Genomic DNA, 72089 nt, shown 5'->3' with positions numbered 1-72089 from the left:
AGTAAAATTAAGTTTATCTTTTAAACAATTCAAAGCTTATTCAACTGGATGACCAATTCTACTATGCCAAGTTAGTTTAGACACAAAACATTTAGCAAAGTTAGCTTTACAAGAACTAATACCTGAGGGAAAAGAAATCCCCTAATTTCTCTACCATTCTCCACCACCTTCATTGACTGTAAATCCTGAATTTTACACTCATGTTCATTAAAAACAACTTCATAATTTGTATCTTTACACAACTTATGCACAAAGAGTAAATTCACATTAAAATTAGGAATAGCAAAGACATCAAACAATGTTAACTTTTCAGAAAACTGTAAATTTCCAATTTTATCAATTTTGGCACAAGATCCATTAGGATGACTCACAAGAAGATTCAATTTTGAAACATGAACAATATCATGGAGAAGTGACTCAGCTGAAGTATATGTTGATTTGCACCTGAGTCAACAACCCATTTTTGAAGATTAAAGGTAGAATTATATGTCTTAAACAAAGGAATACTTGCCATATTAGCACTCACAGAAGTATCCTCAGAGACAAAAGACTTCTCACTAATGAGACTCAACAACTTATTGTATTGTTCACTTGTGAGATAGTGAGCATTACTACTTCCAGCGACATCTAAAGCAACACTAGAAGAAAAAGAACTACTAGAAGGAACATATGAGGAGTTACTAGAAAAAGATTTACTTTGATTCTTCATGTTATCATTATTAGTTTCATTTATGAATTTAAAATCTTTTGGTTATCCAATTAGTTTATAGCATCTTTCAATAACATGTCCCTTAAGTCCACAGTTTTTACACTGTAAATTTTGATTTCGTCCTCTGTTTGAGGTATTATTTTGACCTCTCTTATCATTGAACCTACTAGTAAATGCAGATGACTGAGTTTTGGAGACATTAGTGGAAGAAGAAAGAGCCCCATTCTTTTGATGAGACTCCTCTCTATAGACAATGGAAAAGGCAGACTTAACATTAGGAAGAGGATCCATTAAAAGTATGTGACTCTTAACCTGACTAAAATATTCATCAAGACCACTTAAAAACTGCATTAACTTCATTAGCTTAGAATTATCATTATACTTAGTAGCAGCCTCACAAGTACATTCAGCAAGATTTGTAAGACCATCGAATTCTTTCCAGAGAGTATCAAGTTTTTTATAATATTCAGACAATGAAGATCCATTTTGACTAAGAGAATTAATGTGTTGATAAACATTAAAGATAACAGACCCATCTACTTTATTATAAGTTTCAAACAACTCATCCCATATTTCTTTAGCAGATTCAGAACATGCATGACTAGAGTAAATAGACTCAGATAAGGAATCAAGGATCCAGGAGCAAACAACTGCATTAGCACGCTCCCACTTCAAAGACTGAAGTTCATCATTATAATCCTTAGTCACCTTACCTTCAACAAACCCTAACTTATTCCTAGCTTTATGACTTCTAGTCATAGAACTACGTCATACACGGAAATTCTCATTCCCAGTTAGTTTAAAGTTTACAATAGTAGTTACAGTATTACCAGAGGGATGAATGAACAAAGGATCATCGTAGTTCACAGAATCAATCTTAGAACTAATACCAGACTCAGAACCAGGTGCAGGTCCAGTCATGATGTAAAAAAACTAATCAAAACACAGACAACTGCGATTCCTAAAAGTCCAGATGGTCACCACAATATGTTGGGGCCCAAGAAAAGAATCACTGAGCTACTCACAAAAAAACAATATAATAACTGGTGTACACAAGACAACCAGAATCTCCCAGAATTTACAGCTAGAAAGAAAGGTAAAAGGGAACAAGAAGGCTCACAAACAGTTGTGAAAAAAAGAAGCAAGTCGACTCTTGTTACTACGTTCCCTTCAAGAGTTAACGGTGATGAAATTCGCTCTCAAGAGAGTTATTTTAGAGAACAAGATTGATCAATCTTATAACCGATGTTCTGCAACCAAGGATCTCTACTCGTAGACAACCAGTTAACAAGGATCTCCACTTGAAAACAGACCTGCAACAATACAAAGAACCTCGCAGTACCAAGATCTCAAAGAGAAAGAGATACAAAAGAACTTTTACGAACAAAAACATATTGTAAAAGAACAATCAAACCCTAGATGATCACAGAAAGGTTCAACCACTAGAGAATCTGAACAAGATATCTAGGACAACCAACTATGAAGATCTAGATAAGTTAAATCAAACAAGATCTAAACAAAAACGAACAGGAAAGGAAATACCTCAAACACGGTGACGATGATCATCGGAAACCAAGATCGGAGCCTCACAACTCTAATACCATCTTAAAAACACATAACATAATTTCCCAACATCATCATCCATTATATCATTTGAAGAGAAACAGACAGATGGTTTTCAATCGTACTTACATTCAAAACCTCACTACAATATTCCTAATCTACTCTCTTAATTTCAATCAGTCCTAATCTATAACAAGAACAAAGGAACAAAACTAGAAACCTTAGTTCTTAATCTGAGGAGAGAACGAGAGCAAAGAAACTGATAGTATGTGTAAAAAATGATTCAACTGAACTGCTCCATCCACCACTTTACCCTTTAAGTACCCGGGTAAACGGATCCTTTCAATCCGCGTACAAACCCAAACATAATGAACAAAAAATGCTCTGCAGTCCATAAGAAACACTTATATGACACAAACAGTCCATAAATTACTCAAATAACAAATATTGTAATAAATTAACTTACCTTTCAAACCCTACAAAATTATGAATGTTAAGTTTGTAAACCAACAAATATTTTCAACAATAAGGACATGAAATACGATGATGAGTACCATTTTCAGCAAATAAAGTTTTAACTTGGTTGTTAAAGAATTTATTGCCACCATCACTTTGGAAAACCTTAACCTTGCACGAAAACTAAGTTTTAACAAGTGCCAAAAAAGTTTTAAGAACTGTTGCAAAATCAGATTTGTGATTCACAGGGTAGAACCATGTAAAACGGGAGAAATAATCAACAAAAATAGCATAATACATGTAACCATCGGTAGATAAAACTGGTGCAGGACCCCATATATCACAATGAATCATATCCAAACACATGCATAGACCATTTTTCATTTAAAGAAAATGGAAGTTTATGACTTTTAGAAACCTCAAAAGATGAGCAAATATAAGGTTTAGGTAAAAGAGAAGTAAAAAAAATGACCATGTTTATGTAATCAAAAATAGTGGAAAAGGAAACATGTCCTAGCCGACTATGCCAAAACTCATAATATGGTTTAGTTGAGCGATCAAAGCTTTATGACCATGCTCAAGCACATAAAGTCCATTGTCAACCCTACCCTTTGCTAGCACTTCCTTGGTGAGTCGTTTTTGAATGGTAGACTTTTGATTAGAGAATAACACATCAACAGGAGAATCAGATGTTAATTTACTTATAGAAATAAGATTCGTGGTAAGTTTTGGAACAACAAGAACATCGGCGAGATTAACATCTTTTGTAAGAGATGCATTACCAATTCTTGATATATTGAGAATATTACCGTTTCCAAAGGCAACATGTACATTCCCATTGTATGGAGTGGAGGCGGTAAGATTAGAAGCTGATGTTGTCATATGCAGAAGCGCCAGAATCAACTTACCAATCAAAAAAGTTGTCATGAACATTACACTTAGTAGTGAAAGCATGGGCTAAGTTGGCATCAATTGTAGGGCTGCGAGTTGCAAAATTAGAAAGATCCGGGCATTAAGAGGCATAATGTCCGTCTTTCCGGCACAACTGGAAATGGGGAGAGCGACGACCACACCCTCGTCCACAAGAACGACCACCATGACTGCCATGAGAGAAAGATCTACGGGTGGGGCTACTGAAAGGACTGGGTTTGCTGATCATTAAAAGCAATCGATGGTGTAGTAGTACCAATAACAGAATGGAGAAACAGTTTGTATCCTCTAGCCTATAAAAGTAGATCACAACAAGGAGGTCTTGGTTTTAAAACCCTATGTGTTGTTGAAAATTTCTCAAAGGAAGGACTGAGACCATATAGGAACCAGTGGGATTTATCAGACTTTTCCACTGTTTGTCCAATTGTTGCAAGCTGATCACAAAGTAATTTAAACTTCTTACCATAACCAGAGACAGAATATGAACCTTTTTGAAGTTTCCTTAAGGAATCTTTGAAGTTTTGCATTCTTTCAACTAAGTGATGGCTGTAGGCCGACTCAAGTGTAGTCTACACTTCTCGAGCAGTCAAAAGGCCTAAGATTTCTACCATAGCCTCTTTGGTGAGAGAGGCTTGAAGAATTAGAAGTGGTCGCTAATCAGCTTCATCCCAAACTATTACCAGGGGATTAGAAGATTGTTTCCCTTCAATTAAAATTGTCTCAGAGGGACGAAGAGAGGTACCAGTAACATGAGCGAACATGTTTTGATATTTAAGAAGAGGAACGATTTGGTTTTTCCACACAAGATAATTTGATGAAGGGAGCTTAATAGTAAGCATGTGAAAGATAGTATTAAAGGAGAGGGTACCATCGTTGGAGGTGCTGCCATTAGCCATTGAGGTCGAAAAGACAAAAAGAAAATAGGGCCAACTTTAGAGAAGATGGATAGGAGAAGATCTGTATATCGTTGATACCATATAAAAATAGATTAAATTAATCTCCAATAATAAATTCTGGAGTGTTTAGTATATTGGTATTTATACTAAATACTATAGTACAAGATAAGAATAATTCAGAGACAACAATATGCCTATAAACTATGAGTAATCAAACTTAATCAATATTATCAATCTTATCGTTAATAGTTTGCCCGAGGGAGGAAGGTCTACTAGATGTAATAACTTTGTCCCGATTAAGATTAATGATTTTTTAGAGATTGTTGTTAAATAGGTTTCCTCTTAGAAGTCATTTGGTGGATAGAGGTGTAGAGGTGGACTCAGTTTTATGCCCTATTTGTTAGCTCGAGACGGAGAGTATTATCCATTTATTTTTTTAGTGCACGAAGGCTTGTCGGATTTAGGGAAGGGTAGATTTGTGGCTTGATTTGGAGGTTCCATCTTTCTCTTTGGTGGTTGATATTTAGATTGGAATGATGCTCACCCGGTAGCCACCGTGGAAAGATCGACTGTGGAGTCGGTTTTTATGACAGTGTTATGGGTTATTTAGACGTTTCGAAATGTTGTTGTATTTCGATCGTTTGCATATAATAAACAATTTATTTTTTATAATATTCATTAATTGGATTGTTTGGTTGAAAAGTCTAATTATATCTTTATTTTTTATCTACTAGCACCTTGTCGGTTTTTATTTTTATATATGAAATCTTGCTGCTTTTAAAAAACGAAAAGGTAATACCTTCTTTTATAAAACAATTGTTACTGTTCTAAAAAAAATCTAAATCTAAAATAGTTCGTTTTTAGTTATAGAAAATGAACGAAATAAATTTTGATTAAATATAAAATTTCGTTAAATTACATCTTTATACAGATATATAGTTTTACGATTAAGTTTCTTTGAAAAGGTTGTTTTAACTCGTATTATCGTTTTAATAGATAAAATAATTTATACCGGCCCTTCTAAAAAGAGAAATCGTGGCTTAAATAAATATATTTACATTTTAGAGAAAAAAACATCATAAATGGCTTTGATTTTTAAAAATCCGACACATAGTTCCTAAGTTCAAAAAACCTTCCAGATGGTTCTTATGATTTCAAAACTTTTAACAAAAAATAATTATTGTTCACTCCGTCAAATTTTTTCCGAATGGCATTTTCGTCATTTTACTACCACACAGACCATTTATGAAGGTTTTTTCTATTAAAAAATATAATTATTTAATATATAAAGAATCTCTCTCTCTCTCTCTCTCTCTCTCTCTCTCTCTCTCTCTCTCTCTCTCTCTCTCCCCCCCCCCCTCCCGTTAACGCCTATTTCCTCTTTCATTCCTTCACCATGGCTCTTAATGGCTTCTTCCCCAAAAATGATGTCAAAATCCCGTTGAAATCAACAAAAATGAAATCCAAATCGATGATGATGAAAGAACCACAAGTTTGCATTAGATTTATGAATTCCAGTGGTTGATCATGTCCTCTTTGTGCTGATTTCTCCGATCTCAAAAATACATGGTTGTTTGGATCTGTTTGGACAACACGTTTCAAGAATATCTCCAACCTCCTATGGTTTGCTAGATTACATGAACAAAACCCTCCACATCACCATTATGTTTCACTCCTCGACTTCAAGATGCGTTTAACCTAGATTGTCCTGTGCACAAACTAGAATCTCGAACCGATTTGGGTTTCGTTTTTGTTGAAATGGAGATGTAACATAAGGAGAGAGATTTTAAGCATTAGAATATTTGATAACTTCATTCTCTTCCCATTTCTTCTGTTGTACACCCCAACTCACATAACACCGTTCATATTGCAGGGGCCGTCCCTGCCGCCACTTCATTTTATCATTCCACTTGTCGCCCCTCCGTCGTCATCCTCCTTCAAGACCGAAGTGTATCTGCGTGGTGGGTGCATTTGCTCGTGTGTGTGTGTATGTGCGTGTTTCAATATGTTTGTAATGTATTGTTGGCCGGTGAACAAGAAGACCACCATGGCAGCCAACCATGGTGGATGCCGCCTATTGCCATCTCCTGCCGCCACCAGCCACCGTGTGTGTGTGAAATGGTGTTTATGTGTGTCTTTATTTCATTTCAATGTTGTTTTTCGGTGTTGCTTGACCAGAAACTGAAGAAAAACCACCACCACTACCGTGAGGTGGTGGCTGCCACCTCCTGCCGCCGCCGGCCACCATTTTTGGTGGTTGTATTGGGCTTTTTCTTATTCTTTTTGGTGCTAGTGTGTGTGTGTTGTAGGAAATTGTATGTGTGTTGGATTATTGGAATTATTACTCAAACCGCCGCCGTGTGCGGGTGGCTGCCGCCTCCTACCGCAATGGACCGCCTCCAACCACCACTGCACGAGGTGGCAGTGGGTGGTGCCCAATTTATTAATTATATATTTATTTAATTAGTTAATCATTTCACTTTAGGAGTTGGAAACCCTAATTAGGGTTTAGAAAACCCTAATATCAAGAAACCCTAATTTTGGACTTGGTCGGGACCCACGTTAAAACTATTAATTAAACTTAAAATAATAATTAATAATTCTCCACAAGTAACTTGATGCAATATTGGGCTTAATGGATGAAGTCCTTAATGGGTTAAGTGTGGAACACTAACCCTAGTTATCATTTTATGTGAAATTCATAGAATCGAGGAGCTCTGTTTTGGACAATGATCGGGCGCATATTTGGGTTGTTGATTTGGTTATTATTTCACCTGAGAACAACTAAGTCAAACCTTAATCAATCATACACATAAGTAATTAAGTCCTTAATGGGTTAAGTGTTCTTACTTAACCCTAATCGTCATTTTATGTGAGTTTTGCCTCACTGCACCCGTGGGTTGAAGGCACCAATGTCGGCCCACTAGTTTTGGTTATCTGCTAGTATAGGGTTGCCCTAGGGACTGTATATAGCCATGTAGGATAGACTGAGGACTCTTGATCTAAGCTCTCTTACTTTTTCCTTGTTTGGTTGTGGTTCTAGAGTAGTATCACATGTCCGGGTGACTAGATCTGTCTCCTGGTATTGAAGATGCTGCTTTGTGGTAATAACCCGTAGAACTGTATGTTATATGTGCTTGCTGGTTATCATCTATGGAGTGCCCTTACGGACTGTCGGTGGTCATGTAGGATAGCCTGAGAACTCTTGGTGTAGGCTCTCTTGCATTTTCCTTGTTTGGTTGTGGCTTTAGAGTAGGACCATCTGTTCGGGTGGCTATCTCACCTCTGTTTACTTTTGGTAACGCATTCTATGGGGGTTAGCTGGTAGTGGGACTATATATTGTGAGAGGATTAGTAGGAAGTAGTGAGCTGTATGATTGTTGTTTGCCTGTATTATATGCCTACTTGATCCTAATTTTTTATATGTCGACATATTGTGTTTGGTTGGGTTGAGGCGGTCCTGCTTTGTGCGGTAGGCCAAGATACCCGGTGCGAGCCGGCTGTAAGCCGTAGACATGGAGGCTCAGGAGGAGCCGTAGGGTTAAGGCGGTATGCCAACAAACCCTGGGTATTCAAACCTGATGGTTGATTAGAGCCGACATATTGGTATTCCAGCCCGAGGTTGATTGGGCCAATATGCTTATGATACGAGGGTATTCCATCCCGAGGATGACTGGACCCATCGTGGACATGCATGGTATTCCAGCCCGAGGTTGATTGGGCCAGGCATGAGTGTTTGTGTTTATGCCTTGTTTTGTGTGGTGGTATTTTGTGTTTATTGCTGGAAGGCAAGGCAGGACTGTACACACTCATCAACAACATTGAAGATTCCCTGTTTCTACAATACTCTAATTTTTAATAAATGTAATTCGGAATAAATGGTTTTCTTAATTAATGGATTAATAAATTGGGAAGTTTTTATCTTAATAAAAAAGATGAAAAATTTTGGTTGTGAAAATAGGACGTTACAAGTTGGTAGCAGAGCCCTGATTTGAGTGAATTGGAGGAACACTTGTGTGAATCCAGTCTCAAACTAGGATCCGAGAGTTTTTGCAAAATATTTTGAAAAAAAAAGAAAAAAGAAATTATAATAAAAAGAGTTGGGTTAAGGACATGGGCTCGGTCCCTTGTCATGTTCTTTTTTGATTGCTGGCTTGAGATCGGGAATGTGGACCTTCACTTAACCTTGAATTTCAAGAGGATGTTGTGTGTACAGTCAGCCATATCCCAAACAGGAGAGTGGTTCCCAAAATACCCATACTTGTTATATTTGTTGAGTTTTAATCTTGCTGATACATGTTTGTTAGAAAAGCATTATAGTGATAGGTTGGGGATCTTTAGGAATTGCATGGTAGAATTTCCTGATTATATGAAGCTTGATAGCCTAGGGTTCTTCTTGTATGAAATTGACATCTCAACTATAGTTGCTTGGTGTGTGTAACATAGTTGTTCATAACTAAGATTCTATAGCCTGAGAATGTTTGGTGTAGCCTTATTTCCTGTTCTTGTTTGATGAAGGGATTAGGGTAGGATTAGATATTCGAATGTCTATAGGGTCCAGTGTTATATATGGCTAGCATACATGAGTGCTACAGGGTTGGTGGAAGTTTCATGGAAGAGTTGTGTGGGGTTTGCCGACCAGTTATGTTGTAACGCTCTGTTCCGAATTGACTTCTAGTCTGAGGCTGTGGGCCGAAGGTTGGTCTTCATAAGGAGTATGGCTCTAGATAAGGTAAGATCTAGGTCCATTTGGGTGCGGGTGATGTATTAGAAGTGTTTCGGGTGTTCGGGTTGTGTTTTGAAGCTTAGGGGTATTTCGGTGATGTGTCAGTTCGGGCTTTTATGGATAATGGATTTTTGTTCGGAAGGTCTAAAGTGATATATGATTTGATAGATGTGTAGAGCTTCTCGTTACCTTTCCGTGAATATAAGGATCGTTGAAAACGGATTTATAACGAAGAAGTTATGGCTTTCGGAAGTTTAGTAGTTTCAGGCTTAGCCGAGTACGCTGGGCGTACACAAGGAGTACGCTGGGCGTACTAGGGAAAAAGGGAGTACGCTGGGCGTACCTTGGGTTACGATGGGCGTAATGACCAGGAGTGGTCGCGAAGGTTCTCTGGAGTACGCTGGGCGTACCATAATTACGCTGGGCGTAATCCCGTCAGATCAGAACCCTATTTTAGGGTCTTGGACCCTATTTAAACCCCTTATCTCATAACCAAACCCTAACATCTTCAGCCTCCACCCCTCTAAACATTAGAAATCGACATATATCATCCATGGTGGCATTTTGAGCTTATGGAGTCCATTTTTGGGGTGTTTAACCCATTTCCAAGAAGTTGGAGTTTGATGCAAGGATGGGAATCAAGGAGGAGCTTATGGATCTGGCTTTTAGGACTCATTCTCAGCTTAATGAAGGTATAAAGCTCTGAACTTGACCATTGAATGCTTAGATCTATTATGTTGAGTTTTTGGATCTTTTTGGTCCCAAGAATGGGGCTTTATGGTTCCAAATCCGTTTTTGGGCTTGGGGTTGCCACCCTTGATGCTATTTGAGTCCCTAAGGCAGAAAGTTGCCATCTTGATGGTCTTAATGGGTTCATGCTTGAGTTAGGGTCACTTTTATGGAAGTATAATGCCATTTTTGGAGTTTGGGTTTGTTTGGGGCATGCAAAGTCACCAAGTCAGTGACTTTATGGGTTTAGATGTTAAGTATAGCTCAGATCTGTAATTTGGACTTGTTGGATCAAGTATTAAGCACTTAATGGATGTTGTGCATGAGCTACTTGTACGCTGGGCGTACTACGTAGTACGCTGCGCGTACAGTCCATTTGCTCAGTACGCTAAGCGTACAGAAGAGGTACGCTGGGCGTACGCTCTCAGGAGGACTTGGGCCTTTGAGGACTTCGGACCTTTGGGCCCTAATGGTTTTGGGGCTGGATTTGTTGATAGTTGGGCCTGTGTGCATCTTTGGGCCAATAATGGAATAGTTTGGACCTATTGGGCCTTGTGGCCCAATATAGAAATGGACTTCACATTTGTGGGCCTCGGTTTGGGCCAATTCTTGGAATAGGTTGTTGTGGGCCTTCGTGGGCCAATTTGGTCAGTATTATTGACTAAGGAGAATATTGAGCTTTAGTATAAGGTCCATTAGAAAGGTTTGGGCCCAATTTGGAAAATTGGGCCATTGACGGTTTTATGGACATTATAATGTTGGGCTTTTGTTTTGGGTTCGAACCTTAGTTGTGGGTCATATTGGGCCTGGGGTAAAATGGTCATTCTACCCCATGTGTGGATTAAGGATTATGGTATAGGGCCCAATTGTTAACTTGGGTATATTGATTGGTAGTGGCAGCTCGGGAAGCTGGCGGGGCAGCAGCTAAGGATTTCTTCAGGAAGCTTCTGCATTCGAGGTGAGTCTTCTCACCATACCAATGGGTCTAAGGCACCAAGGCCGGCCCATTTTACGTTATGTGGTACACTAGCTGTAGTAGAGATATGTGGTATGGTAGTTAGCTTTATGCTAAGTGATATGCTAGTGATTATATGATACGTTTTATGCTAGTTGTCTTTGTGATACTTGCATGGAAGACCCCGAGGGGAGCCCGTGGCATTGGATGTAAGACCATGTGGGGTAGCCCATGGCAGTCCTAGGTAAGGACCATGTGGGGGGGTAGCGCATGGCATTGGATGTAAGACCATGTGGGGTAGCCCATGGCAGTCCTAGGTAAAGACCATGTGGGGTAGCCCATGGCATTGGAAGTAAGACCATGTGGGGTAGCCCATGTCTTTCCTAGGTTTTATGTATGCATGGCTTATGTGATACAGGTAGCTTTTATAGCTAACAGGATATGTGTTATGTGGATTGTGTGTATGGTATGCTCTGTGAAACTCACTAAGCTTCGTGCTTACAGGTTTTTGTTTATTGTTTCAGGTATCATCGTTTTGGAAAGGAAGGGCTCGGATTGATCGCAATGTACACACCTATGATTTCCGCAATGAATGATTTTGGGATGAACTCTGATAAATGTTTTACTTAATGATGGTTTGAAATGTTTGGAATAAATGATATCTATTTTTAGGTTATATTAAAAATGAAATTTTTACCCCTTATTTTTGGGTCGTTACAAGTTGGTATCAGAGCCTTGGTTTGAGGGATTCGGACACACTTTCGGGTGTGTCTGAACTCAAACTGAGGATCTGTAAGGTCTTAAAGGAAAAATGTTTTCAAGGAAAAGTTTTCTAAGAAACGAAAGGGTGTGGTGCATGCAATCAGCCAAGCTCAAGTAAGTTTCCCCAGAATACCCACATCTGTTATTTGTTATGATTTGATTATGAATCTGGATATCGCATGCTAGTTAGGGCTAGGAGAGATGCCTTTATATGATGTATGAGCTTTTAGATTTGCATGCTAGTACTGAGCAGTCAGCAATAGGTTGGCCTGATATGTGGTGCTTGTAGCCATGAGGATATTGGATGTCATGCTGGAATGAGAATGATAATTGGTAATTGTAACTGCAATGTGTATGTTTTGAAAATTATATACGGTTAGGATCTTATAGCCTTAGAATAATTGATTTGGCCTTATTTCCTGTTCCTCGTCTGGTTGTGGTCCTAGGGTAGAGTCGATTATTCGACAGTCTATTAGATCTTGTTCTGTGTATAATTTGCATGCATAAGGCAGCCGTCAGTGAGGATGGATGGATGTGGACAGCGCAAGTCGCAACATGTGGACGAAAAGTTCTATGATAGTTCTTTGGATCGGAGTGCTACTGCACGAATGCTGCTTGCTTTGTGCTTTGTGGAACTCTTGAATGATGGGAGTCAGCTACTAAGCGGATATGACGATATCCAGGAGGTGGATGGTTGGCATCATGGGGAGTTCCTCAGCAGCTGATGGCGGTGTGAGGTTGGGAACCTAGGAAAGCCTAGGATATGCTCTAGTGAGCTTGGTGGGGCAGTTCGGTGAAGTTGGGAACCTAGGAGGAGCCTAGGAGGTGCTACGGTAGGGATTGTCTTGCTGTTTAGCAGACATGTAGTGTACCGGTGGAGTAAGCGACTTAGAGGATTCAAGAGGATTGCTGAGGAAAGTATGGATAGGTGTGGAAGGTAGTATTGGGCCCGTACTACTGAAAGCACAGGATCCATACTCGAATCGGTGAGAGTCTTGGAGAATCTGAGAAGCTTATGGGAAGGAGAATTCTTGGTTATGCCTTGATCGTGGGAATAGCTGTTGTGCTGAATGGGGATGAGAACGCAAGGGCAAGGACCAGGGTTTGGTCCCGGCTCCGGTGGTGAGCCAGTTAGCGGAAGGACTGCCAGGGTTTGGAGATCGCATTGGATCTCTTGCGTCAGGTGGCAAGGATCGATGGTGCGATCTATTGCACTTTCGGAGTTAGAGACTTTCCTTGGGGGTAGTTTATAGCTGGTTGAGAGCATAGGTTGCTCCATCTATTGCAGATCGGCCGTGGACGATTGAGCTGGTGAGTGTGTCAGGGTGCGAGACCCTGAATGATATGACTTCTAGAGTTCGAGAGCAGGGATTGATTAGGGTCACCTTGGGAAGAGGGGACTAGATTGGGTGCCTATAGTGGAGGATCTCGAGAGGGGATCCAGGAGTTTAGATCGGCTTGTGAGAGGCCAGTAGGGCCGAATTCGGTGCAACACTTGCGGAGACTGCATGATGGAGTTTCGTTACAAGGGATTGGAATGTCTTTGAGATCGTGATGAAGTGTTGCATCATGTTCTCAGGGTGTTCGAGGTAACCCAGGTGGAGGTGGTCAGGGTTCCTCCAGATGTTACCAATATGCTATCTTCGGCCAGTTTCCGTGAGTATCGGAAATTTGCATCGTGTGGGAAGTGTGATAAGTTAGATTTCGGGTCGGTTTTCTGCTATTGTTTGAATTAGCAAGAGTATCAGGTGTCGGTCAGCATGCCGAGGAATCTTTGAGAGATCTTCAGACGGAGGTGTCTTGCAGAGCGGATTCCGCATGTACCGTGATTGCTCTGAGTCGTTATCGGAATCTGTTCAGTGACCTAGGATGCTACGGGTGTAGCGGGTTCGGCCACGTCAGCAGGGAATGCCCATAGGGGGCAAGTCCTTCATATTGTCGTTGGGGGTAGATGGGGGACAAGGAAGTCAACTTCTGGACGATCAGGGAATAGCAGTGAGGGCACCGACTCCAGTTATCTCGGAGTTTTCAGTGCGCGCGTGTCATTTTGGGGTATGGCCGAGATTGGTTCAAGGGCTTGTGCGAGGGAATTATGACTAGGTTCCAGTAACCTTAGCTATCATGTTTGGAAAGGCTTCCGAGGTTGTCAAGGGAAGAGAGAATTGTTGCTGAAGATTTGGTTAGACCATCTGTTCTTTGGTCAGCAAGAACCGAGTATGACTTTATTTTAAGCATCTGAATCCATTGATATGGTTAGGGTTCAAAGATGCTAGCGGGTTTTCGGAAGTTGTGTTGCTTTGGGAAGGGTTATTCATGGTGTTCTAGCTTTGTTAGGCACCGCCCGTCAGCAGATTGATCATTAGAACGAGAGAGGATTTGGGAGTCCTTCAATTTTCATGTGCCAAACGGACTTAGTCGAATCTAAGTGGGGGAGAATCATTCGGATATCTAGGATAAAAGCGAGTGTGAAACGAGGATGCGTCTCACATTCCCCTTTTTGGGAGGAAAGGCGGCCTTAGGGGCCGACTGAGCATCGGATATCGTGGGATGGGAGTTCGGGAAACTCCTCGGCATTTGGATCGCGTCCTTCTGACGTCATATTACAAGCTTCGGGGAAAGGAACCATGTAGAGTTCCAGTGAGTAATTGAGTTTAGTTTGGGAGGATAGGCTGTGTGGGTGCTCAATATTGAGATGTGTTCGGATTGATAGGTGAGCAGTAGGGCCATGGGTATCGATCATGTAGTATGTAAGTGTTGTAAGGCTACGGGGGAGCTGTAGCATTCACTAATGGACTGTTAAGGTAAAGGTGTTGTAAGACTACGGGGGAGCCGTAGCATTCACTAATAGACAGTCAGGGTGGAAGTGTTGTCAGACTACGGGGGAGCCGTAGCACTCACTAATGATCGGATGGCATGGGAAGTGTTGTAAGACTACGGGGTAGAGTAGCATTCACGATTTCTTCGAGTGATTGAGGCTAGAGTAGACCAGTTCGCAAGGTTGTGGGAAAGCCACAACTTTGGTAGAGTCGGGATCGGATGGATTATTCGATCGACTATCCGTGGGCGAGCCCGGATGGTTATGGGAATGCGGAATGGAACTGGTAGAGACTGCTGAGTCAAGGTTTGGATCTTGCGTTGCAGGATCTGGTGGATAAGTGGTACGTAGCATAGTCGGGCTACGGTTGGGTAGTCTTGATAGTGACTTCTCGGGAACTAGGTGGTTAGACCAGGTGCGAGACTGGTAGTCTCGGGGATCGAATAAGGGTATCTATTTACCGGTCAGGAATGGGAAGTCAGAAGTTATGGTATATTATGAATCTCGGGATAGTAGCGAGGTATCGACTAATTTCGGAAAAGATTCCGAATCGGGGTTCGTGAATGTTCAGTACAGGATTTTGTTTCAGTAAGATGAGATTTGGGAGCGTAAGATGCCAAGGGCATCAAATGCAGGATGCCAGGGTAATGTATGGGTTTGGTTCGATGGTAGCTCAAGCCATCACAATGTGACTCGAGTTGGTTCTATCAGTAATGGGAACATGACGTGTTGAACCAGGAAAAGTCAGGTCAAGGGAGGTCGGGTACAATGTAAGACCACAGTTGTTCTTGTGGCATTCATTTTGCGTCGGGTTCAGTGGCGACGGGTTGTCAGCCTGTCATGATCGGATGGATCAAAGGGTTGAAGGAGTCGAGAGAAGCGGTATCGCCAGGGCGATTATTGTCAGTCTAGGTGTCCTTCAGAGTTCATGCGGGACTGTGGAGCGTGTGTCTCTGACTCAGCAATCAGGAAGGTGTCCGGTGTTCCGGATAGTTGGCAGGAAAGTTGGGATCGGGAAGGTCCCGACCGTCTTTAGTAAAGTAGCCATGTGGCAGGAACAGGAGTCGGAGCGGCTTCAGTGATTCGAGATCCGTGTGTGGAATTGCTTGTTATTCGGTAGCCGTAGTTGACCGGTCATTTTTGTCCTTATTGGAAGCCTAAAGATATTACGGGTGGAAAGTATTCTATTTTTGACTGGTTTTCTTATAGAATCAGTTCTATGATGATTCGGTGTGGGCAGTATGTCAGGGAGACGGATCATCTCAAAACTTCAGATTTCAGGTGGGGCAGGTGTGATCGGGTTGCAAGGAATTTGTTCATCTCCGTGTTCTAGAACCTTATGAGGATTGGTTTTAGTTGCCTTGAGTAGGTTGTGGTATTAACGGGTTTGTGGCGGTGTTGCTCAGGTTGTCTAGTGTGTCGGGGACGGTGATGCTTGATTTCGAGGACGAAATCTAATTTAAGTGGGGGAGAGTTGTAACGCTCTGTTCCGAATTGACTTCTAGTCTGAGGCTGTGGGCCGAAGGTTGGTCTTCATAAAGAGTATGTCTCTAGATAAGGTAAGATCTAGGTCCATTTGGGTGCGGGTGATGTATTAGAAGTGTTTCGGGTGTTCGGGTTGTGTTTTGAAGCTTAGGGGTATTTCGGTGATGTGTCAGTTCGGGCTTTTGTGGATAATGGATTTTTGTTCGGAAGGTCTAAAGTGATATATGATTTGATAGATGTGTAGAGCTTCTCGTTACCTTTCCGTGAATATAAGGATCGTTGAAAACGGATTTATAACGAAGAAGTTATGGCTTTCGGAAGTTTAGTAGTTTCAGGCTTAGCCGAGTACGCTGGGCGTACACAAGGAGTACGCTGGGCGTACTAGGGAAAAAGGGAGTACGCTGGGCGTACCTTGGGTTACGATGGGCGTAATGACCAGGAGTGGTCGCGAAGGTTCTCTGGAGTACGTTGGGCGTACCATAATTACGTTGGGCGTAATCCCGTCAGATCAGAACCCTATTTTAGGGTCTTGGACCCTATTTAAACCCCTTATCTCATAACCAAACCCTAGCATCTTCAGCCTCCACCCCTCTAAACATTAGAAATCGACATATATCATCCATGGTGGCATTTTGAGCTTATGGAGTCCATTTTTGGGGTGTTTAACCCATTTCCAAGAAGTTGGAGTTTGATGCAAGGATGGGAATCAAGGAGGAGCTTATGGATCTGGCTTTTAGGACTCATTCTCAGCTTAATGAAGGTATAAAGTTCTGAACTTGACCATTGAATGCTTAGATCTATTATGTTGAGTTTTTGGATCTTTTTGGTCCCAAGAATGGGGCTTTATGGTTCCAAATCCGTTTTTGGGCTTGGGGTTGCCACCCTTGATGCTATTTGAGTCCCTAAGGCAGAAAGTTGCCATCTTGATGGTCTTAATGGGTTCATGCTTGAGTTAGGGTCACTTTTATGGAAGTATAATGCCATTTTTGGAGTTTGGGTTTGTTTGGGGCATGCAAAGTCACCAAGTCAATGACTTTATGGGTTTAGATGTTAAGTATAGCTCAGATCTGTAATTTGGACTTGTTGGATCAAGTATTAAGCACTTAATGGATGTTGTGCATGAGCTACTTGTACGCTGGGCGTACTACGTAGTACGCTGCGCGTACAGTCCATTTGCTCAGTACGCTAAGCGTACAGAAGAGGTACGCTGGGCGTACGCTCTCAGGAGGACTTGGGCCTTTGAGGACTTCGGACCTTTGGGCCCTAATGGTTTTGGGGCTGGATTTGTTGATAGTTGGGCCTGTATGCATCTTTGGGCCAATAATAGAATAGTTGGGCCTATTGGGCCTTGTGGCCCAATATAGAAATGGGCTTCACATTTGTGGGCCTCGGTTTGGGCCAATTCTTGGAATAGGTTGTTGTGGGCCTTCGTGGCCCAATTTGGTCAGTATTATTAACTAAGGAGAATATTGAGCTTTAGTATAAGGTCCATTAGAAAGGTTTGGGCCCAATTTGGAAAATTGGGCCATTGACGGTTTTATGGACATTATAATGTTGGGCTTTTGTTTTGGGTTCGGACCTTAGTTGTGGGTCATATTGGGCCAGGGGTAAAATGGTCATTCTAACCCATGTGTGGATTAAGGATTATGGTATGAGGCCCAATTGTTAACTTGGGTATATTGATTGGTAGTGGCAGCTCGGGAAGTTGGCGGGGCAGCAGCTAAGGATTTCTTCAAGAAGCTTCTGCATTCGAGGTGAGTCTTCTCACCATACCAATGGGTCTAAGGCACCAAGGCCGGCCCATTTTACGTTATGTGGTACACTAGCTGTAGTTGAGATATGTGGTATGGTAGATAGCTTTATGCTAAGTGATATGCTAGTGATTATATGATACGTTTTATGCTAGTTGTCTTTGTGATACTTGCATGGAAGACCCCGGGGGGAGCCCGTGGCATTGGATGTAAGACCATGTGGGGTAGCCCATGGCAGTCCTAGGTAAGGACCATGTGGGGGGTAGCCCATGGCATTGGATGTAAGACCATGTGGGGTAGCCCATGGCATTGGAAGTAAGACCATGTGGGGTAGCCCATGGCTTTCCTAGGTTTTATGTATGCATGGCTTATGTGATACAGGTAGCTTTTATAGCTAACAGGATATGTGTTATGTGGATTGTGTGTATGGTATGCTCTGGGAAACTCACTAAGCTTCGTGCTTACAGGTTTTTGTTTATTATTTCAGGTATCATCGTTTTGGAAAGGAAGGGCTCGGATTGATCGCAGTGCACACACCTATGATTTCCGCAATGAATGATTTTGGGATGAACTCTGATAAATGTTTTACTTAATGATGATTTGAAATGTTTGGAATAAATGATATCTATTTTTAGGTTATATTAAAAATGAAATTTTTACCCCTGATTTTTGGGTCGTTACATATGTAATGTCTAGCCTTCCTCCAGGATGTGAGGCTTGAGTGTATGAGTATTTTGTAGGTATGGTTAGGGTTGTTGTGATGTTCTTCTAAGACAAATACGGGTATGTGTAGAAGGTAGTATGGGCCCGTAGTACTGGAAGCACAGGACCCGTACGTGTATCTGGAAAGTCACTAACCCTAGGGTTTGGTTGGGAATTGATTCCCCTGGTGTTATATGTGTTTTGTTTGATATCTCCCTAGTTTATTTTCAGTATGGTGAGTACAAGATGATTTGAGGCTGGATTCGGATCAGGATCAGGAGCAGATGGCCAGGATAGGCCAGCATTGACTGAGGATCGTGTCAGGGAGATCATTCTTTTGTCCGGGGGCAGATACCAGCGCTGGTTGAATTTGTCAAGACCGTTATGATAGGGTACTTTAACAACCAATATCCTACACTTTCTGAGGTTGTTGTTGCTGCAGCCACCGCGACTATTGCTGCCATTAGGGCTCGAGGAGAAAGCGATTTCCAGTATCGGGACTTTAATCGTACGAAGCCCCCAGAGTTTGATGGGGTTTCAGACTCGATTGCAGTGATGAGATGGTTGTCTGACGTGGAGGGTTGTTTCTTCACGTGTTCTTGTCCATATGACCAGAAGGTCAAGTGCGCTGATGTGTGTAAAATGCACTAGTTTTAATCCTACTACTTCAAACACAAATAAACACACGAAAGGCAGTGTACCTATCGATTAGCAATATAGTTTAAGCAAGTAGGGTATCGAACATAGGGAACGGTAACAATTAAACTAACTACTAGAATTATCTAAAAACAAGTAATAAAAAGAAGGGTTTCCTCTAGTTTTGCAAGACTAGAAACTTAAGCAATTAACTAACTAAAGCAAATAGGAAGTAACTAGATTCAATAATAAAAGAGACTTCTGTTCAGGTTCGACTCACTTGTTCCTATGGCTGATTTTATGGCAAGTGCAATGGATTAATTTATCATTGGCTACCGATTAATGTGATTAGATTCATGTTCATTATTACTAATCCTTAGCAAACAAATTAATTCAAACAGTGGCCAATTGGTTAAACTAACAAGTTTCCTAGTATTTAGATTCAGATCAAGTAAGACTTGTAATATTAGCTAATCAAATCTGGTAATTCAATCAACTCATGTATGGTTGTTCATCATACATGCTTACACATTAATGTACTTATTTTCTAGTTAATCCTAGGTTCATGTTCACTAATACTAGGCATACAATGTTGTGTTGACAAAATTATATGATACAAGCAATTAAGGAGATGCTCATGCAACTTAATAGACTTGATAATTAACATAAAATAATTATTATCAACACATAAGGGTCTTTAACAAGCTTAACAAGACAATTCACCAATCAATTAATCCATACCATAAAATCAAACCATATTAACAAGTTAATCTACCCTAAATAGAAGTGATGAGTTTTTAGCTCATATCTATAACAATTAACATCTCCAAAACGAAATCTAATGATAGCAACACAATTTATGCAAAAGATTAAGAAAAGAGAATGTGTGTTGCCTTTCGATCTCTTTCAAATTGGTCTCTAGGGTGAAATCTCGAATTCCAGAGCTCCAGGAATACTTCTAATCACCAATTAGTCGGAAATAATCTCCAGAAAAGCTTAGGGTCTCGGGAAATAACGTCCTTTATATAGATTTCTGAAAACAGGAGCAACTTGTCGAGTTCCTTCAACCGACTCGACGAGTCCATCACTTAAAATATGTGTACGGTAAGGTACGAATGGTTCGCGGATATTCTCATCAACTTGTCGAGTTGAGGACCAACTCCCAAAGTTCTTCACCTTTTTAGCTTAATTTCTTCAAACTTTAATTCCCAAACTCCCAATCGTTAATCCCACTTCCTTTTTCACCTGAGCACGTCTTTTAGGCTGAAAATATAATTTTAACATAATTAAGTACCTTTTGTTCAATAATTGAGACAAAATAGCCAAAAAGTATTAAGATATTATACGAAATATATAACTTAATATGCACATATCATGCGCCCTGAACCTTATCAGGTTGGGGGCAAGGGATTAGTGGAGACTGGTGACTAGTTCTTATACTCATGAGCAGAGGGTCGCGATGACTTAGGAACAGTTCTCAGAGATGTTCCGTGCAAGGTATGTTCCCCTGGTAGAGAGGGAGAGACTAGCCCAGGAATACCTGGATCTGAGATAGACGACCGAGTCGGTGACGGAGATCACCAATATGTTCACTGAGAGGGCTTTGTTTAGTCCTGAGTTCGCTGCTTCAGAGCAGACTCAGATGACTCGGTATTTGAGCATGCTGAAGACAGATATTCGACAGTTCGTGTCCATCCAATGCTATGGTTCTCTCGTCGAGCTTCAGGATGCCGCGACGAGGTGAGAGATTGAGATAGGGACCCAGGTGAGGGAGCAGTTTTAGGCTCCGGATCAGTCCCAACCTGCAAAAAAGCGGTTCAAGTCCGCCGGCCAGAGTTCAGGATTAGTTGGAGGGAGGCGCAGATCTGTTGCATGTCATCGGTGTGGCGATGAGGGTCATTTTGGAAGAGACAGTGGGTGGAGTGTACGAGTTTGTTTTCATTGCGGTCAGGAAGGCTACATTAGGTCTCATTATCCTTTTCTCAATTAGGTGTTAGATCCTACGCCCTTAGCGTGGCAGTTACCCGATGGTCGTCTGGGGACCGCCGGGGTCCCGAGGACAGAGATTTGAGTTGGCAGTTCGTCTATTTAGCAATTGTGGTAGTATTGGTATTTATCTATTATTTCTATTGTGTTTCAAGGTTTAGTTGTAATTTTGGATGATCAGTTAAATGAAATTATCTTATTTAGCTTTGTTTCAATTAATCTCTTGTATGGATTAATTATCTTTTTCCTCGATTGTATGTGTATTGGAAGTTGTGAATGTCGTGAGGCTTCACATTCTCTTATGTATGTGGATATCGGTGGTTGGGATCAAGTAATAGAGTTCGAGTTAGTCAGGGTATCGAAGGAATATGAAATTCTCAGACTCTATCATATCTCAAGTGGGGGAAAGTGGAGCCTCGTAGCAGGAAGACTTGGTGCCAAGATTCGTTTTTTAGTCAGATTCTCTGAGTTCCAGACTTCTGTGCAACTGCTAAATCTTCGGGTTTTACGAAAGGATCATTGTCAACTATTGGATTTTCCTTTCGGTTCGTATTTGTCTTAGTTGTGATAGCATCTCTAGGGCGTAATTGTGCTTAGGCCTTAAGGTGTCAGGAACTCTGATTGAGGGTTTATTTGTCTGTTGTCGTCTAATCGGGGGTGAGCCAGAGTGTTGATAGTGGGTGTAACATCCGGGATTTGCAGGTATTAATATTATTTATTTTATTGAATAATGGGATGTTCTTGGTTTGGGCTAGGATAGTTGGGCCTTAAACTTTAGGGTGAGAAAGGAGTTATGCGGAGCGTACCATGCCCGGTACGCGCAGTGTACTCAAGAGGTTGGCGCGGGGAGGCCATGCACGTACGCCCAACGTACCAAAGGGCATGCGTAGCGTACGCGCGCAGGTTCTAAAACCCTAACTTTTAGGGTTTGATCCCTATATAAAGGATCTTATGTCTTTGGTCCAGCCTCCCTCTCACCTCTATACAGCCTCCACGAAAACCCTAACCCCTATTTGTGTGTCTTTGTGATTTGGAAGCCATTTAAGAGTACCTTGGTGTAGTTTTGGTGCTTTGGAAGAGAAAGGAGCTTGAAGAAGGAGCAAGGATCCACCAAGAGCTTGTAGATCCAGGAGATTGGCATCATTTCTGACTCTTTTGAGGTATCAAGTTCCAAACTTGGCCATTGTATGCTTAGATTTGTTTATGGGGGTGTTTAAGGTTACTTTTGGACTCCATTGTTGAGGCTTCTTGCATCTTAATGATTTCAGACCATAATAGCTGTCCTTTTGGGCTCTTAGAGGCACTAAGAGTCATAAAAATCGGACCTTGATGGTTAAGCCACAACCATGCAAGTGTTAGTTGGTCTTAAAGCTTGTTAAAAGGACCAAAATCATGTTTTGACCCCAACCATGCATGCAAGCACATAAAGTTTGTGACTTTATGGTTTAGGAGGTCTTAAAGGACCTGGATCTACATTTTGGATGTAAGGAATTAATGGATTAAGTAACAAATGATGTCCCAAGAAAGCTGACCAGTACGCTAAGCGTACACCCTGGTACGCTGCACGTACTGGGTCAACTTCCCGTTTGCGGTCAAGACCAGCGTACGCTGGGCGTACGTGCCAGGTACGTCGCACGTATGCATGCAGAGTGGCTACCTAGGGCTTTTTGGGCCTTAGAGGGTTGGGCCTGGACTATTGGGCCCCGTGGCCCACTGTGGAGTATAGTTCTGGGCTTGGGAATTTGGAATTAGAAGCATTGGGCCTTTTGGGCCATATTGGGCCACTCGAGAATATTCATTTTGGGCTAAGGACTTATTAGACTTGTGAAAAGGCCCATTTGAAGAGTTGGGCCCAATTTAGAAAATTAGGCCATTAATGGGCCCTAAGGGAGCCTTTGATGGGCCATGGGTGCCTTGGATTTAATAAGTTAGCATTGGGTCTTATGAATGGTCCAATTTAGGCCAAGGGGGTAAAATGGTCATTTTACCTTAAGTAGTGTTATAGATTCTGATTGAGTGTTATTATGATTATGGTAGCTGGGAGTCATCGGAGCAGCTGTTAGAGATTACTTCCTATGAGATTCGACACTCAGCTTTACGAGGTGAGTTACCTTCCAGTAAAAGTGGGTCTAAGGCCACAATGTCGGCCCACTAGTAAGAGCTTGTAGTTAGATGATTGTCTGTGTGATAATTCTATGGTATGCCATTGTCTGTTACGTTCTATGTGCTTGTATGCTATGATTCTATATGGTAGTGGTAGGGGGTGAAATAGTCCCCGATATCCGGTTGGAATAGACCGAATGGGAGGCCAGCACCCATATATGCTAGGCAGTTATCCGGTTGAAATAGACCGAAAGGGAGGCCATCACCCAGATATGCTAGGCAGATATCCGGTTGAAATAGACCGAAGGGGAGGCCGACACCCAGATATGCCTGGAAATATGTGTTATGTATGGTATTTGGTATGATGGGGGAACTCACTAAGCTTTGTGCTTAAGATTTTCAGTTTTGGTTTTAGGTACCTCTTCGTCGAAGGGGAAGGAGCTGGCACGGTAGCAGCACATCACACACACATATGATTTCCGCATTTTGAGATCCATGGGATTGTACTATGACATTATTATTATTCCACGATATGTTTTATGATATTCGACTTATGAGATTATGGGTTGGTATGATATTGATAACGTTTTTCAGTAAACAATTTTATAAGTCACTTAATTAAAAATGAAATTTTTGGAAGTGATTTTTGGGGTGTTACAGTGGATAGCTCTGTTGGGCTGTCGGAGCAAAGTAAGAGTGTGGTTCCGTTCAACATGATACCAATTAGTCTTCATTGTGGTGATGCCCTTGGTGTGGGATTAAAGTGTTGGCGTTGGGCCGAGAAACTCGGAGACCGATTGATTATGTAGATCTTTATTCATCTTGGTTGCTGTGAGGGGAGTGCATCATGAAGTAGAGGCGAAAGCTGATTTCGAGGACGAAATCTAATTTAAGTGGGGGAGAATTGCAACATTCCTTTGAAAATAAATAATAAAATAAAATAAGTAAATGAATAAATAATAATAAATAAATAAATAAATAATAAGCCCTAAGACCCCGAGATGTATTTTATATTTTAATTTATTTTAGCCCTAAACCCATAATAATAATTTATCAGTGTTATCCATAAGGAGTTAAATGATATAATTTCCAGAACTTGGGGTCTATGTTGTAACATTAGGACTTGAGATGTAATTAAATTCATGAAGCAAGGTCTGTTTGGTAATTTCTGGACTTGAATTGAAAAGATGGATGAGGGAGGGACTAAAAGTGAAATTTCGGCAGAAGTTTGATTAGAGAAGGGTTAAGACCCGTCACTCTCCCCATGTCCCTTCATTTTTGGAGCCGCAACCTCCAAACCCTAACCATAAAACAACATTGCAGCCGCCACCTTATCGTCACTGTTTCGTTGCCGGCGAAGACAAAGAGTCACGAGACCGACATTAAGTCGGTCGAGGAGATTGGAGGTTCGAGGTTCGCAGATGCTGCTGGTGTTCACGGTTGGTTTGAGCTCATTCTCTTCCCATTTCTTCTTTTGTACGCCCTAACTCACATAACAACGTTCGTATTGTCGGGGTTGTCACCGCCGCCACTTCATTTTGCCATTCAATTTATCGTCCCTCCGTCGTCATCCTCTTTCAAGACCGAATAGTAGATGCGTGGTGGGCGCATTTTCTCGTGTGTGTGTGCGTGTTTCAATATGTTTGTCATGTATTGTTGGCCGGTGAACAAGAAGACGACCATGGCAGCCAACCATGGTGGCTGCCACCTTTTGCCATCTCCTGCCGCCACCAGCCATCGTGTTTGTGTGAAATAGTGTTTATGTGTGTCTTTATTTCAGTTTAATGTTGTTTTAGGGTGTTGCTTGATCGGAAACTGAAGAAAAACCACCACCACTACAGTGAGGTGGTGGCTGCCACCTCCTGCCGCCGTCGGCCACCGTATTTGGTGGTTGTATTGGGCTTTTTCTTATTCTTTTTCGTGCTAGTGTGTGTGTGTTTTGTAGGAAATTGTATGTGTGTTGGATTGTTGGAATTATTACTCAAACCGCCGTCGTGGGTGGCTACCGCCTCCTACCGCAATGGACGGCCTCCAACCCCCATTGCCCGAGGTGGTAGTGGGTGGTGCCCAATTTATTAATTATATATTTATTTAATTAGTTAATGATGTCACTTTAGGAGTTGGAAACCCTAATTAGGGTTTAGAAAACCCTAATATCAAGAAACCCTAATGCTAGAGTTGGTCGGGACCCACGTTAAAATTATTAATTAAACTTAAAATAATATTTAATAATTCTCCACAATTAACTTGATGCAATATTGGACTTAATGGATGAAGTCCTTAATGGGTTAAGTGGGGAACACTAACCCTAGTTATCATTTTATGTAAAAATCCTAGAATCGAGGAGCTCTATTTTGGACAGTGATCGGGCGTGTATTTGGGCTGTTGATTTGATTATTATTTCACCCGAGAACAACTAAGTCAAACATTAATCAGTCATACCTATAAGTGATTAAGTCCTTAATGGGTTAAGTGTTCTTACTTAACCTTAATCGTCATTTTATGTGAGTTTTGCCTCACTGTACCCGTGGGTCGAAGGCACCAATGTCGGCCAACTAGTTTTGGTTATCTATTAGTAGAGGGTTGCCCTAGGGACTGTATATAGCCATGTAGGATAGACTGAGGACTCTTGATCTAAGCTCTCTTACTTGTTCCTTGTTTGGTTGTGGTTCTAGAGTAGGATCACCTGTCCGGGTGACTATCTCACCTCTGAGTATATACGGCCATGCATTCCTTGGATTGTTGATATTTAGTATGCTGCTATGTTATAATGATCTGTTAGATCTGTCTCCTTGTATTGAATATGTTGCTTTGTGGTAATAACCCGTAGAACTGTATGTTATATGTGCTTGTTGGTTATCATCTATGGAGTGCCCTTAGGGACTGTCGGTGGTCATGTAGGATAGCCTGAGAACTCTTGGTCTAGGCTCTCTTGCCTTTTCCTTGTTTGGTTGTGGCTCTAAAGTTGGACCATCTGTTCGGGTGGCTATCTCACCTCTGTTTACTTTTGGTAACGCATTCTATGGGGGTTAGCTGGTAGTGGGACTATATGTTGTGAAAGGATTAGTAGGAAGTAGTGAGCTGTATGATTGTTGTTTGCCTGTATTATATGCCTACTTGATCCTAATTTTTTATATGTCGACATATTGTGTTTGGTTGGGTTGAGGCGGTCCTGCTTTGTGCAGTAGGCCAAGATACCCGGTGCGAGCCGGTTGTAAGCCGTAGACATGGAGGCTCAGGAGGAGCCGTAGGGTTAAGGCGGTATGCCAACAAACCCTGGGTATTCAAACCCGATGGTTGATTGGACCCGACATATTGGTATTCCAGCCCGAGGTTGATTGGGCCAATATGCTTATGATACGAGGGTATTCCATCTCGAGGCTGACTGGACCCATCGTGGACATGCTTGGTATTCCAGCTCGAGGCTGATTGGGCTAGCCATGAGAGTTTGTGTTTATGCCTTGTTTTGTGTGGTGGTATTTTGGGGGAAACTCACTATGCTTTATGTTTACCTAGTTGTTTATGGTTTCAGGTATCATCGGTTATTGCTGGAAGGCGAGGCGGGACTGTACACACTCATCAGCAACGTTGAAGATTCTGTGTTTCTACAATACTCTGATTTTTAATAAATGTAATTCGAAATAAATAGTTTTCTTAATTAATGGATTAATAAATTGGGAGGTTTTAACTTAATAAAAAAAATAAAAAATTTTTGTTGTGAAAATGGGTCGTTACAAAAAAAAAAAAAAATTGTAAATCTGTTTGTATACATAGTAACCACACAAATCAGAGAGAGAGAGAGAGAGAGACCCTTTGTATATTAAATAATTATATTTTTTCTATTTTTTTAAATAACAAAAACTTCATAAATGGTCTATGTGGTAGTAAAATGATGGAAATGTTCTTCAGTTAACGGACAAAATTTGATAGAGTGAGCAACAATGATCTTTTGTTAAAAATTTTAAAACCATAGAGACCATCTGGGAGGTTTTTTGAACTTAATGACTATATCTCAGATTTTTTAAAAACACAGGGCCATTTATAATGTTTTTCCCATTTTAAATTATAGGGAAAATTTCATATATATCCTTACAAACTCTAAATATTACTTTAATATCCTTGCAAACTTTGAAATTACATTTATATCCATTTAAACTATAAAAAATACATACATATCAAAATCATATTTTACTTAGAATTATATCAATTTTATTAAATTTTTATCTAATATTGAAAATTATATATTAGTTTACCAAAATACCTTTTTCTAATTAAATTCCAAATTAAATGACAAGCATTCAATATTGGTATATCGTCTTCTTCGGTATGTATTTCATCACAATCCAAATTGAAATGGGACCATTGATTGAAATGGGGTTTTGGATTGGGATTTTGAGTAGTACTGCACTCTTCATCCCCTTATAAAACCCATCATAGCAACCTTTCCTGAAACACACTTATAGATGCATTACTTTTATCAAACAATAATAATTATAATTAAGAATCCATACAAAATTGGAAAAAGCCATGCCAACATCCCCATAACATGAATAATTAAGAATCTAATTCTATTAGGGAAAAGAATTAAGACCCTTACTTTGGTCTGCTTCATAAAAATGCACATAGGAACAAAATCCCCGAACATAATTTAAATAATAGCTCTTCGGCACATTTACAATCTCACTACCAACCATCTCCATTGAGAACTGATTGTGGGAATGAAACATATAAAGATTAAGCCATAAGCTTTCGATAAATCACAAAGGTCAAAGAATTGTTCATAAAAATAGAACATGTAGCTGCAATTTCCTTGTCCACTCTTAATAAACTTACTATAAGTAATAAAGATTCTTCATGGGGTTGGAAATTAACAGACACAAAAGGATCCGATGGGAACATCAATTTGGTTAATTCGATTCTTGAGGCCAAATGCACCAAACTCTCAAAGTATAGTTACGAGAAACGAAAGCAATACACAAAACCTAGTGTATCAATGGCAAAACCCAACCATAAATTATACACATATCAGTACAATACAACACAAATTAAACCGTCCAAAATCAATTACTTCACTAATTAAGCATCTAATTCCAAACATATTATAACAAAGCATTAACCAGGAAACCAATAATCCATCATTGAGGACCGAGCATAATTATGAGGAGTAGTCGGCGCACTGGTTATTCGAAGTAGCATGACAGGAATGGCTGCACCGAGGTTTACTGGTGGTTGTTGGTAGAGCAAGGAAGAGAATGTGAAGGAGACGGTATGTTGAATTGATCGAGAGAGATGTATTAAAGTAACAAAGAAGAATACATAATCGATTAAAGAAAGAGAAATGGACAATTTGGTAAACTAGTACATAATTCTTAATATTATATAAAAAGTTTAATAAATAATTGATATAATTCTAATTAAAATATGATTTTGGATATTTATGTAATTTTTATAGTTTTGGATGGATGTAAGTGCAAACTTATTAAAATAATTTTTTGAGTTTGCAAGAATATATATAAAAAAATTTTCTATTATAATTTCAGTTTCAAATGTAAATTCTGTTACCTTCTCTCCTCAAAAGGTAACAATTTTTGAACTCGGTCATACGATCAAACATGGCTAATTCTTTCTTTTTGTTAATCACATTCATCCTTTTCATTAAAATTCACCATAATCATCATGCATGAACATGATCTTTGTTTGATCTCCATTAAATCGCCATTATCATCATGGTTGAATATGATTTTGATGAGCATGTAGATAACCATCTATATTATCTTCAAACCCATCTTTCTTTTCAGCAACAATATGATGATCATGAACATAACTCTTCATTTCTGATACATTACCATCACCATCTTTGATTGCATCCATTAGATTAATAAACCCCTCTTGTTCATGAATATCATTGTCATTATCTTTATTTTGTTTATGACCATGATCCTTCATCTCTAACAGATGAGCATTGAGATCATCATAGTTATCATTCTTCATATGTTGTTCTTCAACAAGATTCATCCTCTCTAGTACATAAACAACAAGATCCACATTAACTTCATCATTCTTCACATTATGTTCATGGACATGGTTATGGATATCATCACTCATCTCCAATACATCATGAACTTGATCATTCTTTTCTGTATCCTTCATCTCTAATACATGAACACCATCATCTTCTACTTCATATTTCATTTCTGATACATCAACTTCATCATCATGATCAGGAATTTCATCGTTCTTTGGATTCTGGTCATAAACTTGATCTTTCATATGTGATACATGAACCTCATCGCCATAATCTTGATCCTTCGTCTCTAGTACATGAACACCAAGATCCACATTAACTTCATCATTCTTCATATGATGTTCATAGTCATGGATGTCATCCTCCATCTTTAATACATAAACATCAAGAAACTGATCAGACGTCTTTTCATGTTGCTCATTGACAACACCCTTCATCTCAAATGTATTAATATCATTATCATAATCATCTACATCATCCTTCATTTCCATTAGGATTTCATCATCATGATCAGTCTTTACACTCTCATCATGAACTTGACCCCTCGTATGTGATACATGACCCTCATCACCATAATCTTGATCATCCTTCATATTTGATGCATGAATCTGATCATCACCATGAACCTGACCTTTCATCTTCAAAACATGAACTTCATCACCATGATTAGCTATGCCATCATTCTCTGGATGAACATGAGCTTGATCCTTCATCTCTAATGATTGAACATTATGAGGATCTTCATGAACTTAATCTTTAATCTTCATTGCATGGGTCTCATCGCCATGAACTTGACCCTTCATCTCTGATATATGAACCTCATCACCATGAACTCGATCCTTCATCTCTAATACACAAACTTCCATATCATGAGCCTCTAATACCTGAACTTCTTCATAATTCTTTGGATGATGATCATCCACCTTCGGTAAATCAAGAGCAAACTTAAAAGTAAAAGCGGATCCGATAGGAAAAGTCTTGTTAGTATTTATACCCCCTCCTCGTTTGTGATGATAACCAGGATACATACTCTTATCAAACAACACTTTCTCCTTCAACTTCAAACCTGCTTCAGCAGCCAGCGAAATCACATCCCATGTGTGATATGGAGGGTCATCTCGATGCCTTATATGCACCTCACCTCCTTTAGTCAACATCTTGCTTGCACTTCTGAAGTAAGCTCCTACCAACTCCCTATGCATCCTGTCATCACATCACATATGTACAACACAATCATGCACACTAGTACAAACATCAATGCATGCATTGGTACTCTAACAAAGAGGGTAAACATCTTACTGGATCAACTCCAGGTCACTTTCGCGTAAGTAATCATAATGACCCGCATGAGGGAAGTTGAAGATGATGATGTCGAACTTCATTTTCTTGAGAATGGGGTGAGTGTGCATCTTGTAGACATCGACTTCGTACAACAATAAGCAGCCTAATCTCTCCAGTTCTTCAAGGTGTGGTACACCAGTCCAATGCGTTTCAACTAGCCAATCTATGAACAATTTGTAGACTTTGTGTGATGAGTTAGTTAACTAAATCCATAATTTTGAAAAAAAAAGCTATCTAATTTCTTTTATAAAATAATTTTTATATATTAAATATGAAAAATTTTAACTAATTAATCGTACACCACATCGCCTAGACAAACAAAATGTTATTTCATCATCAAAACGTCACATAAATTGATATGATCGAACACAAAAAATTTAAGAGTCATGCTCTAAGATAACATAATAGAAACATGAAAAGCCTGCGAAAAGGAGAAGTCAAGTTTGACTCATTTCATAGATATAAAAAAATATAATTTATTCTTCCGTATATACGCCTACCTTCATCAAGATATGAAGTAGCAACCATGTTTTTAGCAGTGCGAAAGGCTCGAGCTAGACATGCGGAAAATGAGAAATCACCTTCACCCACAAGTAATATCTTCTGGGAACTGTTATAACAATCGATCCATCTTTCTTTTCTGTTTGATGTGTTCATGTCTATTATTTACAAACACGCATTGAAACACACAGTAATTGGGATATGCTTATATAGATGTGTGTGTGGGTGTGTGTGTCCAGGTTGCAGTTAAAGTAAAGGGAGATGTAGCATTCTGAGATACTCTTCATCTTCCCTAAACAAGAGTTACAGGTTAATGCAATGACCAATAAGAAGGCACAACCTGTTACATAATGATGTGATGTGGAAGATGAGATCACACAGCCATTTAAGCCGATCTAATTTAATTTACTTTTATTTAGTCCGACTTGAGAATTGAGATCCATATATAAGAAGGGCATCCCCTGAGTTTTGTATCCTCTAGAATAATCAATATGTGTCATGTCATTATTTGTTCGAAAATCTTCTTGTTCTAGAACCTCCATATATAGTCCATATGATACCTAGAAACAAGAATGGAGGAGGTGGATTCCTAGAAATATTCCAAACAAGATGCCGTAAACAAAAAAAGTTATAGATGTTATAATTTGTTTTTATTCTATAAACCTTTTAAACATATAAAAAAATAATATGTGAAATTGAAAAATAAATAAGAGTCTCAAAAAATCAAATAACCGAAAAAAAAAATACAAAAATCATATAATTTTGTGTCATTGCCCCACCGGCAACTGTGGTCTTCATCTACTGCGCGCTCTCCATTACCATCATCTTCCTTTTCAATAATATAATTATTTTAAGATGATATTATTGATAACATAACAAGAAAATAAACAAATTTGCCAATTTATTTTGTCGTTTATTTAAGTTGGACACCCTTGAGTTTGAATCCTAGATTCACTAATAATTACTGTTTGTTTATAAGCAACTATGCGGCTCTTTATCAAGAAGTTTGGGATGCAGTGGAGCCCAAAAATTCCCAAAACCCAAACGGGGTGAAGAAAGACAAGATGGATCTTGCCCACATCTATCAAGGAATCTCGAAAGACTAGTCAATTGTAGAGAATTACACATCAAAGAAAGCACGAGAAACATTGAAGGTTATGTACATGGGTGCAAACAGGGTAAGGTTGAATTCGAGATCCTAAAGATGAAAGAAACGGAAACCATAGATGATACTCGCTGACATATATGAATGGGCACCGGTTTCAAAAGATGAAACATAGGTCAAAAGATTGATCCATAATGGTATCAAAAATTTTGAGTTTGAGGGAATCTAATTGTAAAATAGTATCATAGTTGACATATTTTATCTAAATTCATTTATTATTGTAATGTATGTACAAATTCCTTTTTTTTTCTACACTTATAAGAGCTATGGTTTGTTTGACATATTTTATCTAAATTTATTTTTTGTTGTAATGTATGTACAAATTTCCTTTTTTTTTTCTATACTTATAAGAGCTATGGTTTGTCTAAAAGAAAAAGCTGAATGTGGTGCTTCAAAAAATTACAGCCAAATCTCATTTGATTTACATGAAGATCGCGATCTTTATAGATTTACGATTGAAATTTTTATTTATAGCAACTATTTTACTAATTTACTTTCCGGTTCAAGATTTTGGAAGTTAAGTTTTATGTGCAAAATCTGAAGATTAATTCATCAAGTTCTTGGAACCTTTTCATTTCACTGATACGTCCATCACTTTCCTAAATCAACTTTCTTAAAAATCAAAGACAATTAGTATAGCTTTCTTTTTCAGTAGTGTAGCACTTTTGTTTAGTATTTATTTTGTGGATGCTAACTTCGATATAAGAAAATTGTTTAGTTTTGCTATTTATAAAAATACAAGATGAATAGTAAAGATGATGACTAAATATTGAATGTTGTATTTCTCATAAAAAATTAGATAACGACATGCTATAGTTTTAAACCTGTAACTTCTTTTAAATTTAAAATATATATTATCTTATCTAACCTAATATATTGTAAAGAAAAAAAAACGGCAGTTAAGAAGAAAGCGACAAAAAGCTGCGACAACCGTGGTTGTGTAAACTGTCATTGGTGTTGTGGCGGGAAGCTATTTTAAGGCAGCCACGTGCAAAGAACAGCCATGGCTGTGCTCCACGTAATCTCCTTTCTTCATCCACTCCCTTCCTTTTTTCAGAAAAAGAAGTTAAGAACTTATTACAAAAAGTTGGAGTTTGGTACAGTCAAACCCTTATACCTAAATTACACAAACGAAATCATCCCCTTTGATTCCTCTGTTTGAATCACGCACAGATTCTCTCTCTGTTTTCTAATCCAGAGTTCTTGATGAACCCCAACCCTTAATCGCACACCCCAGAACAAGACAAAGAGATGAAAACCTGATAATTGCTCGATATTTTAGAGTTCTTGACAAAACCCTCTTCTTAAATCCACACCAACGAAGAAGAAACCCTGTAAATTGGGATTGAATATCTTATGTTTCTAGATTGATTAGAGAATGAAAGTACCAAGAGGGTTTATCGCTAAACTATGGAGCTTCATCTCCTTCCTTCCTTTCTTCCTCCTCCTCCTTTCTCTCGGTCTGCTTAAAGGTATAAAAAAAATCCATTTTAAAGTTTATGGGTGAAAAGTTTCACAATCACCACTTAAGAAATCGACAATCTTTTGAGTTTCAGGGGTGATAATTGGCTCAATTGTGGTAGTGATAATGGTGGTCGGAAATTCGTCGGTTGCTATCGGACTTTGGCCGGCGCATTTCTTCTGGACATACTACTGTGTTCTCAAGTAACTTCGTCAGAACTCAGAACAATAGAATCAATTACTAATTATTTCATATCGCAATTCTCAGATCTATTTGGAAACTGAATTTGCAGGACTAAAAGGGTTGGATGGGTGTTGAAATTGCTTGTTCTTCTGTTCTTACCTCTTCCTCTTGTACTATGGCCTGTTGTCGCCATCGTCGGTAGCCTCCTCGGCGGAATAGGTTTTGGGTTTTTCTCTCCGTTAATCGCAACCTTTGAAGTTATTGGCACAGATCACAAAGACAAGTGCTTCCATTGCTTTGTTGTAAGTAGCACTATTATCAAACATCAAAAAATCCCGATTAATGAATTATCATCGATTTCTCTTCTGATTTCTTGCTTCAGGATGGATGTTTTTCTACACTCGAAGGTAGTTGCACTGTGGTTCGAGATTTTACAGATTTTTGCTTCCATTCTTACTTCTCATTCATGGACGATCTCAGTGAAGAAATTCCCGCCGGCGAGAAACCAGTCGACATCAGGTTCCTAAAATGATAAAAATCCAATCTTTCTTATAGTTCTCAACAACACTCAGTTTGTAAAATTCATGGATTTCCGAACTTTTATGATTACATCACAGATTATCCAAATTGCCAAAGAGTTTATTCATCATCCCCATCGCCATCGCCATCGACGTACCTCTGATAACCGGCGTTGCTCTATGTAAGAGTCCATACATGCTGATTATCGGATGGAAGAGACTATTAGAAGACTTGATCGGGAGAGAAGGCCCTTTTCTGGAAACTGTCTGTGTGCCTTTCGCCGGACTTGCCATCGTCTTATGGCCTTTAGCAGTCGCCGGAGCTGTAATCGCATCTCTCTTCTCCAGTTTTGGTCTTGCTCTATATAGCGCCATAATCGTCCACCAGATTTGACCAAAAACCAGAAAACCACCACTAATTCCAAATTCGTAACACAAAGTCGCTAAATCTGCTTTTTTTTCAGGAAGATTCAATCAAGTTTGGATTTGCGTACATCGTGGCTGTGGTTTCATTGTTTGATGAGTACACAAACGACTTGCTTTACTTAAGAGAAGGATCATGCTTTCCTAGGTATATGTATATAAACTATATATCGTCACTACTTTTCAATTTTCATCGTGTTCTTGATGGTTTTTTTTTTCTGGAAATCTTTTCGATTGCAGACCAAGATATCGTGAGAACATGAAAGCATCTGATGGGTTAGAGAGAAGGAATTCAATTGATATCAAGAACGAAAAGGAAAGCTCAAGAGGATCAAGATTGGTTTCACAACGTTCAAAAACTTTGAAACAGGCTCTTCAACAGTACACACCTGTGCAAGTTTGGGATTGGTTGTTCAAGTCATGTGAGGTGAATGGAAGAATACTTTTTCGCGATGGTTTGATAGAAGTTAAAGACATTGAAGAATGTATAGTGAAGGGGAAATGTAAGAAACTAGGGATCAAATTACCCGCATGGTCTATATTACAGTGTCTTCTTGCTTCAGCAAAATCTGAATCTTCGGGTTTAATTATTTGTAAGTTCTGCTAACCATTAGCGACACCCATAATTTTTGTCGCGAAAGACTTTTTGTATGATTTGTAATTGTTGTTTTAGCGGATGAGGTGGAGCTAACGAGGACAAATTTACCGAGGGATAAAGTATTTGAGTGGTTCATTGGGCCACTTTTGATAATGAAGGAGCAAATCAAGGGGCTTGAATTGAGTGAAGATGAAGAGTTTTGTTTAAAAAAGCTTGTGATGAGGAACAAGAACGAGAGACCGGAAGATTGGGATGATACCGGTTTCCCATCCGCGGATCATGTTAGACGAGCACAACTACAAGCTATCATACGACGGTATGTTATATTTCACATCATGTTGAATCAGTATCAGAGTATCAGTCTCAGTCCAATGCATGTTCTGATTCAGTCCAATGCATGTTCTGATTACAGGTTGCAGGGTATAGTGGGTTCAATGTCTAGATTGCCAACTTTTAGGAGGAAGTTGAAGAATTTGGTGAAGGTATTGTATCTCGAGGCACTTCAATCTGGAATTATAGCGAGCCAGGGACAGGGTGGGGGTAGTTCGATAAGTAGGCGTAAGAGTCAGGGTTCGGTTGGAACTGTGGACACGAAAGGTCCAGTCGTGACCCAGGAAGAGAGGCACAAACACAACCCTCAGGTTCCAGAGGATGTGGTATGATTTGTATCGAGTTTAATTTCCAAATCACATGGATGGTGTTTCAGTTGGATGCTCGTATCATTTGTAAACAAAAGGGTAAATTGGTCATTTACTTTCATCGGACAGTCCAAAAAAGAAAGTCGTAATGTATATAACACTTATATAACACTTACTTCAGGCATATTACCTTGAATTTCAACAAATCAGTCCTTTGTCGGCTTTAGTCGGTTTGCTCTTATTACCTTGCAAGATCACTCACCTATCTAGCCCATATACTTTAGCCCATGATCAATTTTATCCTAGTACAATACACAAGCCCATATCACACATAAGAATTGTGAATTGTTAGTGCACCATATGTAAAACAAACATACAAATTATAATATAAAATGATAAAAAGAAACCAAATTGATAAATTTAGGAATAAGATTGAATTATAATGTGGTATTTTAATTCCCTCCCTCAATCTTATTTTCAAATGGGTCAATTAAATTTGAACAAAGACGCTCATGTTGAACTACGTCCAGAGATTTGGGAAAGATATATGCACTATGATCTTATGATAGAACCTTAACAACATTTACAACACTCCCCAATGCTTTATCACAAACAAAATGCACATCAATTTCTATATGTTAAAGTTCGGTGGTGAAATATTGGATTTAGGGACAATTGTGTGGTGAACTCTTATCACAAAGGATTTCCATAGGAGACTTAGAGTGCGAAAATTTTCAAATAAAAATGAAAATTTTGAAAAAGCCGTTTGGTCGATTCATTTTTAAAAAAATTTATATTTTCCAAATTATATAAATTAGAAATTTGATTTTTATAGTTTTCCAAAGTTTTCTAAATTTCGAAAAGAAAAAATGAAAACTTTACTGGTTTCAACCAAGTGTGTTTTCCAAATTTTCATTTAAACTAAAAATGAAAGTTCAACTTTATTTTCTGAAAACCCTTTCTAGAAAAATGGAAATAATTTCCCACAATCAAATACATCATACATTTTATGTGTAAATGTCCTAACAATTTTACCAGACATAACACTTCATAAGTGACTGAAGCAAGTACCTTGTATTTGTAGTATTTGTATTCACGGGATGATATCGATATAGTAGCTTGATGTTTATTTTTATAAGGAATAAAAGTTTCCCAAAAAAAAAAAAAAAAAAGAAACTTGTTACCATCTCCTTGTGTTAAAACATTTTCCCCAGCATCAATAAAAGCAGTTAATTATTGATAAAGACATTTTACTACTAAAATACTCATTGGAGGGCTTGATTTTAAATATGTCAAAAACCCTCTAAGAAATTTTAACATATAACTTCATCGGAGCATAAAGAATTTGATTGTTCCAAAACGTAAGTTCATTCATCCACGAAGGCAATATAAATAAGATAAAAGCTAAAACAAAGGAAAAAATATTGATGGAATAACTACCGATCAGATAAGATTCCTTTACCCCCCCCCCCCTGAAGTTGGAGCATGTAAATCTCGAATGTCCAACTTGCCAAGTAACAACTGAAGACGTTGTGACCCTAAAGCCTCTGTGAATAAGTCACCAACCTGGTTTGTAGTGTCAACATGCATGCGTTTGATTTCTTGTGGCTCAACACGTTCACGAACAAAGTAACAATCTATTTCAACATGTTTCGTACGTTCATGAAACACAGGGTTGTTGGCAATGTGTCTAGCCGCTTGGTTGTCACAAAATAAGGACGCAGGTCCAACTGGAGGTACATCTAACTCTTTTTAAAGCCAACGCATCCATAAGATTTCACTAACAGAAGTGGTCATGGCTCTATATTCTGTCTCCGCTGAAGATTGCGAAACAACAGACTGTTTTTTAGTCTTCCACGAGATTGGCGCCCCTCCGAGAAGAAGCAAGTACCCAGTTCGTGACCGCCTAGTGTAAAAGCACCCTAGCCAATCAGCATCACAATAAGTCACAAGGTTCAACCCTCCTTCCTTTGGAAAGAAGACCCCATTGTCATGGAGTGGATTTAAGTAGCGTAAAACACGATTTGCTACATCCATTTGTGTTTGTCTAGGATTAGAAACGAATTGACTCAATATGTTGACTGAGTATGCTAAATCGATTCTGGTTGCTTGAAGATAAAGAATCCTTCCAATGAGCCATCGGTATTGATTAGCATTGATGTGTGCAAAAGTACCTATCAACTCTTAAATTTATAAACCTAACTGCTTATCTACTATGCACCTATAGGAAGTGTACCTAGTCAGTTTATAGTATAGTAAAGTAAGTTGGGTATCGAACATAGGGAATGTATTTAGGTAATTGTTGTGACATGCTCTTTAGGGGGTTGAATGTTGGATGATGGATCAGACCTTGAAGTTTTCCTGAGAACACAACACAGAAGAATCGTTAAAGGACGTCCGGACGTTCTCCCGGGACATCACTCCGACGATCAAATTAGTTTTTTGAGAGAGAGAGTTTTAGGGTAAATTTCGTGAGGAATAAGATGGATCTCCTCATTGAGACGGAAGAGATCCTTTTATACCTGTTAATAACGGATCGTGGGGACATTGTCCAGTGAGTGTGAGACGTGGCCTCCTCTTACTGGGAGAATTACACCCACACTAACTAACTGCCAGGTGACGTCAGTTCTAGGCGTCACCTACGCTTTCTGTCACGTCTTGATTGGTCGTGAGTGAATGAGAAGTTCACGAGGAATATTCTCTGTAACATCCCAAAAATACGGTCTAAAAATTTCACTTTTAATTTATAAATAAAACCATAGTAACCCAAATCATCTCATAAAAACATAGGTGATAGTATCTCAAAAACATCATATCAAAACATTGTATCGAAATCACATATCCAAATATCAGAGTATAAACATCCCAGGCTAAACAAATTGTGTGTGCACTGCAGTCATCCCGAGCTCTTCCCCTTGCTACCGGAAGTACATGAAACCAAAACTGAAAATTGTAAGCACGAAGCTTAGTGAGTCTCCCCAAACTACCACATACCATGCACATAATCACATAACTTGGGCCTTGTCCGCTACATCGGGCCCCGCCCAGCATCGAGCAAAGCTCGGTATACATATGAACATATCAACATATACATAAACAATCATATAACATAAACATATAAACATTCCTCAGGCTTTCCCCAACATCGGACCGAGGTACGGAACATATAAACAAACACATGCAAGAATCACGAAGACATCAAGCATACAAACATTCATTGGGCTTGCCTCGGCATCAGACCAAATTCCGGAACACATAAACATATAAACCTACATCGGGCACTACCCGGCATCAGACCCTAGTCCGGAATCTACTATCACACATAAACGGGCCGAAATTGGTGCCTTAGACCCGTCCCTATCGGAGAAGACTCACCTCGCAAAGATGACTGCTAATCTCACAGTAAGGAATCTCTAACGGCTGCTCCCTCGACTCCCCGACTATCATTACCAAAATGACACTTAGTCAAAGTCCAATAATCCTTCTTAGGGTAAAATGACTATTTTACCCCTGATCTCATTTGGCCCATGACCTAGGTCCAAATCCATAACATGAAGGCCCAATTCAATATAACTTGTCCCAAGCCTACTAATGGCCCACTTATGGCCCATTTTTCTAAATTCGGCCCAACTCCTCAAATGGACCCTTCCATCAAGCCCAACATGTGACATAGTCCATTAACAGCCAAAAAATAATCCAATAGGCCCAAACGGCATAGTCCAAGGGAATGGCCCAAAAGGCCCACTGACTTACGCACATAGGGCGTTCCCTTGTGGAACACTGGGCGTTCCTTTGCAATCCAGTTTGCGGGTCTCAACGGGAACGCAACGCGTTCCCGAGCCTTACGCAAGGCGTTCGCGTCCAGAACCCAAAAACCGGCTATTAAGGACTTAATGATTAAGCCATGCTATCCAAACATAGATCCATGCTACTAGGACCCCTAGAATCATAAAGTCACGGACTTGGTGACTTTGCATGCACCCAAAAGTCCCAATCTCAAGAAATAACAACCAACTTTCATAAAGATAGCCATAACTCTTGCATGAACCCATTAAGACCTCAAAGATGGCAAATTTTCTATCTTAGGGACTCAAATGGCACTAAGGATGACAACCCTAGGCCTAGAAACAAATTTGAATCATAAAGATCCATTCTTGGGACCAAAAGGTCCAAAACATCACTACTCTAGATCTAATCATATTTGAGGAAAGTTGTGAGCTTTATACCTCCAAAGAGTCCCAAATGATGATATCCTGGATCTATGAGCTCAAGATACTCAAGTTCCTCTTCACTAGCTTCTCCTTTCTTCTTTCAAGCTTCTAAACATCACCAAGAACTTCACAAAGCCAAAAAACACACAAGGATGAGGGATGAGATGCTATCTAGGGTTTATGATGTTGAGAGGCTGGTAAGGAGGCTGGAGGATGGTACATAATGTTCTTTATATAGGTCCTAAACCCTAAAAGTTATGGTTTGCATTCAGCGCGGGAACGCAGCGCGTTCCTCAGGGGAACGCCCTGCGTTCGGGCTCCGCCTCCATTTTCCTGTTTTGGCAGAAATGGTCCCTCCTTTCTCCAAACTTAATAATCACAAGGTCCTTAATCAATAATTAAATATATGAAGGACCAAAATGTAAATAATACCTGGACTGGGCGTTACATTTCTCCCCTACTTGAATCAGACGTCGTCCTCGAAGTCCGTCGCCACGAACAACTTCGGGTAATGCTCCATCATCTCCTTCTATGGCTCCCAAGTCCACTCCGAGCCCTTACGGTGCTTCCACTGCACTTTCACCAACTCTACTCTCTTATTCCTCAGATCCTTTGTCTTTTTGTCAAGAATGGCTACTGGTCTCTCAATGTAGTTCAGACTGTCATCAACCTGAATATCCTCTAAAATTACAATTGCGGAGTCATCCACTATGCACTTCCGTAGCTGGGAGACATGAAAAGTGATGTGGATCTGACTGAGTTCTGCTAGAAGATCCAAATGATAAGCAACCCGGACCACCTGAGCCAAAACCATGAACGGAACGATGTACCTGGGGCCCACCTGAAACTCCAAGTCTGAACGGCGTTTGCCGGCATAGCTTTTCTGCCGACTCTGAGCAGTCTGGAGCCTGCTCCGGACCTGCTGTATCCTCTCATTACTCTTGAGTACTACCTCACTACTCCCCATGACTCTCTGACCGACCTCGTGCCAATAGATTGGGGTCCTACATTTCCTCCCGTAGAGCATCTCGAAGGGAGGTCGATCTATGATAGCGTGGTAACTGTTGTTATACGAAAATTCCGCTAACGGAAGATACGTATCCCAACTGCCTCCAAAATCTAATACGCACGCGCGTAGCATGTCCTCCAGAGTCTCAATGGTCCTCTCACTTTGTCCATCTATCCGAGGGTGAAAAGTGGTACTGAAGTGAAGACGAGTACCCATCTCGTCATGAAACCGCTTCCAAAATCTGGAAGTGAAACAAACGTCTACGTCTGACACAACCGAAACCGGCACTCCATGACGTGCCATTACCTCGCGTACGTAGATCTCGGCCAGTTTCTCAGCCGATATACTCTCCTGGATTGGAATGAACTGTGCACTCTTGGTCAACCGATCTATGATGACCCATATCGAATCTACTCCACGTGCAGTCCTGGGAAGCTTCGTGATGAAATCCATAGTGATATATTCCCATTTCCACACAAGAATATCCAATGGCTGCACCTTGCCGTGGGGTCGCTGGTGTTCGGCCTTGACTTTTCAGCAAGTCAAGCATCGCTCTACGTACCAAGCTACGTCCCGCTTCATGCAAGGCCACCAATAATCAGGGCGAAGATCCCGATACATCTTCGTCGCCCCGGGATGGATGGAGAACCTCGACTTGTAAGCCTCATCCATCAGAACTTGGCGTACACCACCCCAGTATGCAACCCAGACCCTTCCACACAAGTTCAACAACCCTTGGCTGTCATAATCAAATGAGGCCACCTGGCCTAAGATCCGCTCATACTTCCAGCGCTCTTCCTTCATACCCTCAACCTGCGCCTCCCGGATCCGTTCCAGTAACGGAGTAATCACTGTCATCCTCAGACATATGTCTCGAATCAAAGCTACAACCGCCTTGAGGCTGAGCGCATCAACCACTACATTGGCCTTTCTCGGGTGGTAGAGGATCTCACAATCATAATCCTTCACCACATCTAACCACCGACGCTGCCTCATGTTCAGATTTGGCTGATCCATCAGGTACCTCAAGCTCTTGTGGTTCGTGTAAATGGTACAACGAACCCCATAGAGGTAATGCCGCCAAATCTTGAGGGCGAAAACTACAGCCCCCAACTCCAAATCATGCGTTGGGTAGTTTGCCTCGTGAGGCTTCAACTGCCTCGAAGTGTACGTTATCACGTGACCCCGCTGCATCAACACTGCACCCATGCCTGTGATCGAAGCGTCACAATAAACCACGAAATCGTCAACGCCCTCCGACAAAGTAAAAATCGGTGCCTTGTATAACCGCTGTCTGAGAGTCTCAAAGGTTGTCTGCTGCTCAAACCCCCAGCAGAATGTCATCGACTTCTTGGTCAGTCGGGTCAGTGGAACAACAATCTTGGAGAAATCCTGGATGAATCTCTGATAATAATCCGCCAGACCAAGAAAACTCTGAATCTCAGATGGAGACCTCGGAACCTCCCACTACATCACAGCCTCTATCTTGGCCGGATCGACCAGAATACCCTTCTGGTTGACAAGGTGCCCCAGAAACTGCGCCTCGCGCAACCAGAACTCACACTTGGAGAAATTTGCGAAAAGTATCTCCCTCTTCAGTGTCTCCAGCACCTCCCTCAGGTGATCCTCATGCTGCTCCTGAGTCTTGGAATAAACCAAGATATCATCTATGAAGACTATCACAGACCAGTCCAGCATTGGTCTGCACACGCGGTTCATGAGATCCATGAACACGGCTGGAGCATTGGTGAGCCCAAATGGCATCACCACGAACTAATAGTGACCATAGTGAGTCCGAAAAACTATCTTCGGCATGTTGTCATCCCTGACTCGCATCTGCTGATAACCCGATCGCAGATCATGACGGGTTTTGAGTATTACATCATTCCTATGGTGCACATGCAACCCTAGTTGCTTTGGATCTAAGTTTTTCTCTATTAAACATGCAAATACAAACTCCAAAGCAATAACCCTATGAACTAGCATACAATTTTGAAAATCACATATGATTAGGGTTAGATAACTTACCTCACTTGTCATATTGTAATAACAAGAATAATCCTTGACTTCTGAAAGCCTAGTGCCCCAAGTGTTGCACCTCTAATGGAGTCACAAACACCCAATGCAAAGGATAACTTGGGAGAGAGGTGAAATCGTCTAGGGTTTCTGAGAAGACATACATAGGCCGAAAATCCATATAGAGGAGTTCTTTATATAGCTGTGGCTACTAGGGTTTTCAGGTGGAAACCCTAATACCTTGCTTATGATGAGTTTTGAGTAATCTAACACTCCTATGGTGTACAAGCAACCCTAGAAACCTTGGATCTATGTTTTCTCTAATATACATGAAAATTTGATTTTTCCAAGGTTTACTTCCTAGCTAGCATGGCATGGGGAACATGTAACATAAAACTAGTAGAAGAACATACCTTTCTTGTTGCTTGAATTCCTTGATGACTTTGTGAGCCTAACACCCCAAATGTGATGCCTCAAATGCTTCACACAACACCACAACACTTAGAATAACTTGAGAGAAACTTGCTTATACTAAAAATCGGTTTTTTCCCTCTTGTTTTCTTCTAGTGGCCGATTTTGCTAGCTATGAGGCTCCTTTTATAGTGTGTCACAATTAGGGTTTACACATGTATGCCTTAATTGTCATGACTCTTCATTTCTAATGATCCATGGGTTTGTAACCCCCATGGATTATCCATGGAGCTCCTTATGGGTTATAAACCAACTCCATAAACCATGGATCATAGCCCACTATAAAAGAATGAGTGATTTACATAATCAACCCCATATATTTAATTAGTCTCATTTTGATCACCAAATTAATTCTAAATTAATTCTTGATCAATACTAATTAAATAATATTATTAATATATTAGAACTTATAATATATTAATAATCTCTAAGTGTCCTTTTTTCTCTCATTACAGTCTACCTAAGTGTTGCAATGCCATGCAACCCAAATGGACCATGTCGGGCCGGGTCAAGTACATACCAAATATAGTTATGGACTTAGACACTATATTCAACAGTCTCCCACTTGGATAAGTCTAATAACTATGTTTTCATATATGACTTCAGGAGCCGACTGGCAATCTTATCTCTTTCAAAGTCTCTCGGAACTGATATGATAATGATACGCCATTTAAGATAAGTGATCATATAATCCTCTGCTCTCAAGATATCAGCCGGACAAACACATGGAACATGGTCTTACTTATTGTACATCATTTGTTTCTCGATCTCTGATTTTGTTTCGACATAGAACTAAATTGAACACATCAATTAGGTTCTGACCGGGCCCGATACATAAGTCAAAACTAAATCATCGAGGGGCCCATATAACGCTTCTATTTCTAGAAGGAACAGATAAACTTCGACTCATATGCTTGTACTGACTACTTGTTGAATTGTGCACAAAAGCACGTTTTATAACATCGAGTTACCAATGCGTTTTAGTACAATCAATGGATAACCAACTCATAGTCAACAACTCATATCTCTAGGTTTGAAGATTTATATGATATTACCGTCTCACGATCACTCGAGATAAATTCCATGAAGTGATGCAAGTGAGCGTGGGTTGAATCCAATAATCAGGCCTTATGAGTACTCATGAATGTTGCAGCAACCATTGCTATGTCTAATGCACTTTAGACAAATCATACAATCCTAATTCATGACAGTCTTAAATCAATACCTACTTCCAAAGTATGACTGACTGTGGAGGGTTTGAATAATAACATAATTATTCAGGAAGTCAAAACATGCAAAATTGAAACCATAGTAAACGATTAACATCAGATAGTAACACTTTACTCATAAATAAATAACAACTTTTATTTAATCATCAAATGTCAATTACATTTTACAAGTTTCAGAAAAACTATCTAATTATTAAAACTAATATCATCCTTCAGCCCGATGCGCCTCGTATGCTGTAAATGCTTAACCCTACTCAGTCCCTTCGTGAGGGGATCTGCTGGGTTCTCATCTGATGATACCCTCTTTGCTACGCGGAGTCCTTCTTCTATTCGATGTCTAATGAAATGGTATTTTCTGTCAATGTGCCTAGTTCTTCCGTGATCTCTTGGTTCCTTAGCTAAAGCAACCGCACTTTCGCTGTCACAGAAAATTTCCATTGGTTCCTTTTGTTGGATTAATGTCTAAGTCCATAACTATATTTGGTATGTACTTGACCCGACCCGACATGGTCCATTTGGGTTGCACTTCACCGGCACAATTTATATGGATAGTCTTTTGAGAATAGTATATTTATGATTTATATTAATATATTATAAGTTCTAATATATTAATATGGAATCATATTATTTAATTAGTATTGATCAAGAATTAATTCTAAATTAATTCTTGATCAATACTAATTAAATAATATGATTCCATATTAATATATTAGAACTTATAATATATTAATATAAATCATAAATATACTATTCTCAAAAGACTATCCATATAAATTGTGCCGGTGAAGTGCAACCCAAATGGACCATGCCGGGTCGGGTCAAGTACATACCAAATATAGTTATGGACTTAGACATTAATCCAACAGTTTCCCACTTGGATAAGTCTAAAACTATTATTGAGTATGACTTCAAAACCTAACTGGCAATCGTAGCTCTTAAAGCCGTTGTCGAACTCTGACCTTGTCAATGACTTGTCCATTAGATAAGGGATCATATATTCCTCCATTCTAGATATCATATGGACTGAGACATGGACTATAATCATTCTCTCTGTCCATTTGTTGTTTCCTGATTTCCGATTTATGACGACCGACTAATTGAACAAATCAAATCAGTCCTCGCTTGGCCAAGCACTTCGGGGTGTCATCACTAAATCATCGAGGGGCCCACAGATATCGCTTTTATCCCTTTAAGGGTAAAAGTAATGGATAAACTTCGACTCATATGGCTTGGCCAAGCTCTCACATGTGTCATCGCTAAATCATCGAGGGGCCCACAGATATCGCTTTTATCCCGAAGGTAAAAGGAATGGATAAACTTCGACTCATATGGCTTGTTCTACTACTTGTTGAATCATACACAAAGGCACGTTTTATAACATCGAGTTACCAATGCGTTTTCGTGCAACCAATGTATAACCAACTCATAGTAACAACTCATATCTCTAGGTTTTAAGAATATAAGATATTATCGTCTCATGATCACTCGTGATAAAATCCGTGAAGTGATTCAAATGAGCGTGGGTTGAATCCAATACTCAGAACTTATGAGCACTCATGAGTGTTGTAGCACCACTTTGTCCACCAACTTGGACCTCTACAAACCAACCCATGACAGTCTTGATTCATATCTACTTCCAACATATGACCGACTGTGGATGGTTTGAATAACTTAATCATTCAGGAAGAGCGACTTAGTTATTCTGGAAGTCAAAACATGCAAAGTGAAACACAAGAATAAATGAATCAAATATGGTATCAAACCCTATGAATATAAATAAACACTTTTATTTATCACCATACTGATTACTCATTATTCATTGTTTCAGTTTTATCAACTTTATACTTGAATTAAAAACACTAGTTGTCCCATGCTCCAAGCATGTACACTATGTTTTTCTTAAACAATAGCTTTGCCATACACCAAGTATACACTCTATGTTTGTCTATGATCCTTACTTTGTGAAATAAACCAATTGAACATAATTTCAATGATTCTAATTTCACACTCCCAACTCCTTATCGAAAAATGTGAGAATTTCAAATTCCTATCATTTATCGAAATCTGTTTAGATTTTAAACTTATATGCACTGACCCTCCTGTAATGAATATGTACAAAGTCACAAAGACTTGTCAACAGTCATTATAAGGTATTCCAATGGAGATCAACTCCATGGAAACTAAGTCTCATATTCAAAGTACATTGCTTTGGACATGCTTCTTGCATTAAGTTTTCTAATCTTACACAGATAACTTCCACCTATGGAGACAACTCCATATTCTAATTTTGACTATCACTTCTGAATAAGAGATGCCTCTTTTCAGAATATGTCAATATGGTCCTTCCAAAATTAGCACTATACTTCCAACTGTCCCTGAGCAACCAATCTTTGGTAAACCTCAGATTGTCCTCGACAATTGCTTAATCATTTTAGTCATGTCCAATTCTAGACCTTTTCCCTTCTTAATGCCTCTTGGCATTTGGAAAAATTTAGAAATGACAAATATTATAGCACATGCAATCGATCCTGTACCCAAAGCAAATGGTACACGATTCATGATGTCTCATATAAAGACATGATTCTAAACCAGTCTTTTGCTACAATATTTTTATTTGCCATGTTTTCCAAATTTGACTATGAAGAGGGATGTCGTAATCATAATCGAATTTTGAGAACGCAATATATAGAATTTCCTTAAGTTGAACCAATCCAACATGAAATTCATATATATATTCTTGACTAAGGATGATTAAGGTCTCAATCTAAGCCTTTAGAACTGAAATGAAGTATATCCTCTCCCTTAATTATAGCAAAACAACTTTTTCAATCCATGCAGCCTCATGAATTGAAACTTTTGTTTTCTATAATTAACATTGCTAACTTGCAACACTAACAATAATTATCATGCTCCCACTAACATGATGATTATTAGCATAACACTTATGCTCCCACTAGCTTTGACATGTACTCAGAAATCAGCTGGACTTCTAGAAATCAATAATTTATTGACTTTCTTACCAAAGTTCAGATTTCTGATACGAGATGCTTTGATAAAACTTTATCAAAATCATACACCTTTCCTTAGATAGCATGCATGTGTGTCTAAACAATTTCAGAACTATGAAAAGGGATGCCGTAATCATAGTCTCAATTGTTTAGACCTTTTGCCATCTGCTTCAAATCTACTTGGTGGAAGTGTTTCCTCACCATCATTTTCATGAATCGGAGAGAAACCTTATGACCCTTAGATTTTATGGTGTATGTGTTCTTATCCATGTGAATCGTCAAAACCATAGTCACAAGACAAGGATAATGACAAATCCAAACTCATATGGACTGAACTTATGCAATCTTTACTTCTTGCCACCTGGCAGTACAGGGCCTGCCATTGCTTCCAAGTTGTTATGCAACCAATTGAGAACTTTCAGAACTCCTATGCAAAGCCAACTTTAACTGGAATGGGCACAGAATATATGTCAACACGATAGGTTATAAACCTCAAGTCGTGTGCTAGTGAAGAACCTCAGGTTTTATTCTTGATTAGTTCTTGAAATTCTTTTTAGGATCTTTAAGACTCCCACTATCCTCTTGACATATAAGACTATCTTGCCAAATATTCAAGAGATAGTGCGGATTCTTTATCAAGACAAACACTTCACACAATTGGCCTTAGTTGGTCTTTGTTTTATCCAAAACATCACAACTTACCAATTTCAAATGTACAAGAGTAGGACACTCTTACTCTTACATTTGACAAGTGTTTTAAACCTTTCTTTAAGATATGTCACTCAAGTTACAATCTTGGAGTATGACTCGAAGAATTGTTTTGGAACGAAGTATAACTCATCTTCCTGATCTAACCATTTCAACAATTCATGACTCCTCTTCTTAGTCATAAGAATGCACTAAGATGACCTTTAGAGGACTAATTGTGATATGATTTCTAAATCATTAAGATGATCACAAACATGATACTAAAGTACTCTCCCATCTTTTCAGATTTGAAAAACTTTTATCTTTCTGCCTAATTTGATTCTTCCCATTCGTTCTGCCATACATTGAGACTTTTCCAATGTTTCAGAATTATACTTAAACTTGTAAGTATAACCATATTTACTAAACTTTAGTAAATCAAATAGTCTTAACGAGCTTTGTGGTGGACATGACCAGTGCACAAGAATGTGTACTCGATCCCTTTAGTCTTTCACTTGACTCACACATCCATGTGAACAAGTAATTAGTCTTGATTTTCCAATGTTTGAAAGTTCTCATTCATCATACTATTCAACTTGCATGATTCCAAGTTTCGGTCCAATTGAAACTTGGGCGATGAGGAACTTTCCTGATTTGGTAAATTTAGACACTACCACAAATGAAAGAATCAAATCCATTTTCCAATATTGCTGTTAGTGGAATCATATAAGCAACAATTTTCCACAAATGCCATTGTAAGGATTCTTCAAATAAACAAAATTAAACAATTTTCTTTTATTTTAAAACTTTGCGGAAAAACTTATCCTTACAATCCACATGGAAAATTGTTGTTATCTATTCCTTAGCAATATATCATAACTTCTTAAGCAACTGCTCAAAATTCTGATGCGATCGAAATCCACCTTCGCGATCAGAATCAGCATATACTTCCTTTAAGATTTCTCTCTATTCTTTGATTCTTAAAACATCAACATGTGACCCAGTCACATCATGTAATGAGGATCTCAGAATAGAACTTAACAGAGTTAGATAATGGGCTCTACCTGATGTAGAGTCAAACTTATTGACTTTAACATCCTTAGGTAAATTTGGCAGCTTTGCAATCAACGCCCCTTCCTTTGGCAAAATAAACATATGGACCCTTTGGTAATGAGACTATCTCAGACTTAGCCTTTCTCTTTACCATTTGGTCAACTGGGTTGACTATGGCCAATCCCTTTCCATTGGGAAGAGAATGCTTTTTCTGGATTTCCAGTGTCACCATTGTCACTGTCCATAAAGTTTTTGGGAAGTTGATCTTCTAATCAAATTTGCTTTACTATCGTTCCAAATCATTGCTGATTCAGCAGCACCAAGCAAATAGATATGATCATTAAGGTTCATGTCATATTCTGTTTCATATTAGTCCGAAAGGAACTCACTATGTGACTTAGAAAGTGATTGAACATCCAACTTTCTCAAGACTTTGACACCCAACTCTCCCGGCTTGTCAATATGTGACTTCATCTCTAAGATGTGATCACACATAGACCTTGCTTGCCATTAGGGCTTGAGTGACCTTGAACTTGTGGGTTAGGGAGAATAATTGGAGGAGGTGGAGGAAGAGAAGTATGACTTCCATGAGCCAAACTCGGGAAGTCATATTCATTAGGAAAGCTTGGTTTGGGAAGATCATTGTTGTCTAAACCAGACATCAACAATGGGAGAAATTCATGTAAAGTTGATTTAAGTCCTTAATATAACACCCAATATGATATATTAAGGCTAGGACCCAACAAACTATTTTATAACTTGGAAGAGGGATGCTGTAATCCAAGCTATAAAATATTTGAAGGTAGGTGAATGACGATTCACCAATTTCCACCAAGATAAACGAAATGTATTATTAGGTTTTAATTGGTTTTGAAACTCCTAGATTCTTTTGAGATTCATTGAACTTTTCAATGGCATGTTTCAATCTCGAGTGTGCCCTTCAGGTTTTGTGACTGGGATGTCGAGGATCACAAAACAAGGTGTGAAGTAACCATGCAAATATACTTGGTACCCTTAATATTTACCCCTCAATCGATGTGCCGGTTAACCACACACGCTCCAACGATACTATGATAAACATTAAGTTACCCTTTGCCTACCTTGTTAAGTCCAGGTTAGTGTGCCGGTTAACCACACACGCTCCACTAACAGCTTAAACAAAGTGCAAAGTGTAATTTCATGGATTAGCACCGTATTCACATTTTCCTAAGTAACTAAGATTGGGAATTTATAAGTGTTTAGTTACTTAGTATTTATCATTATACTTATAATGAAGGGAGAATTATAGTCCTTGTCCTACCTGTTCGGCTAACGACCCTCCACCGGTCAAGGAAGCGGTGAGTGAGAGTGGACACCCATTAAACTGCCATTTTATAGGCAGTAACCTTATACCCCCCTTATAGACCGGCTTCGTGAATGAGGCCTACTAATGGTAAGACGACTTGCTCTTATACATATAATATATTAAACTTTTAATATTATAATAGTATAAGGGTGTATTTTAGACATTTAAAATACTTGGTGGTTTAATCTATTAATTAAACTAGACTTTTAATTTAATTAAACTCAAACCATATATTTATGGATTAATAATACTCTTTTAATTAAACGCTTTAATTAACTATTAATAAAGTCCATAAGAGTTAATTTGAACTATTCAACAAAACATCATAATTCCAATTATTAAACTCAAAATTAAAACCATTTAATTAATTGTTTAAGTTATGAACCCAAGAGTTTTAGAATTCAATTCTTTTTTCATAAAAAACTTTTCTCAAATTCCAAAACTTGAGGGCAAGTTTTGTAATTCTTGAAAACCTTTGGATTCCATAACTTATGGAATTAATGGTGTTTTATGATGAAACTTTCCATGTTCCATAACTTAAGAACAAGTTATGGAATTCTTTAAAACATTAACACCAAATTTTGTAACTCCATAAAAACTTTGAATCAAATTTTTTTTTTAAAAAAAAAACTTTCACATCCATAACTTATGGAAGTTTCAAAAACCTTTAAGATCACAACTTTAAAAAAAAAACTTTTGAGCTCCAAAATTTTATGACAAAATATGTAACTCCTTAAAACATTTAGATCAAACTTTTAAAACTAATAAAATAATCATATCATTTTATCTTTTACTAAATTTGACCTAATTCAACTCATATAACAAATGATTCAAATTTTACAAATAATTCGTTTTTCACAAAACAAGTAATTATCTTAAAAGTTGACAACGTCATGTTTTTTTTTCCTTTTTTTTCCAACTTGAAAATAAAACATTTGCATCAATATAACAGAAAACAACCCATGGCTCTGATACCACTGTTGGGTTTTGAGCATTCTAACACTCCTATGGTGTACATGCAACCCTATAAACCTTGGATCTATGTTTTCTCTATTATACATGCAAATATTAGCTATTCCAAGGTTTATAGGGTTGCATGTACACCATAGGAGTGTTAGAATGCTCAAAACCCAACAGTGGTATCAGAGCCATGGGTTGTTTTCTGTTATATTGATGCAAATTTTTTATTTTCAAGTTGGAAAAAAAAGGAAAAAAAAAACATGACGTTTGTCAAATTTTAAGATAATTACTTGTTTTGTGAAAAACGAATTATTTGTAAAATTTGAATCATTTGTTATATGAGTTGAATTAGGTCAAATTTAGTAAAAGATAAAATGATATGATTATTTTATTAGTTTTAAAAGTTTGATCTAAATGTTTTAAGGAGTTACATATTTTTTCATAAAATTTTGGAGCTCAATAGTTTGTTTTTTTAAAGTTGTGATCTTAAGGGTTTTTTAAAGTTGTGATAAAAAAGAACTAATTAAATATGGACTCTTATATATATGGAATGGGCCAAGTTCATTTAGGTTGGGCTAAGCTTTAATGGATGGTCCATGGAGCTTTTAACCCATGGATCCTATGTAAATGAAAGGTCATGGGTATTAGGGTTTACATGGATGTAACCCTAATCCTCCATAATATATAAAGGGGTCCTTGGCTCACAAAAATAGGAACAAGTGTGTGAAAATAAGAGTGGGCCAATTTTAGTGTGCATACATATTCTCTCAAGTTCTTCCAAGGTGTTTTGGTGATTTGTGATTCCATTTGAGGCTTCCACACTATTGGGGCTAAGCTCTTAAAGCTTGAAGACATCAAGCTACATCAAAAGGTATGTCATCTAACTAGAACTTTGTAGTATAGGTGCTTCATAATATGCTAGTTAGGATGAAACCTTGGAATAGCTAATATTTGCATGTATAATAGAGAAAACATAGATCCAAGGTTTATAGGGTTGCATGTACACCATAGGAGTGTTAGAATGCTCAAATGAAGTTCTTTATAGCTGGCACAACTCCAAGGTCTCCGATGAAGTTCTTTATCCATATCGCCTCCTTTGCTGCCTTGCTTGCTGCTATGTACTCTGATTCACAAGTAGAATCAGCTACTGTCTCATGCTTGGAACTTTTCCAAGTAATTGCTCCTCCATTTAGGATTAAAACCCAGCCTGACTGAGAGCGGAAATTATCCCTATCAGTCTGAAAGCTAGCATCACTATATCCTTCCACTCTCAAGTCATCACTGCCACCGAGGGTAAGGACCCAATCCTTAGTCCTGCGCAGATACTTGAGAATGTTATTTACCGCAGTCCAGTGAGCCTTGCCAGGGTTCCCTTGATATCTACTGATCATGCTCAAAGAAAAGGCCACATCAGGGCGAGTACAAGTCATAGCATACATGATAGAGCCCACAACGAAAGCATATGGTATATGACTCATCTCAACTATCTTAGCCTCTGTACTCGGACTCTGAGTCTTACTCAGCTTAGCATTACTCTGGATAGGTAATTCTCCTTTCTTGGAGTCTTGCATGATGAACCTCTTCAGCACCTTATCCAAGTAAGTACTTTGACTAAGTCCAATTAGTCTCTTACTCTTGTCTCTCAATATCCTTATCCCTAGGATATAGGCAGCTTCTCCAAGGTCCTTCATAGCGAAATACTTCCCAAGCCAGGACTTAACCTCCTGCAAGGTTGGGATATCATTTCCTATGAGTAGTATGTCATCTACATACAACACCAGAAAGCTAACTATACTCCCACTAGCCCTAACATATACACATGACTCATCCTCGCTCCTCGAAAATCCAAACTCTTTGACTTTCTCATCAAAGCAAAGATTACATCTGCGAGATGCTTGCTTCAATCCATAAATGGATTTCTCAAGCTTACACACTCTATTAGGGTATTTTGTATCGACAAAACCCTCTAGCAGAGCCATGTAAACATCCTCAGCCAACTTTCCATTAAGGAAAGCGGTTTTGACATCCATTTTCCATATTTCATAATCATGAAATGCAGCTATGGCCAGTAAAACCCTAATAGACTTAATCTTCGCTACTGGTGAGAAGGTCTCATCACAGTCAACTCCCAGAGTTTGAGTAAAGCCATTCGCTACAAGTCGCGCTTTGTAAGTGTGCACTTTCCCATCCATGTCGGTCTTCTTCTTGAAGATCCATTTGCACCCAACTGTCTTACGACCTGGTACATTGTCAACCAAGTTCCAAACTTGATTGTCATACATGGACTAAATCTCGCTGTTCATAGCCTCCTTCCACTTTGCAGACTCAGGGCCTTCCATGGCTTCCTTATAATTATTAGGTTCATCCAAGGCTATCAGTGTACTATCACTGATAAATGTATCAACTTCAGTAGTGATATGATAACCATAATAAAAATCAGGTGTGTTCCTAACTCTGGTGGAACACCTTGGAGGTACAGACTCATCTATTGGCTCAACAGGAGTTTCCTCCTCATGTCGACCGATAGTATTTGAGGTTCCTTTACCACTTGACTCTTGAAGCTCTTCAAGGTCAATTTGCCTCCCACTGTCCCCTTGGCTTATAAATTCTCTCTCACGAAAGACTCCTCTTCTTGCTACAAAGACCACATTATCACTGGGTCTATAGAAGAGGTAACCAAAGGATCTTTTTGGGTAGCCGATGAAAATACACCTCTCACTTCGAGGTTCAAGCTTGTCATGAGTCTCACGCCTCACGAAAGCTTCACAACCCCAAATATTGATGTGGTCTAAATTGGGAACTTTCCCAGTCCACATCTCGTGAGGTGTTTTGGTAACCTTTTCAGTAGGGACTAGGTTAAGGATATGGGCAGCAGTCTCCAAGGCATACCCCCAGAATGAGATTGGTAACGAAGTTCGACTCATCATGGAACGAACCATGTCCAACAAGGTTCGATTGCGCCTCTCAGCCACACCATTCAGCTGTGGTGTCCTAGGAGGTGTCAATTGTGAGACAATCCCACATTCCTTAAGATAGTCAAGGAACTCAATGCTAAGATACTCTCCTCCCCAATCGGATCAGAGCATCTTGATGTTCCTGCCCAATTGATTCTTAACTTCTTGTTTAAACTCTTTGAATTTTTCAAAGGTTTCTGACTTATGCTTGATTAAGTAGATATATCCATATCTGTTGTGATCATCAGTAAAAGTCACATTATAACGATTAGCATCCCTTGTGGCAGTTTTGAAGGGTCCACACACATCTGTGTGTATGAGGTCCAACAAACCTTCACCCCTCTCACAAGTTCCAGTGAAGGGTGACTTTGTCATTTTTCCAAGTAAACAAGACTCGCAACTATCATCCGATTTTAGGTCAAATGATTCCAAAACTCCAGCCTTTTGGAGTTGGCCTATGCGCTTCTTGTTGACATGTCCAAGACGACAATGCTACAAGGATGCTTTATCCAAGCTATTTGATGAATCAATATACAACACACTATTTCCTAGATTGTCTACAACATTCACAGCTTCATAAACACCATCACAAGGTAATGCTTTAAAGTAAAATACATCATTGTAATAAACATTAATAGCACCATTATTATTATCAAACGAGAATGTAAACCCTTGTCTGTACAAGCCATTAAAGGAAATAATATTTCTCGCCATTTCTGACGAGTAACAGCATTTATTCAAATATAAAATTAACCCATTATTAAGCAACAAAGAATAAACTCCTATCTTGGTAACAAGTGATGCTTTCCTATTGCCCATGACTAAGTTTATCTTCTCGTGCTCCACTTGCTCACTTCTTCTTAAGCCCTGCAAATTAGTACAAATGTGAATACCACAACCTGTATCAAGTACCCAAGAATTAGCATTAGATGAGTTATTAGACAATATTGTATAAATACCTGCGTGGGTGGGTTTAACTTTCCCATCCTTTACATCTTGCAGGTACTTGGGGCAGCTTCGCTTCCAGTGCCCCTTTTCCTGGCAATAGAAGCATAGTGCTTCCTTAGGGTTTGAAGAAGGGGTAATGGGACCTTTCTTTGTCCCACTTGAAGAGGAGCCATCAAGGGACTTTCCCTTGGTACCCTTCGAATGGGTCTTTCTCTTCTTCCCCTTTCCCTGCCCAATTGCCAAGACAGAGGCGGTAGTAGGAGTAGGAGTAACAGCTGATTTAAGGCCACTTTCAGCGGTCGTTAAAAGTCCTTGAAGTTACTTAGTGTGACTTCCTCCTTGTTCATATGATAAGTCATACGAAACTGATCATAACTTGGAGGTAAGGAATGGAGAATGATGTCAATCGCCATGTCCTCAGGGAAGTCCACATTAAGCTTCAATAATCGGTCAACGAACCTTTGCATTTTCTGCAAGTGACCGGTGAGGGATTCTCCCTCTTTCATCCTAGCTGTTATCATGGAGGAAATGATTTCATACCTCTCCTGACGAGCACTCTGATGGTACCTATCCATCAGATCTTGGTGCATCTCAAAAGGGTAGAAATCTTCATAGGATTTCTGGAGTTCTGCTGTCATTGTGGCCAACATGATGCAAGATACCTTAGTGGTTATATCTCTTATGGGTAGTGTACTCAGCAATCTCCTCAGGAGTCGCAGTGGCTTCATTGACAACCTTAAGCTCCCTGTCGAGGACATACTCCTTGTCCTCATAGCGGGTAATCATCCTGATGTTTCTGATCCATTCATTGAAGTTGGATCCATCAAAAGTGACTTTCCCACACAAGTTCATAAGGGAAAAGGAGCCTGTAGGGTTTGAGCCAGCAACATTGTTGGAAGACATCTGAAAGAAAGAAAGACAAGTTTTATTAGATAAAGAGTCCTTAATAAGTCACCCAAATGAAATATTAAGGCTAGGATCCAACAAACTACTTATAGTTGGAAGAGGGATGCCGTAATCCAATCTATAAAATATTTGAAGGTAGGTAAATGACGATTTACCAATCTCCACCATAAAAACGAAATATTTTATTATTAGGTTTTATTGGATTTGCAACTCCTAGGTCTTTTGAGATACATTGAAATTTTCAATGCTATGTTTGAATCTCGATTGTGCCCTCTCAAGTTTGTGACTGGGATGTCGAGGATCACAAACAAGGTGTGAATAACCATGCAAATTGACTTGGTACCCTTAACTTTATTACCTAATAGATGTGCCAGTTAACCACACACGCTCCACCGATCTATAATAAACTCAAGTTACCCTTTGCCACTCTTACTAGTCCTTGTTAGTGTGGCGGTTAACCACACACGCTCCACTAACGACTTGGTAAGGTACAAAGTGTAATTTCATGGGTTAGCACCTTTTTCACATTTTCCTAAAGTAACTAAGATTGGGAATTAATAATGTATAGTTACTTTATAATTTCATTATACTTTTAATGAGGATTTAAAGTCCTTGTCCTACCCGTTCGGCTAACGACCCTCCACCAGTCAAGGAAACGGTGGGTGAGAGTGGACACCCATTAACCTGCCATTTTATAAGCAACAACCTTATACCCCCCTTATAGACCGGCTTCGTGAATGAGGCCTACCAACGGTAAGACTGACTTATTCTTATACATATATAATAATTAAACTCTTAATATTATAGAAGTATAAGGGTTGAATTTTAAACTTTTAAAATTCTGAGGTTTTAATTTGGAATTTAAAGTATTAGAGTGTAATACTTTACAAATTCCAAAACTTGACGACAAGTTTTGAAACTATTTCAAGACTCTTCAATTCATAACTTATGAGTTTAATGGTTCTTAAAAATGAAGACTCTTCATTTTATGAAACCTCTTTATTCTTTAATGACAACTTTAAAGAAGTGACTTTTGGTTATCCATAACTTGAGGACAAGTTATGGACACCATCATTAAGCATTAAGATCAAGAACTAATCAACCATGTAAGTTACAAATAATTCCTATGATCTTCTAAGACTCATAAGCACAAACTTTCATATCAAAAAATTTCAAGAAATTATATTAATACATATAAAACTTTGAAATTTGATAATAGCCACTTGAAATGGATCAACATAATCATTACCACATTAAAAACAGATTTTTACAAGCCCAAGACAGTTTGGGGTAATGATTCTAGCACGCACCTACTTGTCGAGTGCATGATACTACTCGTCGAGTAGGGTGAATTTTGCCTTGGACTCGTCGAGTCCCCCATTGCACTCGGCGAGTCCAGATGAACAGTGAGCAATTTTTTTTGTTTTTCAAGCCGTTTACATCAAGTATACAGAAAACAAGCCTAGGCTCTGATACCACTGATGGGTTTTGAGCAATCTAACACTCCTATGGTGTACATGCAACCTTAGAAACCTTGGATCTATGTTTTCTCTAATATACATGCCAATTTGATTTTTCAAAGGTTTACTTCCTAGCTAGCATGACATGGGGAACATGTAACATAAAACTAGTAGAAGAACATACCTTTCTTGTTACTTGAATTCCTTGATGACTTTGTGAGCCTAGCACCCCAAATGTGATGCCTCAAATGCTTCACACAACACCACAACACTTAGAATAACTTGAGAGAAACTTGCTTATACTCAAAATCGGTTTTGCCCTCTTGTTTTCTTCTAGTGGCCGATTTTGCTAGCTATGAGGCTCCTTTTATAGTGTGTCACAATTAGGGTTTACACATGTATGCCTTAATTGTCATGACTCTTCATTTCTAATGATCCATGGGTTTGTAACCCCCATGGATTATCCATGGAGCTCCTTATGGGTTATAAACTAACTCCATAAACCATGGATCATAGCCCACTATAAAAGAATGAGTGATTTACATAATCAACCCCATATATTTAATTAGTCTCATTTTGATCACCAAATTAATTCTAAATTAATTCTTGATCAATACTAATTAAATAATATTATTAATATATTAGAACTTATAATATATTAATAATCTCTAAGTGTCCTTTTTTCTCTCATTACAGTCTACCTAAGTGTTGCAATGTCATGCAACCCAAATGGACCATGCCGGGTCGAGTCAAGTACATACCAAATATAGTTATGGACTTAGACACTATATCCAACAGCTTAGGCAACAAGCAGCCAATGGATTCCCTCCTTAGAGCCCTTGGACGAAATCTATTGGGGTTCCCAATAGGATTTTGTCCACTCCACTCTATGGAGTCCATCAGCCTAGTTCTTGCAACTATCAATGATTTGCATAACAGTCCCTCTATTATTAATCAGTTCATTTTAATCCCAAAATTAATATCAAATTAATTTCTGATTAATTACTAATTAATAATACGATTTCCAAATAATATATTAATCATATAATATATTAATAAAATCATTCTGAGTACCAATTTATTATTCATATAATAAATCCTACTCTCTCTCCACTTGTCATCCTATCAAGTTGCATGAGTGAAGGCAACCCAAAAAGACCATGCTACATATCAAATCAAGTATATACCAATAATAGTTATGGGCTTAAACACCTAATCCAACAGTCTCCAACTTGGATAAGTCTAATAACTATTATTGCAATCGTAACTTTCAAAACCCGTTGTCGAACTCTGATCTTATCAGTAATGTGTCCTTTAGATAAGGGATCAAATATACCTCCATTCTACAAGATATCATATGGACATGAGACATAGATTAAAAATCATTCTCTCTGTTCATGTGTTGTTTCCTGATTTCCGATTTATGACGACTGAATTCAAACTACAATTGAACACATCAACTTAGTCCAGGCTTGGCCAAGCGCTTAGGGTGTCATCACTAAATCATCGAGGGGCCCCACAAATATCACTTTTATCCCAAATTTGGTAAAAGGAACGGATAAACTTTGACTCATATGTTTTCTCAATTTACTCATCAAATCACACACAACAACACATTTTATAACACCAAGTTACTGATGCGTTTACGCATCATCAATGTGCAGCCGACTTGTAAACTACAACTCATATGTCTTTGTTTCAAGAATATATGATATTATCATCTCACAATCACTCGTGATAAAATCCATGAAGTGATTCAGATGAGTGTGGGTTTAATCCAATACTCAAATCCTATTTCAGGAGTACTTATGAACACTGTAGCAAAGTTGTGCTATGTCGAAACACTTAAACAACCTACAGTTGGATTCATGACAGTCTTACCTCATTACTTACTTCCAAAGTTAACTTTGGGTGTTTGAATAACCTAGTTATTCGGGAAGTAAAACCTGCAAAGTGAAACACAAGAATAATCTAATTAATTATGGTGTCAAACTTTTGAATATAAATAAAACGCTTATTATTTAATCACCATATTAATCAGACTTTATTCATTGTATATATACTGTTTCGACTAATCAACTCAATACTCGAATTAAAACAATGGTCATCCCATGCTCCTAGCATGCACACTATGTTTATCTACGGTCCTTTCTTTGTGAAATAGATCAATTGAACTCATTTTCAATCACGTTCATTTCACAATTCCAAATCCTATCATAAGTGTAAGAATACCAAATTCTTGTCAGTTACTAGAATCTGTCATATCTAAACTTACATGCAATGATCCTTTTGTAATGTCAAGGAACCAAAGTCACAAAGACTTTGCCAATTATATTACAAAGTATTCCACTAGAGATTGTTACAAGACAATTTCATGGAAGTGAAGTCTCACATTCAAAGTACATTCCTTTGAACATCCTTCTTGCATTAAAGTTTCTAATCTTTAGACAGATTTCATTAACCAACTTCCATTATGGAAACATTTCCATATTTCCATATAACTATCAATTATGAACAAGAGTTACCTCTTCTCAGAACATATCAATATGGTCCTTCAAAAATTATACTATACTCCAACTGTCCACAAGCAACCAATCTTTGGTAAACCTCAGATTGTCCTTGACAGTTGTTTAACTACTTTATTCATATCTGGTTCTCGTCTTTTTCCCTCTTAATGCCCTAGGCATTTGGAAAATCAGAATGATTGAATATTTATAACATATGTGATCAATCCTATATCTCAAGCATATGGGATTCGATACATAATGTCTGACATAAAGACATGATACTTTATCAGTCTTTTGCTATAATATTTCCGTATACAGAATTTCCTTATGTTGAATCATTTCAACATGATATTCATATATGTCCATGACTAAATTCTAAAATTTCAATCTAAGCTTTTAGATTTGAAATGAAGTATGAGTATTTTCTCCCTATAACCTTTTATAGCAAAACAACATCCAAACTTGCAACCATGCAAACTTGTAGCTTTTGTTTCCTATAAATAGCATTGCCTACTTGCAACACTAGGTATAATTATGCTCCCACTAGAACAACAATTATACTTTTACTAGCATAAGTCTTATGCTCCCACTAGCTTTGACATGTACCTAGAAATCAGCTGCACTTCTAGAAATCAATACTTATGGACTTTCATACCAAAGTTCATATTCTTGATACGTGGTGCTTCAATAAGTCTTTGCCTAGACTTCTCAAGCTCATACACTTTTCAGATTAAATAACACAAGTGTGTGTTTAAACCTTTCAGAAACTTATAGAAATAAGTCCCGAATGTTCAAACTACTTGCCATTTCTCACAATTCGAACTATGTGATGCCGTAATCATACTCAGATTTGAGAACGCAATTATTACAACTGCTAGCTCTAATCCTCTAAAATCTACTTAGTGAAAGCGTTTCCTCACAATCATTTTCATGAAGTAGAGAGAAACCTCTTGCCACTTAGATTTTATGGTGTATGTGTTCATATCCATATAAATATGTCATTCCCAACCACTATCATAAGACAAGGTTTATGACAAATTCAAACTCATATGAACTGAACTTGTTCAATCTATATTTCTTGCCATCTGGCAGCTCAAGGACCTACCATTGTGTAACATCCATAAAATTCAAGCCAATTTAAAACTTTTAAAAACATTCAAAAACCATAATTATTACAAATTTGTTTTCAAAATAGTTTAGTGTCAAAGTATCCTATAATCAAATCATGAAAACAAAAGGAGGTGTACGGTCACGCCTTCGCCTTCCCGCGATCATCAGAAGTACCTGAAACAATAATCGATAAATATAAGCTCGAAGGCTTAGTGAGTTCCCCCAAAACACCAACACCGTACAGATATAACCATATCATAACAACCAAACACATCATGCATAATGAGCCATCAGTCTGACTGGACCGCCTCACAGGCCGTCAGTCTATCTAGACCGCTCTCTGAGCCTTCGGCACGTCTGGACCACCTCTCAGGGCCTTCAGCCTATCCGGACCGCTCTCCGGGCCTTCGGCCTGACTAGTATGCCCTAATCGGGTCTGCAGTCTATCCGGTCCGCGCTGGGTATCTTGGCCTACTGCACACAGCAGGACCTGCCTCAATCCAATCCCTCAAACCAACAAACATGTGCACATAAATATCATATGCTAGGTAGCATGTATAGATAGTCATACAGATGTAATAGATCATTAACATGGCAACCATCCTAAAACCAGGATACCGATCTAACCGATCACTACCATAGCAACCATCCTATAACCTAGATACAAATCATAAGGGCCGAACTTGGTGCCTTAGACCCTGTTGATATAGTGAGAAGAACTCACCTCGCAAGTAGTGTTGAACTGGACTGAAAGTCTTTGACCGTTGTCTCACCGAAAATCTCGAACAATCCAAAATAACGGTACTATGTCAACACATGGGATATCAATCTTGACTAAGGGTCCACCTAGTCCATTTTGCTTTTTCTCTAATTTGGGCCAAGGCCCAATACCAAATCCATGATCCAAGAGTCTATATATATATATGGCCCATCATTGGCCCAATTTTCCCAATTGGGCCCAACTCCCTAATTGGACCTCATTTTAAAATCCTTTACCAAAACTGGCCCCAAACACACTTATTCAGAAAGTCCAGCAAGGCCCAAGTCCAACTGGCTCAAAGGTGGCCCGATCCAAAAGCCCAAATCGCAAAAGCCCAACAGAGGGCGTACGTTAGGCATACTCCTCTGGTACGCAGGGGGTACTCCGTCTCGCGTTGACTGGAAAACGGGACCATTGACTCGGTAAACGGGGCGTACTGCTCTCTACGCGGGGCGTACGCGAGTCTGTACCAAAACTCTCATAAGTGCTTAATGGCTTAAGTACTTAAGCCCAAACTTCATATCCATCAACCAAATGTGCCCTAGAACCATAAATTCTTGAACTTTAAGACTTTGGACGTCCAGAATGTTCTTAATACATGGTCCTAATCCATTAATACCCTTCTACTACATGTGTGGGACACTTTCAACCATTGGGACATCATTTTTATCACTTAGGACCCTTTCTAGGGTCTGAAAGGACATATTATCTCGTTCACAACATAACATTCACCAATTTGGGACTTTTGGGATAAGAAATGGTTCCATAAAGCTAGCATGGCAAGATCTACATCATACAAGAAGAAAGGTTGGAGCTTTTATCTCTTGGAGCTTCTAGAGCACAAGGAAACTTCATATCTACAAGCTTGTCTTCCTTCTCCAACTCCTTGATGCAACACCTTCTTCTCCAACTATTCAAATCACACACTTTTAGCTCACACACTCAAGAAAGGGGCTAGGGTTTGGGGAAAACGGCTCAAAACTATGGAGGCTGAGATGATGGAGGGTTTTGAGCTCTTAAGGACGTTTATATATAACCCAAACCCTAAATATTAGGGTTTTCATCTGACATGAGTACGCCCAGCATACACAAGTTTACACCCAGCGTAGTAAGGCGCGCCTAGTACGCTCAGCGTACGCTTATGTACGCTCAACGTACTCCTTCCTGATCCAAAGTTACAACTTTAGCCCTTAGGCTTCTTATGGCTTCACTCTTCCATCCCCAGGGACTATAAATGACAAAATAAAAATAACAGAGGGATTCAAAATTATCTGCAATATTCCGAGATGTTATAACTCTCCCCCACTTAAAGTAGGCTTCGTCCTCGAAGCCTGCTGCGGCGAACAAATTCGGTTGACGCTCCCGCCTCTAGGCCACCGGATCCCAAGCCCACTTGAATCCCCTTTGGTGCTCCCACTGCACCTTTACCAAAGGTCTTCCTTGCTTCATAGGACCTTTTCCTTCCTTCCCAGAAATAGTCATTGGCTTCTCTGCGTAGTTTAGGCGCTCTTTGGCCTGAATATCACTCAACGATACTACCTCCTTCTCGTCTAACTTGCATCTCTTCACAGCTTCGAGACGCGAATAATGTTGTGAATCTCGCTGAACTTCTCCGGAAAATCTAACCTACATGTCACCTTGTCAAACCTGGAAATAATCCTGATAATCCAAAGTATCGGGGTCCTATCCTTCCCTTTTACTGAAGCAATCCTTTTGTGCTGACAGGATGATGCATCCTTCAGCTCCTAAATCTACATAGAGTAACAGTCAACTGCTAACGCATAACCAAAAACACCTGTGACAGGCCCGATCAGCATCGGGCTGGAATATCAATATGTCGAGTCCGATCAACCACCGGATTGAAATCCTCAGGGTTTGTCGGCCTACCGCCTCAACCCTACCGCTCCTTCTGGCCTTTGTGCCTACGACTTACAGTCGGCCGGCACCGGGTATCTTGGCCTACTGCCGCATCCCTACTGCTCCTCTTGAGTCTTCGTGCCTACGACTTACAGTCGGCCCGCATCGGGTATCTTGGCCTACTGCATCAAGCAGAACCGCCTCGACCCTCCCAACCTAATGTGTTGCCATAGGTAATCAGAAGCAAGATCTAACCAGGTTCGCAGAACCTGATCGACAGGGACGCTCTAACCCAGCAACCCTCGATTTTTTTAGATGTTATTATGCCTTTCGCCCGCCACTCGCGATCCACCCTATAAGCAAAAGTTTTCCCCTATTTACCTCACCAACCTCCAGAGTGCATGCCTCACCCGGATACACTTGTGATCCCCAACGCAAGTTTCCACTATAAGCCACCTTGAAATGGCCGTCCATGAATCTACCCCAAGTTTCTGAATGAAAGTACCACAAGTCATGTAGAGAAGACCCTCAAACAGGTCGATAGAGACCCTTTCACAATCTGAATCCATACGATACACCAGTACCTTAATATAACATTTGACTCTTTGCCATGCCATTACCAATATCCGGAGCGATGAAAGAAGGTAATCAACCAAGAACTTCCATGTTACATTTGCTCCCTAACAACAACTTGCGAATATGCAGGAATACGGGGCAAACGTCTTCCCGGATTCATTCTGGAGTCGAACTGATACTCCCATCAATCCTTACTGCTTCTGATAACCTATCGACACTTTCATCTTCTCGTCAGTGGCCCATTCCTTCGGTCCTGTAGATATCCACTTTCCTCCGCTGCCCGAAGGGCCTAATCGACGTTCCTCACATCCAAACAAGCATCACAATGCTGAAACTCTACCATGCATGATTTCCTACTTGGAGCAAGTTGCTACCCAAGAGTTTCCAGGATCTCCTACATGGCCATCTACGGTTCCTAAGGGCACTCTATAAGTGATAAGCAGCAAGTACGGAGCGTACAATTCCACAGGTTGTTACCACAAAGAAGCATGGTCAATACCAGAACATAGATCTAACAAAATGCATAGAGAGTCTTTAGCATGACTGGACCGCCTCACTGGGCCTTCAACCTATCTGGACCACTCTCAGAACCTTCATCATGTCTGGACCACCTCTCCGGGCCTTCAGCCTGTCTGGACCATTCTCCGGGCCTTCGATCTGACTGGTACGCCCTGCTGGCCTTCAGTTTATCCGGACCGCCCTAAGTCTGTTGAGCATAACCCTGGATCCATCCTGTGCATTTAGCCAGTTCTCCCCCACTTGGGGGTTTCGAGCCCCTGATCCAATCCGTACACTATAATCCCGACCTAAATATAGACCTCGTGTTGATACCCCCTTCTCGGGAAAACCGTGGTCCGATCCATGACCCACTTATCCTCCACATACGCTAAATAACCCGCACACCCGTGCTGAAAGTACTGTCGAGCCCTGGTAGCTAAACAAAACCCTCAATGGCTGATGCTCCATCTGAGAATTCCTAATTCTCCCCTACTTAAGACACTAACCACTACCTACTAGTGGAGAAACCAAAACACTACTTCACCGTCCCTACTAGGTATTACCATACTTAACAATGGAATGATTAACCCTGGAATGGATAACCTACGCAAAACAATCCTCCTGGCACAGAGTAACCAAACTTCAAGAGAAAACTGAATCCCAGCTAAATGCTTCTAACTCTCCAAACCACAACTACTGACCCTGAATGGTGATTCTTTATCCTAACTTCTCATCCTCAATGCAACCCTGGATCCTAACCATCTACAACCCTTCGATACTAAATTCATCTAATCCTCCTATATCCTAACATCTTATGCAGAAGGTAATGGAATGTTCACAATATAGTCATAAACAATAAGATAAAGGTAGAAACATACCAGCTAGGGATGTTATTTGGGCCATAACCGAACCGAACCGACCCGAACCCGAATAACCCGAGAACCGAATAAGGGTATTTGTATGAACCGAAAACCAAACCAAAAAAGCAATACGGGTTCGGTTCGGTTTGGGTTTTATTCGGTTCGGTTCGGTTCGGTTCCGGCCCGAATAACCCAAATAACATGTACAAGATTATTAATGACCTATTATTATTGTATAACCCGAATAACCCAATTAACATTTACAATGTGATTATAACTATTGTATTTTGTATGACTTTTGTATTTTATGATTTCATAACAAATCTTTTAAAGGAACAAATTTGTTAATTAAAAATAATACAAAGTATATATAATTGTTCCAAATGTGCAAAAAGAGTTAGAATTTGTGAACTAAGAATATAAACACAGATAACATGGATTAACTATTCTTGATTAAAATGTAAAATACAAACACCAAAATCTTAAGATATAGTTATGAAGCAACATATTAAACACTAAACATTAAACACCCAAAACATCCAAAATCTATATATAAGTATATAAGTTAAACATTAAACGTTCGACACCCAAATTAAAATATGAATGTTAAGTTTTTAACCATATCCAAAATAACATTTTTCAAACACGAATTAACTATTCGGGAATATTAATTGGTTGTTTTCCCTTTCCATCTCTATTGTTTATCGCCTCTTCTAAAGATTTCGCGACCTCATCGTCTTTCAAAATTACATCAATGTTGTCCACAATTGGCTTTCTTGATTCCTTACCCAATCTTGGGTGCAAACCAAAGCCTCTACTATATTTACAGACAAATTTGTTCAATATTGATCCAATATCCGCCCGCTTGTACTAAACGCCGCCTCTGACGCCACGGTAGAGATTTGCAGTCCCAAAATATCTATCAACATAAACATAGAAAATGTTAAAATATAATTTTTTTAAAAAAAGTATACAAATAATAAAGTTATACCTTTCGCCATACGGGATACAATAAGGTAACGAGATGCATTGTGTTTCAACCAAAGTAGAATATCAAAATCTTTACTGTATTTAACTAACTGTTCGTTTAGGTATCGTGTCAACTCCGTTTCCATTGATGCTGATGGGTAATCAGTTTGCACTATTAAATCACCCATGAAGTCGTTTTCGTCATCAATCACTACTACATCTTCATGACCATGTGTTTGATTTTGAGAAGAGTCGGTATTGTCAAACTTTGATTTGTAGAAATAAAAAAAATTCTCAAATCTTTGTTGAAGACCCCGTATTAAGGCCTTAGCCTTCAAAATGACTTCCGAGTTGAGCATGGGATCTTTTGTGTATTCTTCAACTTAATCAACTTCTCAAATGCTTGTTGAAGAAAATCAAACTTGAACCGTGGATCTAATATGACCGCAAAATACAAAAAATCATTTAATTTTTCAAGGTCGCCCCGATACTTATCGTATTTGTCAATCATGTCCTTCCCGATCAAACAAAATTGGGGACTAGCCGCCCATTCCTTAATGTGTTTGTACACATCACATATTTCACCAAAAAAATGATGTGTCATCGGTTTTGTTGACATCGATACATTGTCGGTTTTCACTTTGAATTTCTCGAGAAATCCAACCATAGCTCTATAAATGTTGAAATCTTCTTTTGAGGGGGTCAAAACATCTCGAACATATGTAGGATCTATTATAATAAAGTAAATGTTAGTATTTTTTTTGAAAAAAAAACAACTTTACTACACCATGTTTAGAGGCCTATATCTCACTGAATATATAACCAAATAATGCATTTAAATAGTCTAAACGTTAGTTTAAATTGTGAACTACAAGCTGGAAAAAAAATTGGGCTAATCCGACAAATAACGAAGACGTTATGACAGTTCAAAGTTGGCTAAAAAATTCCAAACATGCTGAAACAGAAAAACTCAGCTTTAATACCCCATGTTTAGAGGCCTGTATCTCACTGAATATATAACCAAATAATGCATTTAAATAGTCTAAACTGTAGTCAAAATTGAGAACTACAATCTGGAAAAAAATTGGGCTAATCTGACAAATAACGAAGACGTTATGACAGTTCAAAGTTGGCTAAAAAATTCCAAACATGCTGAAACAGAAAAACTCAGCTTTAATACCCCATGTTTAGAGGCCTGTATCTCACTGAATATATAACCAAATAATGCATTTAAATAGTCTAAACTATAGTTAAAATTGATAACTACAAGCTGGAAAAAAAATTGGGCTAATCCGACAAATAACAAAGACGTTATGACAGTTCAAAGTTGGCTAAAAAATTCCAAACATGCTGAAATTTAAAAAAAAAAAACAATGGAATAGAATATGAAATTACCTTTGACTTCAAACATGCCAAAAACATTCTCCAACTCCACCGCAATCTTCAACAAATCGTATGTGGAGTTCCATCGGGTTGGGCTATCATTACACAAAAATTTCTTGGATTCCACATTTAGTTCTTTCATGCATTCTTTGAACCTTTGAATCCGTTGTGTAGAATTTCTAATGTATTTAACGGCCTTTTGCATGCACTTGATACTAGATTGGTGTTGATCAAACCCATCCCTAACAATAAGGTTAAGGATGTGGGCCATACACCTTACGTGTAATTGTTTCCCCCCATCATACAAGTTTGGTAGTTTTTTCTTTAGAATTTCGATTGCTTTATCATTCGAACTAGCGTTGTCTACGGTTATGGTCATTACGTTAGTGATACCCCACTCTTGAAGACAAGTCAACAACGTGCGCCCAATGTCTTCTCCCTTATGACTATCTAGAGATTTAAAGTTGATAATTCTTTTGTGCATAAGCCAATCTTCATCAATAAAGTGGGTCGTGACCACCATATAGCTTGACCTTTGACATGAGCTTGTCCAATAATCGGTGGTCAAATGCACATTACTTAAGGGATTACTAAAAAACTTAAACAACTTAGCCTTTTCTTCAAGATAGTAATCGGTGACTCTATTTGAAATTGTGGTTCTACATGGCAAAACTACTTTTCCGTTCAATGCATTTGTATACTCAACAAATGATTCATTCTCTACAAACTTGAACGGTAATTCTCCAACTACAAATAAGTTTAACAAAGCTTTTTTTATTCTTTTCTCATCATGTTTCCAAGTCCCAATACTATTCTCCCCGTTTTCATTTTTTTTGAAATTTAAAGTGGTTTGGTTTTCTACTTTTTTTTCTAAATTTTTTGGGTTCATTTTACATCTTTCTGTATGTCTAATCATACTAGAAGTACCGTTTCCGCCGGATTCGGTTTTGAGAAAAGTTCCACACTTTTTGCATTTGATATATCTAACTTTGTCAATATGAATTACATCATAATCGGCCCAACAAGCCGCCCTTTGGACATATTTCCTTTTCTTCGGCTTTGTTGCTTGACTTGTTCCTTCAACTTGAGTGTTATCAACAAACAAATCTTCATCATCAATATAAAGCACAATAACAAAATCATTTTAATATAATAGAATAGCAATATAGGTTCTTTAACATTTAAATAGATTCATCAATATGGAATGAAACAAGTAAAAGAACAAATATGGTTGTTTTCTCCATTAATTTCTCTCATTCAAGGTCAAATTCCCCGTTGCTTGGACTTATAGAGAAAATGTTAACTGTTAACATAACACACTCAAATTTCAATTGATAACATACATAATAACACATTGAATGATTGAAAGATTGAGTAGTATATTAACACATTTAAATTTCAATGAGTAACATACATTGATACATAATAACACATTGAAAGATTGAGTAATAGATTAAGATACAAATACTTACTTGAGTTTCTTGATTTGGAACCCAATTCTCCATGACTTGAATGGAATTTGATCGCAATAGAGACTAGAATACGAAAGATTGAGTAGACGATTTTTTCCAAGAAGCAAGGGCCGATTTTTTTTTTATCGTGAATGAAGTTTGACGTTCAAGGCAGTAGACTGTTGGATGATCGATCAAGGCAGCAGCCTAAAGTCCGCAACTCGCAAGTAAGGATGAGAAAAACACTCGATCGATCAAATACTCATGTCGTCGATTTGTTGATTGCTTTGATTTTTTGTTTCCAGGTTACGTGGATATTGGGTATTTGGGTTACGAACTTACGATGGATTGAACACGATAGTACAAGACCGAATAAGCTATCGATCAAGGGAAAAAAATGTGACTTTTCAAATTCGGTTCGGTCCATTTAGACCGAATAAGCCCTTATTCGGGTAACCCGAACCGAATAACCCGAAACCCGAATAAGCCTAATATAGATACCCGAAAACCGAATCGAATTGCTTATTCGGGCCTAATTCGGTTCGGTTCGGTTCGGGTTTCGGTTTGGTTCGGGTTATCGGGCCAAATTCTCAACCCTAATACCAGCAACCGCATCTGGTGTTGCCCTGGCCTCCTCTGCTGTAAGCTGGAAAGCACGTCCCTGAGCCCTCGAAGGCTCTGCTCTACCCTGAATCCCGTCAGTAATCCTCAGCGTAGCCGGCACTGGAGCCTGCGCCGGTCTGGCAGCGAGCTGTGGACAGTTGGTCTTCACGTGACCAACCTGATGGCAGTAGTAGCAAATCCTCATATCCAGAACGAGGGCTGGCTGGCGACAATCCCTCACAAAGTGCCCCTCCTTACCGCATTTGCGGCATGCACTACTAGATCTGCAAAAACCCCGAGTGACCCTTCCCACACTTGCCACAAGTGCGGACCTGTTGTCCCCCTGACCTGGAATCAACGGTCTTAGACCGATTTGGCGCCGGCTGTGACTGTGTCGGGGCCTGCCTCTGCTCTCTCAGTTGTAACTCAATCTCAAGCTCCCCCGCCTAGCAGCCTCCTGCAACTCCAGCAAAGTATCACATTGTTGGGTAGCCACAAACTGACAGATGTCAGTCTTGAGCATGCTCAGATAACGTGTCATCTAAGCCTGCTCAAAAGCAAACTTTGGGAAGAACATCGCCCTCTCCGTGAAAATACGTGTGATCGCCTTCACCATCTCGACATCTTGTTTCAACTCTAAGAACTCCTGAGCTAACTGTTCCCGCTCGACCCGTGGGATGTAGTGAGTGCAGAACATATCCCTGAACTGCTTCCAAGTAACTGTAACTCTCTGATCATCAGAATAAGACCCAGTCATCAACCTCCACCAGTCCTTTGCCCCGGACCTTAGCAGGTTCAGGGCACATTTGACCTTCTGGTCAGTTGGACATGAGCATGTGAAGAAACAACCCTCCACATCGAATAGACACCTCATTGCTCTGATCGGATCCTGAGTCCCATCAAATGTCGGGGGCTTCGTGTTATCGAAATCCCTTTAATGAAAAGCCCGACCATCTCCTCCCCTGCCTCCGTTATAGTTGATATAGCTGCAACGGCAGCCGTCTGCGCAAGGGCTGCATAGCGCTCATCGAAATACCCAACCATGGCGGTCTTAATGGACCCAAACATCTCCGGCAGTTATGCCCGAAACAAGGTAGCAACCTCATCATGCAGGATCTCTCGAATCCTGGCGTCCAACTCATCCGCCCTCATCTGAACAACAACCTCGGGCATTGTCGGTCCCTCCTGACTGCCATCTCC

At 39.2% G+C, this 72089-nt stretch overlaps 2 protein-coding genes and 1 pseudogene across 3 annotated transcripts in view; 1 reads left to right on the top strand and 2 right to left on the bottom strand.

Moving 5' to 3' along the window:
* Positions 1-1468, bottom strand: part of LOC145140092 (uncharacterized) — a 6536-nt gene extending 5068 nt beyond the window's left edge. Inside the window, exons 1-3 of the mRNA XM_079073696.1 lie at positions 785-1468; positions 498-703; positions 123-444 (exon numbers count right to left, since the gene is read on the bottom strand). Of these exons, the coding sequence (XP_078929822.1) occupies positions 123-444; positions 498-703; positions 785-1468 (1212 nt within the window). The remainder of the gene's footprint in view (positions 1-122; positions 445-497; positions 704-784) is intronic.
* A 28510-nt stretch (positions 1469-29978) lies between these two features.
* Positions 29979-31227, bottom strand: LOC145140091 (uncharacterized protein At4g26485 pseudogene; annotated as a pseudogene).
* Positions 31228-33216: 1989 nt separating this feature from the next.
* LOC145135556 (putative membrane protein At3g27390) lies at positions 33217-36267 on the top strand. 2 transcript variants are annotated; one of them, XM_079069815.1, is made up of 9 exons: positions 33217-33708; positions 33793-33901; positions 33991-34183; positions 34264-34400; positions 34499-34783; positions 34860-34970; positions 35063-35415; positions 35496-35736; positions 35833-36267. In XM_079069815.1, exons 1-9 carry the CDS (start codon positions 33615-33617, stop codon positions 36080-36082), a joined length of 1773 nt encoding a protein of 590 aa, XP_078925941.1. In that variant the 5' UTR covers positions 33217-33614; the 3' UTR covers positions 36083-36267. The 2 variants fall into 2 exon arrangements, with proteins under 2 accessions (XP_078925941.1, XP_078925940.1); XM_079069814.1 differs by having other exon boundaries at positions 33219-33708; positions 34499-34724; positions 34864-34970.
* The last annotated feature ends 35822 nt before the right edge of the window (positions 36268-72089 follow it).

The sequence above is a fragment of the Lactuca virosa genome, chromosome 9 (assembly GCF_052849685.1).
Source record: "Lactuca virosa cultivar CGN04683 chromosome 9, Lactuca_virosa_CGN04683_v6, whole genome shotgun sequence".
Lineage (NCBI taxonomy): Eukaryota > Viridiplantae > Streptophyta > Magnoliopsida > Asterales > Asteraceae > Lactuca > Lactuca virosa.
The sequence above is the reverse complement of the archived record's forward strand: the minus strand, read 5'-3'. Positions and strand labels throughout refer to the sequence as shown.

What these genes read in the sequence shown, in the direction of transcription:
- LOC145135556 (XM_079069815.1), top strand. Translation starts at nt 33,615, where the DNA reads ATGAAAGTACCAAGAGGGTTTATCGCTAAACTATGGAGCTTCATCTCC. An exon ending in AGTGCTTCCATTGCTTTGTT is followed by an intron (nt 34,184 to 34,263) that starts GTAAGTAGCACT and finishes TTCTTGCTTCAG; the next exon opens with GATGGATGTTTTTCTACACT. An exon ending in GAGAAACCAGTCGACATCAG is followed by an intron (nt 34,401 to 34,498) that starts GTTCCTAAAATG and finishes ATTACATCACAG; the next exon opens with ATTATCCAAATTGCCAAAGA.